At 41.2% G+C, this 60,948-nt stretch overlaps 1 protein-coding gene across 3 annotated transcripts; it reads left to right on the top strand.

Moving 5' to 3' along the window:
* The first annotated feature begins 300 nt into the window (after window positions 1-300).
* SUB1 (SUB1 regulator of transcription) lies at window positions 301-12,535 on the top strand. 3 transcript variants are annotated; one of them, XM_057431142.1, is made up of 4 exons: window positions 301-457; window positions 2,178-2,300; window positions 7,209-7,317; window positions 12,288-12,535. In XM_057431142.1, the coding sequence occupies exons 1-4, from the start codon at window positions 386-388 to the stop codon at window positions 12,365-12,367; spliced, it is 384 nt and encodes a 127-aa protein (XP_057287125.1). In that variant the 5' UTR covers window positions 301-385; the 3' UTR covers window positions 12,368-12,535. The 3 variants fall into 3 exon arrangements, with proteins under 3 accessions (XP_057287125.1, XP_057287126.1, XP_057287127.1); XM_057431143.1 differs by lacking the exon at window positions 12,288-12,535 and adding an exon at window positions 11,451-11,730; XM_057431144.1 differs by lacking the exon at window positions 12,288-12,535 and adding an exon at window positions 11,473-11,729.
* The last annotated feature ends 48,413 nt before the right edge of the window (window positions 12,536-60,948 follow it).

Raw genomic sequence — 60,948 nt, 5'->3', positions numbered from 1 at the left:
CTAGGGGGCTTAATAGTTTATATTTGTGAATATAATGTAAGGAGTTCAACTGGAGGAAAATATTTTATTGTATTTTTTTACGTTTTGGTTTCTGCCATATCTAGGTGTATGTGAAACTGGTGAAAAATTGTCTCTTTGTAAATCACTTGGAAACAAAATCACTGCATTTAATGCAGTTGCGCCAAAAAGAGGAAGAGGTATCAACAGGAAGAGCGTTTGATATTGCATCTACAGTGTGTATTAAAACTTGTATAAAAAGGCAAGAAAGTCTTTAGAAGAGTTTTAGAGAAGATGAGCCTTTACAAACAGGTTTGCAGATGGCTTTTCAGCCATAAAGGGATATAGTTCTTTTGCAGGGTTCTAATGTTATTTTTCTCTTCCTAGAATGCCTAAATCAAAGGAACTTGTGTCGTCAAGCTCATCTGCCAGTGATTCAGATAGTGAAGTTGACAAAAAGGTGAACATTATGTGTAGTTTATTACTACTGTATTAACTCGTAGATTTTAGGCTGGTCTTAAGGAATTAGGTGAGCATTATGTCACAACATGCATGTCATTCCATGTGATTTGTCAGGCACCTAACCCAAAACACTGTCTCTTGCACCCTAACATCACCCAAGAACTACAACAGCAGCAAAAAAACTCCTCCACCTCCCAAGATCAGGGTTTGGGTGTATAGGATGCTTTCTGCCTTGCAGTAAACTTTTTTTCCTTAAGTTTTGCTCTTGTCAATGTTTTTGATGTGATACATCTAACTGTAAGCTTTCTGGAATTCTTTGCTGCTTTGTGGCATGTGATAGCAGGCTTCTGTGGCCCTGGTGGCAAGAATTTGGACTAATTCTGAAGACAAAGATAACACCCCCGTGCCTGCCTCATTCAATTTGGTATCCAGATTACTTGTCCAAACCAAAAACCGTCACTTGCCCTGTCCTCCATGTGTTGCTTGCTTATCTTATTTGCATGTTCTTTTTCTGTTTCAGATTCTTACATTTACCATCTGCTAGCTCCTCACTTAAAAGCTGAACTGAAATTGATGTTTTAGAGATTATTAATTTTAACATGCTGACTGTTACATGAATTCTGTGTTCCCATTTATTTTTAACGGTTACTTAATTTATAAGCTTGTATAGATGTACCAGTCATTATGAACAAAACCAGAAAAAACTGAATTTATCTTAAGAAATGCAAGGTTACAATGCAGAAATCGGGTCTTTTAATGTAGTGTATGAAAAGAATCTGCTTTATTGAATTGGTTCAAATGTGACTTTGTTGCACTTTGCAAGTTAGGTGTTCTGTGAGATCTTAATAGAAGAGGAAACAAGCTGGTGAATTTATTTTTTGATAAGGAACTGAATTCCTGACAAGACAGAGCCTAGCTGCTTTCGTGGGCAGTGAAGTGGTGGTGTTTTGGCTTGGTGTGTCATTTTCCCCTTCTCCACCCAATTTAAGCCTTCCGTACTTGCTGGAATTTTTTTGTCTTTAAAGGCCGTTATCCTTAGTATGATTCTAGCACGTAAGACTAGCTTTTGGTATCTTGGTCTTACTCTTTTTTTGGGAATGGACATAGTTACCATATAACCATTAGTAGAAATAGAGACTTTGTAGCATCCGTGGGTAATCAGATTTACAGCCCCAATGATTTAAAGACATTTTATTTATTGTGCTATGGACAGAGATTCAACACTGACTTAATTAAAAAAAAAAAAAAATTATTACTCTGAAGATGGTTTCCAGCTTTTTCTTCACTATCTCATCTTTTTTTTTTTTTTTTTTTTTTTGGAAGAATTTTTTAAGCTGTCCTGCATTTTTTGTGCTACTCGGTGGAAAGGAAGGTGAAACTTCTGTCAGACTTTAAATTTTTCATTAAAAGTACTAACTGACAGCCTTATTGGACAGAAAGAGTAGGATATTTGAAATGTGTTTTGATCTAGTTCAGTTCTCTTTAAAGACGAAGTATTATGGTGAGCTTCTCTGTGAACAGAATTAAAGTCATTTGAATAATTTATTTTTAATTAAATTCCAGTCTAAATGTACAGTATTGCATTCCTGCATTCACAGGAGGAATGTGATAATGTGCATTGCGTAGTAGTAGTTTGTGACCATTGGCACGAAGTTTTCTGTAACTTATGAGTTGTGGTTCATGCTTTTTTTTTTTTTTTTTGTTATTCTTGTTCCAAGGCAAAGAGGAAAACACAAGCAACTCCAGAAAAACCTGTAAAGAAACAAAAGACTGGAGAAAGTTCAAAAGGTGCTGCAGCTTCTTCTAAGCAAAGCAGTACCACAGATGAAAATATGTTTCAGGTAAAATTGATGACTCTTAGAGCCTGATTAACATGTTGTGTCATAATCAGGGTAAGTTTTATGAGGTGCTCTGAATATTTTGGGGGCACAGTGCTTGGTCTCCTGAAGCCTTTACTGAAGGGGATTGCAATGGTAGCATGCAGATGAGATGCTCAAAAAAGGAGTTGTCAGGTTTCAGCAGAGTAAAAAGTATCTGAGTTGTAGCAGTTGAGCTGACCCCTGTGTCTTTGCCTATGGTTAATTCTGGGTAGTCATTTTGTTGGTAAATACAGCACTTACATGCTTTAAATGTTAGATCAGGACTTGTCTCTACATAGAAATGTTTTTTATTCAGGACTCTAGAAAGAAAGGTTCTTAGAAACCGAAGTAGGGACTTTCTGTTCCCATTTATCTAGGTCAAGGGCAGTTTCGCTCCTTATAAGACAGTGTCTTGGACTAAGTTTTGCTTGTTCCTTTGTTTTATGATTCAGGGGTTTGGATTTTTTTTTGTGGGATTTTTTGTTTTGTTTTTTTGTTTTGTTTTTTTCTTTTTGTTTGTTTTTCCTACTGATCTTCCAGAAAGATTGTAATTTATTGTCCTTGTATTTAAGATGTACAGTTCAAGGTGAATGTATATTTCTCAGTGGCAAGATGCATTTGCGAAGTCAGTGTGTTTGTAGTTCCGGCGGTTGGCCAAGGCAACAGCAGTGTGCTAAAAGCTCTGTGCATCAATATACATGGCTTGGAATTACCTGTTTTATGGTTATGGATCATGACTTACTAAATGTCTCTGAGTAGCAGCCTAGAGAAAGGAACTTAGAGACTTTGATTCTTAAGTTTATGAAAGGGTATGAGAGAGGTGCCTAATAAGATGGCACCGACACTGAGTAAGGCAAAATAAATGGTTTTGGGCTGCAGCTGTGCAAAGTGATGTGGCACAGCCTCGGCTCCCTCCCCCCCCCCCCTCCCCCCCCAACAGTCTTTTCTGAGCGAAGATCTGCTTAACACTGTAATACAGGATTTTTTTTTAATATATATATAATTTTTCTTTGAATCAGCTCTCACTTTCCTCTTCATATATATCTGGGAGAGAGAAGTTCAGTTGAAGGCAATGCCTGGACTTCCTCATCAAAGGAAGAATATAATGCTTCTGGCTCTCCTGGGGCATGTTTTGAGCCATGCCAGAAAAAATGAGATCATGTCTTCTACGCATTATGAGGTGAATTGCAGTTAGAACTCAAAAAAGCTATGTATAAGCTTTATGCCAAGTTTGTAATAAGTTCAGAAATTCCAGATTTGGAGAAAGATGTTTAAATTTTTAACTCTCCCTGATGCAAAAAAACCAAAATCCTTTCAGATAAAAGCAAAAGTATTTGCGTGCTCTGATTTCTTTCAATCTTTTTGACCTAAGACAATAAAAAGTTACTAAAAACAGACAGCAGGGGACTCCTGTTAGTCTAACAGGATTCTTCCAGTGTTGAGTGCAATATAGAAAAAATATTTTGATAATCATCTTGACCTAAAACATCAGTGTTACTTAGTTTCTGCCTGCCTTTCAGTTAGTGGACAACAAAAGTTTTTTTTTAGATCGCTTATTGTATTATGTGAAGCTTGGTGAATTTTTTCATACTACATCAGCTTATGTGTGTTAACTAGGATGTAACTGTTAAAAGTACAAACAGCACTGTAGGTCTAGGGATACTACACCTCTCTCCCTCCACCCCAGGAGGGCATGCTAGAAGATCTAGATTTGTTTTACTGTTTTGGGTTTGTTTTTTTTTTTAGGTATTTTGTTTGTTCTAGGGCTGCTACTAGTATAAGAAGGTTTCCTTTTTGCTTTGCTATGGCAGTAAAATCGTGTCTGATATGCAAGGGTAGTGTAACTTACAAGTGTGGCTGCATTTGATGGAGATCAGGCTGTAAAGCATTCGTAGGACAGAAATTCTTTAATTCCGTATTGTGTGTGGGAGTGGCACCAAATGATGGGAAACTTAAAGGCTTTTTATTCTGTACCCTGAAGTATACAGCTTTCCTTCATATAGAGCTCATTGTGACTGCTGTATTCAGAAGATTCAGCGTTTTCATCAAGATGTGCATTTTACAATTTTTTTTGTTTGTGTCTAATGTTGGTGTGATGGTATTTTTTGAAACTACTTATGGAGAATACCATAAACGTAAGTTGGAGAGAATTATTTCAATATAAGAGACCAAGTGTATTTTGTTTATTTAGATGTATTGGTCTTTCTGGGTTTTATAGTTAGCCTAGTATACTTTGGAATTTCTTGAAGGATTTAGGTGCAGTTGTGTTGTGGATATTTATCTTACTCCTTTTTGTGATGTATTAGTGGATGCCCAAAGGACAAGTGTTATTCATGATTATGTGGAAGGGTTTTGTGTTGATACATTGGATTCCTGTCTGTGACTTCAAGCCAACATGAGCTCTGCATCATGTTCTTTGGTTAGTTTGACAAATCCTGTCATCTACCTGTGCCTGATTTGGATAAGGTTTTTAATGCTGTCAGTATGTGTTATTAATGACTACCCAGAGTGGAACCACATTGCATGATCACATTCAGTGAAATTATTACTTCAAAAGTTGTCTGTGAGTTGTTCTGCCTATTCCCCCCTCTCCTTTCTCTCATATATGTATGTGTGTGTGTATATATGTATATATATAATTTTTTTTTTAAATTTGGGTTTTATTTGCTTTGTGACTTGTGAAAAATAAGTTCGTCAGTTTCCCAGTGTAATGTCTTTATCATATTCTGACAGTAGAGAAATATAAATTTGTGATGCTCTGGAAGGGTCATTGGTTTAGCACATTAATTCTGAAGCTTAGGTGGTCACTGATGTGTACCACAATCAGTTTGCTGTGTTGCAGATCTCACTGTTTACAGGATTTTTTTATTGTGCTCTTCCTAATGCAGTACATGTAGTTATCACCTAAGAAAGAGGGGTGTTTTTTGGCCATTTCTACTTAATCAAGACAAACTGGAAATGGGAAAAGTGGTGAAGAAGGTTGTTGCTGAAGCTCATAACAGGAAGTCCGTTCCATTGAAAGGAACCGAGATACAGTTCAGTGCCTTTTATTCAAAGAAATAGAAACCTGGAAACAATGCTTTCAGTGTCTTCTGGTGTATGTAATTCAATGTAATATGTAATAAAAAAGCATCAAACTTGTCTATGAAGGTTGAACTGCAGTAACTATGCTGCTAAATCAGTACAACCCATGGAACACCACGGTGATTATAGAGATACAAAGATGTCTTGGATCAGAGAAATTATCCTAGCACTATCAGCTGCTGTGTGGAAAATGAATTGGTCAGAAATTATTCAATGCCAGGAGGGAGGGAAGCATTGTGTGTAGTACTACTTAAAGCTGATCTTAGAGGTGACTTTAAAAGTCACTGATGCATTAAAGTGTAAAACCGAGAAATGTTGTTCATGTAGGCTATTTAGGATATTCTTTGCCAGCAGCGCTGGTGGACTTGGGCATGGTACCAAATTTGGTCTGAAAGAACTCTTCTATCATGACATTGTACCCTATTTTTTAATATTAAATTTGTGAACGTATTTAATAAATCACTCAAAAAAATACTAATCTTATAAACTGTAAGATCTTGTTCCTTTTAAAGGGTGGTTTGAAGCAAGAAAACTGCTTCAGGCTTATAGTATCTAAAGATGTCCTAATGGTTTTAAAATCAGTTTCAGAGTTAATGATCTACGTAAGAAAAATTGCTTTAAGCAAACACAAAGCATTTTTCTTTATATCTATTTTATGAAATGCAGATATGTGTGGGCCCTTTAAAATCGTATCAAAATGCAAGATGCATCAGCTAGTGAAACTGAAAATTAAAGTGAAATGTTTTAATAGGAAGTAGTATTCTGTTTTAAAACTGTTTACTTTAGAATGTGTTCTTTCCTCATAAAAAGTATCCAGGTGTATACAGAATTTAAAGAGTTTTTTGTGTGAATTGTATTTGATTGTGTTTTTATTATCCAATTCCTGATTCTCAGATTCACATTGTACTTTGAATTTATGTTAACAAATTTTTTTTTTTTTTTTTAAATCAGATTTGGAAAGATCTTTAATAAGCCTAAACATGTAGTGTGATATATAGTTGTCAGTATGAGTTGTCCCTGCTCCCTGCTCTTTGCATCCTCATAACTCAAGCCATTGTGGTGCAGAAATTTGAAATTCCAAAGTCATTTCATACAATGCTACATATTGGTAAACTTAAAGGATTTGAATATTTCCTTTGGGATACCTGGTAGAGATAGTCTTTTAACCACAGTTCCCATGAGAAGTGCCATGAGGACTTGGGAGTGGGCATGGGACAGCTGGTTAACTTTCACTTCCATCTGTATTTACTGTATTTTAAAAAAGAAAAAAACCAAACAACCCCAAACCAAAAACCTCTAAAATTGCGGTTATTACATGTGAGTATCTAACTTGCTTTCTGTACGCATGAAACTGACTAAAAGCTGTTTTGGAGGAGAGCTCTCTCTTTCCCTGTTTGTTTACAGCTGCTGCAAATGAAGGTGGTTGTAAAATTTTATTTCAGCAAAATTTTAGAGACAGACTTTATTTCAGCAAACACTTGTATTTTATTTTTTTTAAGGCAAAATTTTATTTCCACAAATTATACAGTGAATTAGTGGCTTTTGTAAGAAGTAAGCATGTTAAAAGTATAGGTATTTTTGTTGTAGGAGAGCTATTTTTGCATTAAGCTTTGAGCGCTCAACTAATTTGAAGTTATTTATTAGCCTACTGACTACTCTGGATTAAGCTTTTTATCTAGTTGCTTCTCTGCTGTCTAAAATAAGCTTGCAGTGTGCAATGTCACGTGTTAGATCCTGATACTGCTGTGAAAAGTGAATGCTGTAATACGTAAAATACCTGAAATGCCCTTATATGTGTTTTGACAGATTGGCAAAATGAGATATGTCAGTGTTCGTGACTTTAAAGGGAAAGTCTTAATTGATATTAGAGAATATTGGATGGATCAAGAAGGTGAAATGAAGCCTGGCAGAAAAGGTATTGTTCTGCTTTGTGTTACTTTGTATTAAAATGTTGTCTGCAGTTTGCTGGAGTGCTTTGTATATGAAATCTTTATACTTTGTTGCTGCATTGTTTTTCAGTTTACTTTATCATTTATATTTGAAAAATGATTAGTTTTGTCTGCAGATTATACACAAAAGCAAATTGGGTTTGTTGTCTTGAATCTGTTTTTCTGAAATGGATTCTCCATGACTTATGGAAAACAAAGCATCAAATACAAACAAATTCAGTATGGGATTTACATCTGTAGCTGTACACACCCTACTCCACCACCCTGATTAAATTGATGCAGTTTTTCTTTTATTATAATTTCATACCTTTTTTTCAAAATTCACTGAAAAAAATTAACCTACTCATTTGTGATAAGATTCTAATTTCTTTTAAACAATGCCCTTCAATTTCTATCAAATTTTAATTAAGACATTTGATATGATTAATTTTGGAAAAAATGAGTAAAGATTTTAGTTGAGGTGCAAATACCTCGGGTGTTCACTGTGCTTCTAATTTGCAGCACAGCATAAGCCATTTTACCTTTGTCACTCCCATGCTAGCTTTTTATGGCGTGCCTTCACTGAACAGTTCTCAGAGCTTTGCCACCTGCAGCGTGAGGGCACAAGGACAGTTGGGAGTAGAATCATAGAATACTTAGGGTTGGGAAGGACCTTACGATCATCAAGTTCCAGCCCCTGTGCCAGGGGCAGGGACACCTCACACTAAACCATGCCACCCAAGGCTTCATCCAGCCTGGCCTTGAACACTGCCAGGGATGGAATATTCACAGCTTCCCTGTGCAACCCATTCCACTGCCTCACCACCCTTACAGTAAAGACCTTCCTCCTTATATCCAATCTAAACTTCCCCTGTTTAAGTTTTAACCCGTTACCCCTTTTCCTGTCACTACAGTCCCTAATGAATAGTCCATCCCCAGTATCCTTATAGGCCCCCTTCAGATACTGGAAGGCTGCTGTGAGGTCTTGTCGTGGTTTAAACCCAGTCAGGCAACTTGTTCACTCACTCCCAGTGAGTGGTGCCGAGCTGACAACAATCAGGGCTCCCCCCTTCCCCGCTCCCGGAGGAACGGGGAGGAGGATCGAAAGCGTGCAACTCCTACAGGTGGAGACAAGAACAGTCCAGCAACCAATGTACAACACAAATCACCACTGCTACCATCAACTACAACAATGATAAGGGAAAATAACAGGGGAAGAGAATACGATACCACCGGCCAAGAAATGAGTCCCACCCGGAAGACCGTGTCCTTCCGAGTAACTCCCAGTTGCCCCCCACCCTGGGCATGACATGCTGTGGTATGGAATACCTCCTTGGCTAGCCTGGGTCAGGCGCCCCGTCTCCGCTTCCTCACAGCTTCCCCTCCTCCCTGGCAGAGCATGAGCCTCACAAAGTCCTTGGTCAGGGTAAACATCACTTAGCGACAACCGAAAACATCGGTTTCACCACCATTGCTCCCAGGATGGAAGTCAAAACACAGCACTGCACCAGCTAACACAAAGGAGAAACATGACTGCTACTGCTGAACCCAGGACAGGTCTCCACTCAGCCTTCTCTTCTCCAGGCTGAACAGCCCCAACTTTCTCAGCCTGTCCTCATATGGGAGGTGCTCCAGTCCCCGATCATCCTCGTGGCCCTCCTTTGGACTTGTTCCAACGGTTCCATGTCCTTTTTATGTTGAGGACACCAGAACTGCACACAATACTCCAAGTGAGGTCTCATGAGAGCAGAGTGGAGGGGCAGGATCACCTCCTTAGACCTGCTGGTCACGCTCCTTTTGATGCAGCCCAGGATACAATTGGCTTTCTGGGCTGTGAGCGCACACTGCCAGCTCATGTTCGTTTTCTCATTGACCAGCACCCTCAAGTCCTTCTCTGCAGGGCTGTTCTGAATCTCTTCTTTGCCCAACCTGTAGCTGTGCCTGGGACTGCTCTGACCCAGGACCTTGCACTTGGCATGGTTAAACTTCATAAGGTTGGCATCAGCCCACCTCACAAGTGTGTCGAGGTCCCTCTGGATGGCATTCCTTCCCTCCAGCGTATCAACCAAACCACACAGCTTGGTGTCATCGGCAAACTTGCTGAGGGCGCACTCAATCCCACTGTCCCTGTCACTGACAGATGCTGAACAAGACCGGTCCCAGCACCAATACCTGAGGGACAGCACTTGTTACTGGTCTCCAGCTGGACATTGAGCCATTGACCACAACTCTTTGTGTGCGGCCATCCAGCCAGTTCTTTATTCACCGAGTGGTCCATCCATCAAATTGATGTCTCTCCAATTTAGAGACAAGGATGTCGTGTGGGACAGTGTCGAATGCTTTGCACAAGTCCAGGTAGATGACATCAACTGCTCTACCCCTGTCCATCAGTTCTGTAGCCCCATCATAGAAGGCCACCAAATTGGTCAGGCAGGATTTCCCCTTAGTGAAGCCATGCTGGCTGTCACCAAGCACCTTGTTGTTTTTCATGTGCCTTAGCATGCCTTCTAGGAGAATCTGCTCCAAGATTTTGTCAGGCACAGAGGTGAGACTGACAGGTCTGTAATTCTCTGGGTTGTCCCTTTTCCCCTTCTTGAAAATGGGGGTTATATTTCCCTTTTTCCAGTCATTGGGAACTTCACCTGACTGCCATGGTTTTTTAAATATCATGGAGAGTGGCTTAGCAACTTCATTCGCCAGCAAGTTCATTTGCCAGCTCCTTCAGGACCTGTGGATGGATCTCATCACGTCCCATGGACATGTACACATTCAGATTTTTAAGATGGTCTCGAACCAGTTCCTCTCCTACAGTGGGCCCAAGGTCTTCATTCTCACAGTCCCTGCATCTGCCTTCCAAGACTTGGGTGGTTTGGTCAGAGCCTTTGCCAGTGAAGACTGAGGCAAAGAAGTCATTCAGAACCTCAGCCTTCTCCAAATCCTGTGTAGCCAGTTCTCCCGAGAGCTTCCTGAGGGGACCTACGTTGTTGCTAGTCTGTTTTTTATTTGCTATGTACCTGTAGAATCCCTTCCTGTTATCTTTCACATCCCTAGCCAAGTTTAATTCTAACTGGGCCTTAGCTTTCCTAACCTGGTCCCTAGCTTCCTGGACAACTTCCGCGTATTCTTCCCAGGCTGCCTGTCCTTGCTTCCACCTTTTATAAGTCTCTTTTTAATTTTGAATATTCCTCTGCAGCTCCTTATCCATCCAAGGAGGTCTCCTGGCCCTCCTGCTGCACTTCTTTCTAGTTGAGTAGCAATGCTTAAATTAATTTCATACTGCTTCTGTTAGAAAAGCCTACTTTTAAATGGTTTCCATGCTGTGCGAAGTAAAGAGGTAAGTATGAAACATTCTGCTATGGAGACTCTAGACATTTTATGTACAATCAATGTAAGGTTTGTCACATTCTTCTGATGCGTCCTGGGGCAACTCAGTGAACAGACGTTTGGAAAGCTTGAGAAGCATTTTCATAATTTCTTAGATGACCACTGAGAATAGGTTTGTATGAACAGGTGCAGTGGTATGGTACAGGAAAATACCTTGGTTTGGATTTGTTATTGCTACTTAACAAAAAAGATGTCTTTGTCTTCTAAGGACTTTAACCTGCTGTGTTTTGAGGTGGAAGTCAAAAGTGTATGCAGTTTGAGTGGCAGACTACAGTGAAATTTGATGGGTAGGCCAAGTGACAAGAATTACACGATAAGGTAGAAATGTGTATCTATGTGGCAAAAGGGTCTGCATTCTATTAAAATAGAATACTTAGGTACTTAGAAGCTGCTTACCTAGTTATCCTAAACACGGTATAAGCAGTTGAAATTGTGTAATAAAAGTCTGTTTAAATTATTGTGTCAGATTGTATAAAACAGCAGATCTGAACTGCATGCAATTCATCTAGTATGTGGTTCAGGGACATTTGGTTCCCTAAAGTGGTTAATGCATCTGGTCTAAATTTTTTCTAAAGAAACCTGCCCACTAAAGACTGGTGGAAAACTTCTTAGATTTGTTCCGTGCAGACTACTTGCTGCTCAAAATTAGGGTGATGCTCTGATAAGACAGTGATGGTAGAAGAAAAAAAAGATAATGAGCCCCAGAAAGGAAATTCAGAGTTTCACCTGTTTTCAGGTCCTGCTCCACCTACATGGAGAAAGCAATGAAGGAAGGAAGCCTGATCACTGAGAGGGGAGAGTGGGGGTAAATAGTAGAAGAGCCTGGCAGGAGAGAGTATGAGAGGTAGGCCTGCGAGTCTGTACTAGCATAGATGTGGCATAGAGATTGTAGTGGAAGAATGAGGAGACTAATGCACAAAGGAACTATGTGCCCGGACTCAAATTTGAGGCAGTACAAACTTAGAACTGAGAAGATGGGATGTGTGGCACTGAACTATTATTAATTGTCCCTAGAAACTGTGGTGAACTTGAAGTGGGAAAGTAACTTCCATGTTTGCTTGGGAGTGCTAGGGAGCGGAGTAACTCAAAATGTTACTTATAGTATGAATTATTTACAGTGCTTTAAGAAATAGGAGGAACATTCTCCCCTACACCCCCCTACCACCGCCCCCCCCCCAGTATTACGGTACTTTAAAAGTGCATAGAAGTTCAGTTAGTCCACAGAGGTATAGCTTTTTGGGAGCCAATGGGAATACCAGTGACTTCCTACTTCTAACGCAGGCCTTTTGTGCGGCCTTTTGTCAAGGCCAGACCTGTATTTCCCTGCTTGTGAATGGATTTGTTGCACTGTACTCATTTTCTTTGTAATTTAAACTTGACCAGAGATAAGCTAAAGTCAAAGGTTAAACTGAAGTGATCCAGGTGAGTAATTAAGATGCTTTTTGAAGTAGCTCAAAGATAGTAGTTATGACATAGACTTTGTGTATGAAGCCAGCCTTGATAGTAAATATGCAAGATCCTGTACCACAATTTTCTTTTTTGTCTTAAGTGTCATTTTTTTAATGCATTTCAGGTATTTCTTTAAATCCAGAACAATGGAACCAGCTGAAGGAACAGATTTCTGATATTGATGATGCAGTAAGAAAACTTTAAAGAGAGCCATACAGAAACATGTATCACTTCAGTTGTTCTAAGCAGTCTTTTTGCATTGGCTTTAGTTTTCTAAAACATTGTTTTCCAAGCTATTGTATATTTGGATTGCAAAACAATTTGTAAGATGAATACTTTTTTTATGTGCATTAAAAGTGTATTTTGAGTGAGGCTATTTGTGTATACTTTACTAAAAGGAAACGTGTTGCATTTGCCTCATGATGTAAAATAAATAATATGCAAAGGATACTTGTTCATGGCCTTTTGATTGAAGGTATTTGCTGATAAGGCCACCTAATAGCTTTAGTCTTTATTTTAGTTTCAGTTTAGTTAGCAGTTTAGTTTGTTTTCTGAGGACATTTCTTAAAATGTCTCCATTTAAATTTTTCTTTTATTTCATACTCCATGGTATTGTCCTGACAGTTTTCTGCTCTAAGACTTGATACAAACAGCAAATACTTGGTAAAACACATTTTTGTAGATAATTTTCAATACGGTATTTGTTAATTTACCGTATTTATTCTGATGTAAACAGTCCTGAGTATAGACTTTTTGCATTACTTGCATGAAGTGTTATGCTAAACAATAACACTTGAACACAAGCCACATGCTGTTTCTTCTAATTCTTTCTCTAGCTTGCTTGACTTAGAAAATAAAATTAGCCTTTTTTCTTGGACCCTAGATTTTAGAATGTGATGCATAAACTTTTACAGTAATAGACATATACCTCAGAGTAAGATAGTATTGAAAAGCTCCAGATGTGGTTATTACGTACCCTTTTCAAGCTTTGCATTAGATCATTCTTGAACACACTAACTAGTCAGCTACAGAAAAGAACAGTTAACCTGTATTTGTTCATTTGAGTGTACTGCATAAACAAAGATGCTTAAACTAGGCTGTAACACAGGTTAACAGTTAAACAGTATTAAAACTTCCTCAGCCAAAATGGTCTGGCTACCATAGAATCATAGGACTGTTTGGGTTGGAAGGGACCTTAAATATCATCTACTTCCACCTGCCCTGCATGGTTGCTTTCCACTAGACCAGGTTGCTCTGTGCCCTTTCCAGCCTGGCTGTGAGCACTGCCAGGGATGGAGCATTCGCTCTGTCCATACTGCCTGCCCAAACCACTTACCTTGCTTTGTGTGGCTTACATGTACACAACTGGTTTATCTTTTGTACAGAAGATACTTGGCACTTACAGCGGAGCACTGGTGCATAGTGCATCATGACTATAGTGGACTTCGCTGTCAACCATTGTACTGTTCTGATGAGCTGCTGCCCAGTGGAAGCTCTGTTAGACCAGATGCTGCCCCATTTGAAGGGGCTTCTTGATAGCTGTCACAAACAATGGGATGAAGAAGGGAGAATATGATGTTTGAGTAGAACTTGGAGAGATAAGGGTACACCAGTACGGAAGTTAATAGTGAAAGATCAAAGTTAGCTGACATAATGCCTACAGTGAAGGCATGTACATAAGCATAATAGGAGGAGAGTTTATTTTCTGACTTAGTTCAGTTAATCGAAGGAAGAAGATGAATCCACTTCATAAGAACTGACATTTCAAGACTACGTAGTGAATGTACTACCTAATTGGTTTGGCTGTAATTTTCTCATTCAGTGTTAATGTAGTTTTCAAGTTTTGTACAGACAGAATTTAGTATTTAATTCTGGAATATCTTCATAGGATCGGTTTTATTGCAGTCATGCATGGATGTGCATACACAGACTGTTCCTGTGTTGCACAGTTTTAATCCAATGCAAATATTTGTTGAAGGGTGAGGAAGGGTGGCTTCATCAAATTAAATACATATTGTTAAGTTTAATATTATGTCAGATACCTCTGCCTGCTCTTTAACGTACCCGTTGTTGGCATATTGAAAGTTAAGATTGTTTTTTGTACAGCTCAGGAAATTTCGAGTTTTTAAGAACTGCTTAAGAGTGAATAAAAGGGTAAAGAGGCGTTTTGTGGGAGCAAATGCATTTTTGAGCACAACATTATTCTTTGAGTGTCTCTTAAATGTAGGGATCTTTGGACAAATAGAATAAATATGAAATATGCTAAAATTTCACAGATGAGTGAATGAAATAAATTCCTTCAGATCGCTATCAACAGGTTCTAGGTGTTTGCGGTATGTACGTATGATTTTTTTTTTTCTTTAAATCTGAAATTTTTTTAGCCAGGTTTCACCCATTTTACCTCAATACTTTCACATGACTACTCCAAAGCACATGATTATGTTAGAGGGAATGTTGTCCTCACTTTGATTGCTGTGGTAGCAGGTCATTGGATGCCAGCTGTCTATCAGAGAATATGATAGTGTTCAGGATGGTGGAGAATTAAATTCATTAATTTGAGTGGGAGTAAGTGAAAAGCTTTTAATATAGTGATTGGTAGTGATTCGTCATGAAATTGTCTAGGGCTGTAGTCTTTCTAATTTGAGAAGAAAATTCAGACTTTCTTGAATAAAGACTTCTCTTGCAGACAAAAGGGTAGTTAGGGACATGTAGAAGAAGATGGTGCATGTATGAAAAGGCTGTGTAATAAGAGATAAAAACACTGCTCCCTTTCCTATTAAGGTAGCAAAAGAAAGATGCATTTGGTTCTTGATATTTATGTGGGACATATTAGCAATATGTTTTACAAGTTAAACCTATTGTGGAGCTTAGGAGGGAAAATTCATCACAGTTAGAGCTGCCAAAGTACCATATGTGTGATATATCATGTACAATGTTGCTCTTATGTGGAGATGTTCATATTGAAATTAAACAAATGCAGTACTAAGTCTGATATTTCTGTTAAAGGAAATGATCCAGTTACATACTCTTTATGTGATCTGTTAGCAAAAAAATTGATTATTGTACTTCTGGTAACACACATGTCATTGTTAACCATGTGGAATGTTTCATGTTTTGCTCTGGTGGTATCTGCTGCAGAGAGGCCACTGGGAATATGAGCCCTCCAACTGTAATTACCTTAATGTTCAAATAAAAAAATAGTTAAATGGCATACATGTAATAACAACTTGAATGTGTGGAAATAAATGAAGACTTCCGTTGCCATAGTGTTATTATTAATAGACATTTAGCTGCACTAAAACTTATTTTTTCTTAAAGAAACTGTTGTGTATTTCTTGCAACTGCTGTCAATTTGCAAATTTGAAGACTTCGTTGTCTCGTACATGGTCTGTGTTTGTGGGTGGGGGAATTGATTGTGTAGCCTGGAGGGATAGAAGTTTTTCACTATGATAGTATGGCAAATGTCATGTAAATAATAAGAAGATGTAAACACACTTCCAAACATCAAACAGAAGGGAAGTGCCTAATAAATCGCTACTGTTAAGAAAATGGCTGATTATCTTTTTCAGTGGAATTTCTTTTTGATCTGACAGTAAATGTAACCATAGTTGAGATGGGGAAAAGCTTCTCACCCATTTATTTACTATCATTGGTAAGTTAGGTCAGTGTAGGCTTCTCTGGGAAGGGTATTTGTTTTTCACATGCATGCTGTGACTGGTTTGTACGGGAGTGGATTAACTAACTGTAGCCTTCAACTGAATGGATTTTTCTTCAAGTAATGTTGATAAGCAATTTATAGTCACAGAAGCAGAAATTACTGTGGCTCAAAGGGAAGAAATGGAGCGTTACCGTGTCCTACTTATTCCTTGTGTACTGCTGTCCACTTACTGATAGGATTCGCCTTTGTAGCTCTGGTGACTTCATGGAAAAGCAATCTGATAGGCAATTTTTCCTGTTGCGAAGCAAGCCTGTGTGTCCCCTGCTCTCAACTTGGTACTGTCATGTAAAAGTGTGAAGACATCTGCTGAAGAACTGAGATAAATGGTCCTTGGCTTAGTGGTGGTTTGTCAGGGAAGCTTAAATTGCTCTGTCTTGTGAGCAGAAGGACATGCCATTAGTCATGGGAATAATGGAAAGGCCTGGAACGGTGACAGCTGTTGCCTTGGTATTGTGCTTCATTTAACAAAAATGCCATAATTTTTCTGTTAAGATCTGCTTAACTAGGTTTTCATTATACTTTCTCACTTTTACTGGATCCTTATACTTAATCATGAATGGGATAGCAAATGAGGTAGGAGCTGAGGCTGGCTTGAGGACTCAAGTTTTTGGAAGGAGGTGTTCTCTCAGTCGTAAAGGTGAATAGAGTTTTCTGTGATGATTTGGAGAAATCTCTAGGAACTCGCCAACAAAGCTTAAGTTGACAAGCAGGGATTATTTATTGTGGCACCGGGGGACATGGGGGATAGCTCCTCCTAGTGTGTCTCCCCGAATTGCTAAACAAGCTGTCCTTACATAGTTGCTAAGCATACATAGTAATTATTTACATACATGCATATTCACGAGGATACTTATGAATTACATCATTTTTCAGAAAGTTCCCCGCATGCATACAAAAATGTGGTGGTGGTTTCTGAGGGTCGTTACTTCTTCTAACAATCTCCATCACTTCTGGCAGCCTTTGATGCATGTGCAGTGGATGTTTATACCAGCTTGATTGGTTCATTAACACCACAGTCATAGCAATCATCCTGTCTTTCTACTTGTCAGTTAATTTAGCTGCAGCCCATCCTGGACACCTGCTGTTCCCAGATACTCCCCATCCCCACCTCCTGTTTTACTGTCCTGTTTTTCTTACACTTATTTTGTAATAAGGTCATAAGGACCTGCAACTACGTCAACTACAGTGGTTTATCTTACACATTCTCAGTATGTTCTCTAGCCACACTCTTATTTTTTTTTCTTTCTGTGAATCGTGCGCCTCAGTTGATTTTCCATTGCTACTGTTACAAAGCTATCAATATTAGTTAAAACTGATTCTACTTATTTACAAAGGTTTCTATTTAATTTTGTGATTTTGTGCCTCATCTCAGTAAAAACTGCAAAAATTGGTGGAATGAACAGGCTGTTCTTGGAAATCTCTAGGTGTATTTGGTAAGGCTAAGTAAGAAATAAAGTTTATACCTCCTTGGCCACTCTTCCAGAGTTCAAGGATTCCAGGTTGAGAGAGAGAAGAGACACAGTGGATAAAAAACCCCAACTAGTTTATTACTACAGGAAAAGAGAGGGAGGAAGAGCCAGCAAAGGGTAAAAGAAACTGTGATGGATATTTTTGGTGAGTGCTTTTCTTAACCCCAAAGACCATGTGATGCCAGTGAGGAAACCAGCTCTGAGAGACATCATCGCATTGCGGTGTGCGAGGTGGCAGGCTCAACCTTAGCAGGCATCCCCGCAGAGGCAGCATTGGCCTGGGTGGTAGGAGGTTCTGCCTCCACACATTGCATGAGGCTTGGGCTTTTATGCTAGCAAAAATGCATACTTACTCCAACGTAGGGGGCCAGCCTACATCAGAAGGAGTGGCCAGTTATGGCTGTTTGCTGCAACTGCGCAGCTATTACAAAAGGGTCTCTATTCAGGGATTTCCAAAGCTGACTGCAGGACTTTTAGGGGATTTTTAGGAAGGAGCCACCAACGGACCATTACCTCGTGTGTCTTGCAACTGGTATAAGACTCCCTTTTGCTAACAGCGGTGTTAACTCAGCTATTTTCAAGGTTATGTTCTCATAACCCATGCGTAACAGTACTTTTCTGGTTTTGTGTGTTTCACCACGGACCATTATCTACTGTCACTGACACAGCTACTGTGCCTAGTAGTCTTCTGTTACCAATTCACAGAAGTTAATGAGATAAAAAACTTCTGAAGTAAAGAAATGGTAAGATTCCTACATAACCCTGTTACTTGTGTGTTATCTTAAGATCTCCTTCACACCTGAAGAGTTTAAATGATTCATACTTTTGCTAATGGGCTAAAGTGTCAGAATAATTTTCATGCCGTTGAAAACAAAGCCCATGACATTTTAAGACTAGAAAGACTCCGAAGTTGGGCTGTTCGCTGAGTCAACACACAGTATATCTCAGGGAGAGGTGAATGACACTGCATATTGACAACAAACTTGAGGCCTAAGATGTGACCCTAACAATTAACTGTTTGAAATTTGAAGTTAGGTGGTATGTAGCAATAAAACTTCGCTGTGTGTTTGTGGTGTTGATTTTTATGTAATCTTTGAAGCGTTTTGCCAGCTATCTCAACCTGAAATGGCTCTGCAGGGCTCTGCTGTTAAGTCTGCTTTTCATTTGCCATCTCTTACTGATATCTGCAGCTGCCTTTGCATTTTCTCTGCTATTTGTATTCTGACTGGAAATATCCTTCCATTCCTTGGAACACAAGAATCTCTAGCTGCATTCATGTTACTAGAGTATGAGGAATTGGATCCTGATTGTAGTTGGCAGATGAAGCTGCTGTTGCTAACACTGGCTAATTAATGGTAGTGGTTTTATATATATATTGGGGTTTTTTTCGGCATTGTGATAAAATATACTTAAAAGAGTTGGGTTACTCCAGCCGACATGATACTTCCCAAAGGAAATAATTTTCCTCATACTAGCTTGGATTATTGTCTGCAATGAAAGAACTGGTGAAATGCTTTTTCCCCTGAAGTGAATTATTAACAACTCAGAAAATAGCTGCAATGAGACTATTCTCAGGTTAAAATGAAAAGAGTTTTCACCTGGATTTCTGCTTGCCATAAACAGTGGTATTTGTAGTTGCGATTGTTTGGTAATGGAAAGAAAAGACAGTTGCCTGGGGAGCCTGAAAAGTTCCTACAGTGCCGTGTAGGACATGAACAGCATTCTGATGAAATCATAAATGCTCCTGTCTATTCAAAGAAAAATTTGGACAGCGTTAATTTGCAGTATGCTTGTCCCTACATATACAATACTTTTCACCCTCCTTTTTTTTTCTAGAGAGATTTTTTGGTGTATGTTGTAGGCCTGTTTCAGTAGTGGGAGAGCTAATCACTCTTGAGTCACTCCTCTGTGTAGGGAAAGTGTGTATCGTTTCCCTGTTTCCATTCACCATCTGTTATGCAACTATTCCGTAATAATGTGCCTTTCATCCATCAAAACATTTTGTAGTAACCTGTGGAAAATGTTTGTGGCTTACTTGTTAAAACATTTTTGAACAAACATTGTGGGGTTTGGGGTCAGGTTTTTGTAACCTGTTACCTAGGCATTTTCTTGGTACCTCCTATAAATTAGTTCATGCCTTGGTATTTTAATTTTATGGTACTGTTTTGCAGGAAATCAAAATGATTTTTTTTTTGTCTCTGATCATTAAGGAGTTTTGCAACTCCCTTTTTAACATGGTCCAGTTGCAGCTTTTGAAAATGAACTTGCAAAGGTTATGCATGGCTGCATTTCTTACTAGATTTTGTTAGATTCCTAGGTTGTTATCTGCCTGAGTCTGTTTGCTCTTTAGTCTGAATGACTTGAGAGAGCTGCCTGTTAACACTACAGAATTGCAAGCTTGCAATGTGCCACATGAAAAAGTGAAGAGAAGGAAAAGTGCAGCTGAAGTGAGTTGTTTTCTGAACTTTTTCAGGACATATTCTAGAAACAGTATTTTTCTCACTTTGAAAGCAAACACTAAACTCCAGACTGTTAAAAAACACAGAACTGCTATTCAAATGCAGGTTCACCAGGCATATCCTTTTTTATGTAATATTTTGGTAAATGTTATAGCAATGTTTGTTTGTTGTTTTTTTTTTAGAAATCTGCCTAGATAAACACTGTGCTTGGCACCAGAGAACTTTTAAAGCTAACTGTATCTATACCAATATATAGTTTTTAAGTGGTTTATTTATGGTTTTGATGCATGAAAGCATTCATTTTAACTGAATAGGTAAATTTCTGTGAAGCTTTGCGAGAACTTCGGAGCCTTCCACAGATGGAAGGTGAAGGAAGAGACCTGTTGACTTATTATGTGGCAGTTCTGGAACAAAGGGGCTCCTCTGTGCTTTGGGCAATGAGTTTGATCTGCTTTAGGTCAGTATTGCCTTGGAACTTTGGCATCAGCAGTCTGCCATGTTATTGAAGAGCACAACTGACTTTTTTTTTTTTTTTTTAGCATTCTTGGTGTATTCTACTGGAATCAGATTTGGATGGATACTTAGCTTTATTAATGGAAGATTTGATTTTGCGTCGTTTTGTCTCCAAGAAACTTGAGATGAGCACATAGTCAAAAATCCGTAAATCTGAAATTGACATACAGTTTAGGTAATTTTCAGTTCTGTTTTGCATCTGGTTATGTTCCTGCTTGAGTCATTGCTAATGCACTTCTGTAGGCATCATCGATGGCTGCAGTGCTTAGGATGGGAGGCCTGGTGCAAGGTAAGGAAATACTGTCCTGTTACCAGGCATATTTTTCATTACAGATCTTTTGAATGCAACATGTATGAAAGGTGTAAAGAAGTGGAATAAAATAACCCATATTGCTTGCTTTTCACATTAAAAGTATACCAGATCTGAACTGAAACCCTATAAAACAGTTTGACAATTTGTTGGTCAATCTTCAACAGTGTGTATATTTTTTCCTGCGCAAATCTCAATAATTACTTTTTAGTAAGTGTTACATTTTCTGTTACAAATATTCAGCCAAACCTCTGTGTAAATAGCTGGCAACAATACTTCAGTAATGATTCAGTAGAGGTTAGTGCAGCGTATGCATGCACCGGTGAGTTTACAAGTGGTACTGTGACTAAAGCCCCATGGATGAGTGAGCAGCGCTCTGGTTCAGACATCACAGTCAAGCAGGCCTGACCTACACCAGACCTGTTGTGCAAACCATGAGAACCCTGCGAGGACGCATCCTCTCAGGGACCAAGGAGTCCATACGCATCAGGAGGTAGGAGCACAAGCACCAAGGAGGGTTTGACTGCAAGTCCATGGCTTCATGCTATAAATACCAGTAGCTTCCCCAGGCTCATCGAACTCTCCTGTACAGCAGAGTGCCCAAGGGCATGGATGTCTGTCAATGGAGACTGAGAAACTCTTCAGCCAAGCACCTACAGCAAGGTAAGTGGCATTTTGCTTACATTCATCTCAAAGTATATTGTATGCTATCAACATTTGTATATATCCAGCTACAGCTTAATTATCAGAAGTGTAGTAAGTAGCAGTGTTTGACCACTGCCTAAATTACTGTTTAAATCATCCTGTAAATAATTGCCAAATCACTGTTAAATTACAATTCAGTAGTTGCTTAACCACCATTTAATTCCCATTCAATCATTTGATAATTTAATCATTAATAAAACCTTTTTAATTATCTCCATAGCAATGACTTCTCTTAATAAATCAGCTGCAACAGCTACTAAGTGCTCAATCTGCACTCAGATTTCTTGCATGTTGTAGACTAGAAAGGTCACTGCAAGTATTTGTTGTAGAACTACTGAAAATCTGCATGTTTGTGACTTATAACAATGCTGAGCTGTTGGGTTGGAATCCTCAAAGTGTTTCTAAATCTCCATGATATTTTCTTGGTCTTTTAGAGTCAGCCTGCTCCTTGTTTTATAGAGGACTGTACTGTATAAAGAGTAAAGTCAGCTCAGAGATAGTATTGGGTTATGACAGCAAATAGTTGCGAATAAAGCTTGCTTAAGTGCTCTACTGCTACTACTGCCAGTAGTGAGGAGTCACTTGCAGCATTTAGGAATGAAGTGAATGTTTCCACTGCTTCTTGACACATGAACCTTCAGTCAATACTTTGACTTTAGTGAAACAGGGATTTGAGTAATTGTTTTCAAAGTAATGAGAGTTGAAATTAAAGCATTGTCTTAACACCCTCTTACTGTTTTAATGGTGGGACTGGGAATATTAGAGAACAGTTGACTTTAGCCCTCAGGAAGTCAATTTAAGTCATTCCCTTTGATGACTTAATTGGCCAGTGTTTTGGAGATGTATTTTAGTCTCAATATGACTACTTTGAGCAATATGTTAAAACAAGATAATGGTTCAAGATGTTTAGAGTAGTATGTGTTTAGTACTGCTAAGAGTTTAGTTTTAGCCTATAGGAACATTGTCAGAGCAATGAGTTGAAAAGCAGTGCAGGCCACATGAGCCACCTAATGCCTCTGTTGTCTCAGGATTTCACTATTTCAAACAACAATGAGCATTTACTGCTGTAAAGTATAAGAAAATTTGCGAAATTTGTGAAGATTTTGCTGTCTGCTGTCTGTATGTGGACTTCATGGCTCATCCTCTGATGGGGTGGGCTCTGCTCATATATCTTCTGGTACTTAAATATAGTATTTTTTGTGATATGGATTGTGAATTCAGTTTCTGCTACAAACAGGTTTTCCTGAAGGACCTTGCCATGGTCCTGCCTTTTGTAATATCCCTAAACTATCTTTCATCCCTGTCAGCTTCTCTGTGCCAGTGGGCATACCTCCTGGGATGCACTTGGGTCACCTATGAGATTTTGCTGTCTGCTTTGTTCCTTGTTCCCTCCAGCACTCCTTGGCACCTGGAAAAAGGAGAACAGCTTTTCTTCACCTAACTCGGCTCTGAAATGAGGCAAGGCACTGTTGCATAATACAGTGATAGTCTCTTGGTGAAAAAAAATAATGCAAGAGCAGCTGTATAAACTATATGTCTAGTCCAGTAACTTGTTTCCACATGAATATGTGCCTGTTGTCACTAGAAAGAGCCACAACTCTTTCTCCATCCTGAGGAAGATGACTTGCTCATCAGTCTATTACCTGATTTTCTCCTGCATCAGGTAAGATGGAGGATCAGTCTCCATTCTTCTATCATCAAAGGCTTTACTAACAATCAACATTTTAAGAAATTTCCGACCAGCTTTGCATATATCTGAAGACAGGGAGCCACCTCACAGTTTAGCATGTGAATATATACAAAGCTTTCCAGTCTCATCTTTAAGGGCTTGATGTTTAACTTATACCGGAAAATTTAAATGTGCTGCATAAGCAAGGGTCTGTTCTTGCTTTTTGGCATAGTAGGAGGCAAATGCAATGCGGGAGGGATGTATGGACAGTTATATCAACTTGTTGGAGATGTATCTACTTAGGTTTTTCCGATTTTATGGCGCTTAAAGTGAGCAGAACTGAAGTCTGGAGGCAGAAAGGGAGCCACACAAGTTGTCTCTGCAGGACTTCTTATGAATAGGCTTACTTTTGCATAGCTTTATTTAATTTGTAGCTTATAGGTCTTTCAACAGAAAGCTCACTGTCCAGATAAGACAGTATAAGACATTGTTAATCTTTGTGCTAGCTGGGTTTCAGGTTCATCTTTGACTATCTTTGGGGCCTTTTGAGGTCTGGCTGCTTCTTTTGGGTGTGTTCCCTTTGTACATGGCCCACTTAAGACACTTCAACCCAGCAAGTCTTCCCCTTGAAAGAGCAGGAGCAGCAGTGCTCTAATGCAGAGCCAGCCAGCAGCTATGTGCTTTGAGGGGGCTGTTAGCTCACAGCAAGGAGACGTTGGGGTAGGGCCAGTATTCACTGTGCCTCACTCCAGCTCATCAAATATGACCATTTCCAAGCACCTGATTTTTGGGAAAGTCTGGACTCTGCTTTAGTTTTCTTCAGCTCTAGTTGGCTGCAGTCTTGACCCCATCAGCTTTTAATCATCTGGCATATAATTTCTTTTGTTCAGTGGTAATTTCAAGAGGAGAAGCAAAAGGGGAATAATATCTTCTTCCTGTCCTTTCTTCCCACCCATCTCTTTAAATTGAATTTATGATCTCTGTAGAACTAGGATGTATTTTCTTTGTTTTAACAGTGCCCAACTGGGAGAGCCATGACGCTTCCAAGTGAGCCTGTTGATTCCAAAGGGTAAAGATCTTGCTGGACAGAGAGCCCTGCCCAGACATGTATGAGTGCAGCCTGCCACTAGATGTCAGCATTATTTTAAATATTAACAACTGAGAAACCAATTGGCCGTTCCTGCTTAAAATGTGCTGATGCGATGTTGATTTCTGACATGAAACTTGGTAGCTAATACCAAGAGGCTGCAGCTTCTTGTATTTGTGACTGCTCAGTGAAACCCATGTTGCTAGCTGCACACCAGGGTTAATTTTTCCTAATAATTTCCTACATTTTAGACCTTGTGAAAAGAAGCTAACAAAGCAAGATTTAATAATAAGACCTTTGACGTTCAGTTGTGCTTGCACTCAAGCATGTACCCATCAAAGAGGTGAGGGAGGCAGCTTCCTGCCTGCAAAAGTGGTTTTGCATCCTGGACCTCTCCCCCCAACCCCAGCAAAGCTGAAGGGCTTTTGTGTGCAGATGAGGGTTACACCTAGGTGGGAAATGGGCTAAACCAATTTACTGGCTCTCTGATGTAGAAAAGATACTGTCCCATTCCTCTCTCCATTGCACTTCAAGTGGCTAATCTGGCAGAAAAATAACCCATCAGGAACAGCAGGTAAGTTTCTTTTGAGGGAAGATGATCCCTCTCCCATCAGATGAATGCCTGTGTCAGCACAAAGGGTATGGCCTGCAGCTGAGGGCAGGACTGATACTCCTCTGCCTTTCATCAGACCTGCCCTCAGCTGCACAGCAAAGGGGCAACTCTTTTTGACAAATGCAAATCATTAGGTTTTCCTTAATTTCTGTTTGCTCTTTTTGCCCAGGGGTCACAATAGCTACCTATCCTGTACAAACCTTGGTTTCCATCCCCTCTTGCTCCTTTTGCTTTTCATGGCTATTCCTTCCTGTGTCTGTCTTATTGAAGAGGCTGGGTAGAGCTCTGTGTCTTCTGCAGTTCTCTACTCTGTGCCAGTTTTCTTGTCCTCAGGAGGGGACTAATCCAGTGTTTCACTAATCCATCTCTTCCCATTCACATCATTCTTAAACATTTCCTTTCTCTGTATTTCCCAAAGTAAGAGATTTGTAGAAGTGCAATTAACTCTTTCTGTATTTGTAGCACTGTATCATTTCTCCGGTGTGCTCTATCATGCAATCACTGTGTTGGCAGATCTCTTTATCCATCTTGACATTAGGAGTTTGAGAAGACTTAAGAGTTGGCTGGAAGAAATGGCTGAGGGCCTGCAACTGTAAATCCATTAGGACAAGGGCTCTCTGGCAAAGAACAGAATACAGCATCAGTGCTTAACAACAAATAAAGAATAACCTGATAATATCTCATCTAAGGCTCTGCTTCATGTCAGCATTGAAACTACCTCTGCTGACTTTCAAAGATGTATGAGCTCCCATCCTCTTCCTTTTTGGTATATCGTTTTGGTTCCCAGGCTGTGTAGTTACGATGTAGTTTATCATTCTAAGTGGTTTATAACATTTTGGATTTTATGTGGGCTTATGAACGCTTCTCCTAGGCAGATCTTTTGCTAAACTCCTATTTTATCTATTACCATTATTCGCTTGGGGTAAAGCCCACTTGAGTTTCTGGCGGAAGGAAAGAGGCTATCCCCTGTGGCCCGTGAATCCCTTTGTCTCAAATGTGGCCAAGATGAAGCGGTTTTGAATTGCGATTGAATCCTATACTCCCTGAAGCACTTGTACGTTTTGCAAAGTTGTTAAGTTTGGTAGAATCCAGTAAATACCAGACGTACACTTTATTCTGAGTTGGGAATTTCATATCCTTCTGAAACAAAATACTTTATTTCCCACATGTTTTGACTACATTATATTGGCGCCATTCATGTCACTCCACTTAGAATTGTGTCAGCATTCCCATTATAAGCTGTTTTTCTGAGGTTATAAGTTGGAAATGAAAATTTGCTTCCATTTAGAAACTTGATCTCAGCCCAGAACTAATTAAAAAAAACCCAAACAAACAGTTTTTTACACATAATTTCTGTTGCTGTTTTGGGAGGGCAAGGGAGAAACAGAAAATTAGCACTGAAAAATGGGTGAACATCATAATTTGTTCTACTTCAATTAAATATTGGAAAAGATCAGGATTTTTCAATCTTGTTAAACTGTAATAAATTGCAATATCTTTTCTAGTTTTAGAGGTTATTTAGATGGAAAGTAGGGATAAATAGATCTGGATTGCATCAATGACAAGATGCATCTTATTCCTACACCTCTCCTGTGGGTCTGCAGGTAGAAACCCTTTAGCATTTTTCAAAAGCTGTGAAGATTGAACACGTTGAGAGTCCCCATCCCTGCTCTGAACTTTAAATCCTGTCAGTTCAAAAGGGCCTCAGCCACTGAATTTATTACACCTTTTATATGTCTCAGAAGTTATAATGCATGTACCTGTCCCTGGGGTGCAGGCTTCCTGCATTGCATAGAACCAAGGCACGGTATAATTAAGCAACTCCCTGTTGTGTGGTAGGTGCATGAGGACTGGCTGCTGGGGGGGAGCAGATGGACAGAAGGGAGTTGGGATGCCCCAGGTGGGGAGTCTGTGTGTGAATTGTAGCCAAGTGATACTGTTAGTAGGGCTTCAAAGCGCATCTGTTTTGTTAGTGATAACTTGTTTACTCATGTTCAAGTGATTCTTGGGGTTTGCAGGATTGAGGACAGGAAAAAATGAGCAAAAAAAAAGGGTTGTTTTGTTATTTACATTTTTGAAAAAGATCTGCCACATTCAGCTAAATCAATATACCTCTCACCATGGTACTTACAGAAAACTTCAGGAAAGAGTCTGGTTATAAAATACAATGAGAAAGCCAGGTGAATATTTCCCATGATAGAAGTGGGAAGGTACATTTCTTGTACCTGCTGCTCAGGTTGGTGTTTGTTTTTTTTTTTTTCCTTCTCTTTAGCATGAAAGGGGAATCTTTAGTAAAGATTTAGGAAAGGAGCAAAATCTAACTGCTTAGTAAGTTATTCAGGGTTATGCCAAATATGCATTTCGACAAGAAGCTATTCTGTGTAGTTAAGAGTTTCACCAGAGCTAATTGCTGAGGATAACTGAGCAAAAACCTTTACTGACCAACAGAGACTTACCTTGTTACAGTGAAATGCAAAAAAATAAGCAGCCTCTCTTCACATTTAAAATCCAATGATTGTGGAGTGTTTTATGCTTTCTAGCTTGTATAGAATTTACGGACATAAAGGAAGATCTCTCATCCAGTGTGAGTTCTCAGACAATATTGGGTCTTTCTTTCCAGTTTTCTAAACACAGGGAAGTGCAGAAAAGAGTGTATTCTAAAATTGCCAATCTGAAAAATGCACCAAAAGGAAAAAAAAAAAAAGAAATTGAGTTAAACCTCATCGTGAAGGAAAATCAGATGATGTCTGTGAGACAAAACATTGCAGGTTCAGGAATGCAAGTAGTAGTGGATGGAGCTGGAAAAATCAGTGTGGAAACATGCCTGCCTTCCCCTCCATGGAGTTCTGGATTTGATATGCACACTTGGGAAATTTGTTATGCAAGGGAGTTGCTTTGGATAGAAGCAAGACCTGGGATTAACTGGTAAATACCTCATGAGTGCCCCAATCCAGTGAAAACATTGGCAAATAACTCTGTACAGGAGGACCAATCACTTGAGTTTTTAGGGTGTCCATGAGAAGAGGTGAGAAACTGAGATCAGAGGGAGGATCAGCTGTGTGGCTTTGCTCCTCATGACGAGGATTTATTTGTGATTGCAAATGGTCAAGAGCAGTGGTCCTTTCCCTTTGCTTAGCATTGGTGAAGCTCAGCTGGAGTGCTGGATGCCCCAGGATGAGAGAGATGGATTTACTGAGCTGGGTCCAATGAAGGGCCACAAAGACGATGAAGGGACTGAAGCATCTGTCCTGTGAGGAGAGGCCGAGAGAGCTGGGTCTGCTGAGCCTGAAGCAGGGAAGGATTGAGGAGGGATTATCAATGCATATGACCCCTGATGAAGGGGACTAAAGATGACAGAGCCAGACGCCTCTTAGGGAAAGGACAAGAGGCAGTGAGCACAAACTTGAAATACTGGAAATTTTGTTTAAACATACAGCCCCCTTTTTATCCCAGGGGCAATTCAACACCAGAATAGGTTCTCTAGAGAGCTGGTGGAGTCTTCAGCTTTGGAGATATTCAAAGCCCAGGTGGGCATGATGCTGGTTAACGTCCTCCATTTGTCCCCTTTCAGGAGGGTGGTTGGACTAGATGATCTGCAGATCATCTTCCAACCACATCCTTTCTGTGACAAACTGATTCATTGAGAACTAGGTTGCAGAGCCCCTTGCGAAAGATTTAACAAAAATTCCTACCAGATATTTAGTTTCCAGCAACACTTTTTTTTTAATCACAAAAGCCAAACAACCTGACTCTTACTATTGCAGCAACAATGACAGTGAAAACCAGGCTCTGAAATCAAAGAGAATTAAGGATCCCCCATGTCATGGTATCCGTAGATTTGCAAGTTTGGCCTTGAAATTAAATGTTCAAAGTGAAAGCTGCTACACCAGTCTTAAAAGGGCAGTTTTGCTGGTTACACTACCTATAGCTTTTCTTTAGAAACACATTTTAAAGAGCTTAGTACAAACAAGGGTTTTTGTAAGTTTAAAAACAAATCTGTAAGAAGTTTATTCTAGAATAGAATTTGATCATAAACATATGACCCTAAGACTCAAATCCTTGTCTGGGGAATCAGATAGCCTAACCCTGTTCTAGTTCATGAAAGTGTCAGCTGTGATCCAGACCTGGAGGTTATGATGAGGTGAGGCTGATCTCAAGCTGATCCACTGGGCAGCAGACTGAGCTTTTAATGGGGTTAAAGAAGCGGTTCGTAATGAGGAGAAGAAAAAAACTGGTGAATGAAGCATATTGCTTTCTGAATAAAAAGATGGAGATCAAGAAAGTCTGTACTTCAGTGCAGAGAACTTTGGGATATGAGCCTCGACTGATTGACTGAGTTGAAGAGGAGGGATGTTTTAAGGGGGAGAGATAGTAGGTCCCAGCTGCAGGGAGGAGAGGAGACAGAGATGAAAATGCACTTAAGTGCAGTCTCTTAGGCTTTGATTTTGCAAAGTGATCTGTTCAGGCAAACCCTGACACCCACACAAAGCCCTGTTGAGGATAATGTTGAATTTGTGCAGGCTCACGTGCATCAGCTTGCAAGAAAGGGGCCCCGAGTCCTCGGAAGGGGTTTACACCGAGTGCAAGTAACGCAAGATAGGGCTGGAAACAGCACATCTCAGCAGTTCCTGGTTTCAAACCAGGAGCTGGGAAAGACAGCTGGTCCTATGGAACATCCAGCAAGATAGAATTGCGTTGATGTCATTGTGCTGTCAGTGCTTCTGTTACAACACCCAGTGAAGTTTACATTTTATGTCAACCCCCTAGCCCCAAATATCTTTCAGGCTGAAATCTGGCAGATGCGCATTCAGGGTGGGAGGCTGATGTCTTCTGAAATATGAGTGCGATTTGTTTAGACCCTCAGCTTTGCAAGGAATCTGAAAGGGAAAAAATGTCAGCTGGTTCCTCGTTTGCTTTGCAAAATACTGTTTCATGCTAGAAAAGACAGGAAATGTGGAGAATGTTGTTAAGGCTTTTCATTAAGCTAAGCGAGGTTATTCCTTGCCACAGTTCCTGTCAGGACATTTGTGACTTATTTTAGGTGTGGGCTTCATTACTTTGCAGTCACTATACTGTATATTTGAATCTCACAGTTTCTAACCAGTAGTTTCAGTTAGAGGGCTTCTGTACATTACATTTTAGCGTGACCGCATTACATAGTGGAGCCTGGCAGTTCTGAATGCCCTGTTAAAACCAATTGCAAAGGCCTAATGTGACAAGGTGATGACTGAGAAATCTTTATTACAATTTGATTGCCCCAGGGCAAGGCTAGTGTATAAGTATGATTATCTTTGACAGCATAACTCCAGCTCCAGGTGGGCAATCTAATCCAAAGGATCTGCAGGGAATGGCTGTTCCCACTGGCTGGTTTGTGATTACAGTTTTCCCAGAGATTCTATGGAAGATGCTCTAATCTGTTTTAACTAAAATCCAACTTGTCTGTGCCTAACAACATAAAAATTCTTTCAGTAATGTACATCTAGTGTAAGCTGAGGGAGGTGATTCTCCCTCCCTACTTCGCTCCCATGAGACCTGCCCCTGTAGTTCTGCGTCCAGCTCTGAAGCCCTCAACACAAGAGGGATGTGGAGCTGTTCGAATGAGTCCAGAGGAGGCTATGGAGATGCTGTGAGGGTTGGAGCAGCTCTGCTGTGAGAGAGCTGGGCTGGTTCAGTCTTGAGAAGAGAAGGCTCCTGAAGGGAGACCTTAGAGCAGCTCCAGTGCCTAAAGGGGCTGCAGGAAACCTGGAGAGGGGCTTTCTAGGAAGTGTAGCGACAGGACAGGGGGAATGGCTTTAACCTGACAAAGGAGAGATTGAGATTAGATATTAGGAAGAAATTCTTTACTGTGAGGGTGCTGAGGCACTGGCACAGGGTGCCCAGAGAAGTTGTGGATGCCTCATTCCTGGCAGTGTTCAAGGCCAGGTTGGACGGGGCTTGGAGCAACCTGGTCTAGTGGAAGGTGTCCCTTCCAACCCAAACCAACCCAAACCATTCCAGGATGCTGTGAAGTCCATAATGAGGAGTGTTGTGGGTTTTTTTTATTAATTATTTATTTATGCTATTAGAAAACAACATTTCAAAGACTCAATGAGATTTTAAATATTTGCCTTTCCAACCTTATGTCTGCCTACTCTCCATCTGGGTTTCATCCTGAATGTATGTATGCTGCAACAACGACAATTCCTGCCTGTCTGCTTTCTGCCGAAAGCCAAGAGCTTTACTAGTTTAATTCAAAGGCAGATGCTCTTGAACATCTAGATCGATCCGTGGTGTTGCTGTGGCTGTTTGAGGCCACAGCAAAGACTGGGTCTCCCCAGTTAGGGAGGAGATAGCTGGGAGGTTTACAATTAAATTTAGGAAATCGAGAAGGTGGCAGATAAATGAAGTGGAGGATTGCTGTTCTCACATGTCCCCCAACAGAAGAAATAGGTGGCACTAGATGTAGTCTATCGAGAGAGTTTTAAGACAGGAAAAGGAAAGCACTTCAGCAGCCTATTGCCACACGGGGTGGTAAGGGCAGGCCCAAAATGATCTGAAAAATGCACGTGTGTAAGGGGAAAAAAACAAGGAGGAATGTAGTTGCTAACATCTCTGGTTCTGGAGTGGGAATGGGGTGTGCGAGGCCATGGAACTCCATGGAACTCCATGGAACCCATCACCAGGGCAACGAGAGACAACAATGGCCACACGGAACACAAGCCACGGGTGGAGGAGGCAACAGCAGCTCCTCTGGTGGCTCCTGTCCCGGTGTCTTGGTGCTGGTGATGCCTGTGGACACATGATCGTGGAACGAGGTGGGTGACAATCATGTTCTTGGGGTGCTTTAGGAGTTACTAAGAACACCTCAAGTGACTTCACCAGAGTCACCGCTTTGGACACGGTATGAGAGTTCTGCTGGCTGAGCCGGCAGCCAAGCGCTCTGGCTGCCTTAAATCCTGGGATCTTCCCTCTTTTCTTGTAGGGAGAGCAAGGGCCTGTAGGGATGGGACAAGGGGAAATGGCTTTAAACTGGCAAAGAGGGGCTTTAAGGTCCCTTCCAACACAAACCATTCCACGATTCTGTGATTCTATGGACATGTAACGGGTGGAGCAGGCGGTCCCATTCCTGGTTCTCACTCATGAGCAGGATCTCCCCCAGCTGTGTCAGGCTGAGCACCTGCTGATTAACCTGAGCAGTGTTATTTGGGAGAAGAAACCAACCACCCCCTTGCTCCATCCTCATTTCAGGCAGTTGTAAAGGGTGATAAGGTCCCCCCTGAGCCTTCTCTTCTCCAGACTAAACCCCCCCAGGTCCCTCAGCCATTCCTCATCACACTTGTGCTCCAGACCCTTCATCAGCTCTGTTGCTCTTCTTCTGATAACTGGCAGGTCAGCCCTATGCAATGACAGAACTGAACTGACAGGTTTCCCTCTGAGTGGCTGTGAAAGCAAATAAGCTTGCAAGATAGTAGATAGCACTAGAAATGTGGCTCATTGCATTAGGTTTAGTTTCGTAAGATGTAGATACATGGCTGGCAAAGCTAATGAAAAACTTTCCAAATGCAATTCTGTTGTGGTCACTGTGATTGCAACAGATTAATTTGGCCCTGGGTATCTTTTCTTAGCTTATTGAAATATAATTCTAAAATATTTTCTTTCAGGTTTTAATAATATTTTCCTTATTTTTGGAAGATCTGCAACTTAAGCAACATATGACTGATTGCATATAAACCTGCTGCAGCTAGAGAGCAATGTCTTAGTTCATTCTTAAACAAATATTACAAAGCAAGCATCAAAATCTATCTTAAACTCTTAGATGGAGTAGTGTTTAGATGTATATTTGGCTTCCTGTGGCTTTGCCTAAAGCCAGTTTCAGGTTAAATCTCTTTTCATTTGTCTGAATGTCTGACTCTTTCCAGTCTGCTTCCTGTGCAGAGCTGACCCACAGATCCTGTGGAATTTGATCACTGCTAATCTTTGTGATTTTTCTTACGTGTTTTCTCTACAAGTTTATTAGCTGTGCATTAATCTGATCCATGTGGATCTCTTGTGTCCATTTTTAATATTGAATATAGAGCAATTACTTCTTCTGCTCAGTTACTCAAGGGACCTAAGCGCCACAGTAAAAAAGTGGGGATTAAAGTATAAAGTTCTGTCTCTAGCCCATTGTGATTTTTGTGGTGCAGTTTGTAGTCCTACAGACTACATTTACGTTGCTGCTAGTGCAATTTACTGGCATAGCCACGAAAACAAGGAAGAAACAAATACTTTCTGGTGAAGGGAAGGAAGAATGTTTTTTTGGGAATAATGGTGGGAAATTGACACAGTTTCTTGAGGCAACTTCATCTGTTCTGCGTTTTCACGTGTATCATAAAAATCCCCGTAAGTCTGTGTCCTGAAGAGCAGGGCCCAAACCCCTCTGCTCTGGGGAGAGGAAAAGGGAGGACAGACCTCAGGGCACAAGCAGCATGCACCTGCTGCTCACCCCAAATATGCCAAGTGCTATAGGACTGCTTGTGTGAAACTGGAGGGTCACAGCTCTCCTCCAGGGTTTGTAAGTATGCCTTCCATTGGTCTTAAAATCTGTGGGACAAGGGTGCTCTCTGACCTGGTGGTTTACTGTTGGTATTAATTGGCATCAAGCCTTTCTGTAAGGCAATGATGGAGGGGTTGTAAGAAGAAGGTAGCTTCCCCATGAACCAGAAACGAAGTGTGCTCAGGATAGGAGACCTGTCGCAAGGGTATGCAGCCAGTTGGTGGTGTTTTGTACCAAAGCATGACAGAAAATCGTAATTCCGAAGGATTGAAGCAGTGTATAAGGGATGGCAGGTAGGAGGCAGCTTTCCATGGAGTAAACTGTATCACCATGATCAGAGAGGTGTTTGAAGCAGCTGCTATTTGAGACAAGACACTGAATTAGAGGTCAAAGGCTGATCCAGGCTGTGAATTTCCTGGCACCAGAAAAGAACACTAACCGGAAGTCTGTCCAGGCTGAAAGGAAGGCAAAGAATGATTATACAGTTAGAAGGAAATAACGTATTTTGCATGGTTTCTGATTCAAGAATAAGAAATTGCATTACTAAAAGTGATAAGGAGGCCTAGTGACATCTTTAAAAATGATCAACGTATTTTCAGGAAATGAAGACTCAGTGGCACAGTCAATTCTCCTATTCTAGACTTATATGTTACTGAACATATAGTATGTGACCTTTTATCACAATATCAGTTGCATAGGAATAATAGAGTGCAGATGAGGCTGCCCATAGGGGAAATAGATTTAAAAAAAATCTTTCTTCCAAGATGTAACTCAGATCTCTTTATGATCCATTCAGCTCTTCTAACAACTGTTCTCCCTCTTTTCCACTGGAAGTACAGTTTGCCAACGTATTTCACTCTTAAGTTTGCTGGGTAGCAGAACTGCTATTTTTATATATAAAGTTACTTTTCTGAAATGATGGACTTGAAGTTAAGGGGGAAAGAGAAAGAATTTAGTCTATGTGGTAGTTTCTTCATTATCTTTTAATAAAGCAAATTGTTTTCTCTTCTTCCCTGGAATCAGTCAAACTGAAGGTAAACCCTCTTCTTCCAGTTCCACTTTATTTATATTATTACGTTTCTTAATTAGTTAATGTTGGCCATCAGTCTTCAAATGCAGAGTCAGACACTGAAGGATATTAAATGGAAAAACCACTGTTGACTTCAATTTTATTGACTTGGTTAGGCCATGATCTCTACTGGCAAAATAGCCAGGAGTAGCGGCATCTTTGCTTCATGACACAACTGAAAATGTAAGCACTAAGCAATGCTTGGTGTGTGTCAGTGCATACTTTTGAGGGAGCACAAGAAGGATTTAATTCTCTGTCTATAAATAAATTGAATAGATATAAAGTTCATTACTCAAGCTGAGTAACATCCTCATTCCTTTTTTTGACAAGTAGAATGTATCTCCTGCAAACAGCTTACTCTGGCTGTCCATCACCTCTGTTCTAAGGAACTTTGCTGGCTGCTTTTCTTCACTTCTGTTTCTCATGCATTCAGCAAACTGCAGTTCTGTGCATGCTGTGTGTAGATCTCTGTCTCCTTTCTTCTGGCAAATGATTTTCCCTTATCAACAGGTTCCTTCCTGGCCTCGCTTATTCTCACTATCTCTTGCACTATCTTCAGTTTGTATCTTGATTTCTCATTCTTTCCATTTCCTAGCTCCCTGCATCTGGTGTGATACATATTCTCACTAATCTTCTTCACCTCTCCTGTGTTCTCTGACATTGTCTTTGCCTGTTTGTGAGTGCTGGCTCCCAAAGCATAGTGCCGGCAGTTGCAGGATCAGTAGTGGGCTCCCAGGCTGCATGGTGACCCAGATGTCCTGTCTGTGAACAGACAGGGAAGGAACGATTGGTTATGGTCAGTTTCAGATGATCTTAATTTTTGATTTGGGAGAGGGGGATGAGTAGTATTCAGATTGTCTCAGTATGTACCTGCCTGTCTATAGAGCTCTGGAGGCTGAACCCAGAGGAGGAAAAGAGCAGAAAAGTGGACCTGGACAGGGGATAAAGAGTGAGATCATCCCTTTTGGTAATGGTGTAGCCACAGTTCAGGTTTATCTGATCATGAAACCACATCCTGAAGTTTGACCAGTTTAAGGAATAGAAGAAGGGTAAAATATGACTTTGTCATGGTATATTTTGAATAGCTGAATGAATAGAAGCCTTTAAGAAGGAACATGGTGACCTGAAAGGCGAAGTCTTTTGTTTATATCTGGCTGGTGTTCCGTTGTCCCCATAAAAATGTGCATCTGGACATCTCATAATCTTTTATCATGTGCTTATGCTTGTGAAATACAGAAAAGGAGAGAAATAATTATGTGATTTCATTTACTTCCTCTTCTGCACAGTGGTTACTGACCTCCAGCATATCTCAGGTGTGTGAGAATATGCTCATGGACTCAAGTGGGCATGGGAAAGAAAAGAAGTGTTCTTTCAGGCAGATTAGTTTGATGTAACACTAGCCACATAACACCATCTACCTGTTTTAAAAGGGTGGTCTTATGGGTCAGTGAAGTATTTCCCAGAAGCTAAAATGCTGACCTTTGGTTCCCTTGTCACAGGACCCAGGCAATGTTTTTGCCCAGGTCCCTCTGGTGCTCACTGGGAAACCAGCATCCAATTCACTGTCTGGTTTGGAAATTACAACCCTCATTTGCTATTACATTCAGTAAAGTAACTGACTCATGTATGATTGATTTTGCTTTTTCACCTGCTAGATATGCACTACTTCAATCTGGTTTCATTGCAAACAGGAATCAGGAATAGTCTTTGGCAGTGTTTTATCAATGTCTAGAGTTTGTATCCCACTAGAAGGATTTATCATTCTACTTGCTCTGTGAAGAAAGGCAATTATTTTTCTTATTTTTTTTTTTTTCTAAAGTAAAAATAGATGGGATCAGAGCTGCTTTTCCCATCACTAAAAATGGGTCTCCAGTTTCTCGATTTCCTGTTGATGTTCATAATGTTATTTCTTCAAATAAAGCAGCAAACTCAGCATACAAGACTGATGCATTGAATTCTGACTTAAATCCCATTGCTCGTCCCGAATTCCTCATCATCTGAATGATGCAAACACTGCATTGCTGCAACAGCTCCTCAGCAATCAAAATGTTTGTTCTTCTTCTGGCAACAAGTGTTACGTTACTTACTTTAAAAATATGTCCTATTTCAGGCTATTGTTTTACATAAACAAAGAAACAAAAAATCTGCTGCAGTTTCAGGGGGAAAGGCCAAAGCCAGTGTCTGATCAGCTATTCTGGTCAAACGGTCTTGAAACAAGAACTTGTTTTCTCAGTTGCAGCTGTTTCCAATGTGATCTCTCTGGGCTACATGAATCTGCAGGAGTTAGTGACTGATGGTGTCTCACTTGAGCTCTTATTTTATTTTCACTGGATGTCAGTGCTGCTTTGGGCACAGTAAACCAGGGTCTTCTCAAAAGTGTCTGCAAGGGTACAAGGCTGTCTGAAATGCTGCTGAGGTGGCTTTCAGTTTTATTTAGCCAAGGTGACACTGAACTTTAACTGTGTCCAGACTATCTCACTTTTTTTTTCCCAGCTGATATGAGTGAAGATGAATTTTTATTTTGGAATCTGAGACCTAATCAGAAGTTAGATTTATTTAAACATCTTTCTTTGGTTCATTCTTTGTCATGAAATTTTACACTTTCTGAAATAGTGGCTGTATTGTGCCTGTCTGTGATGTGGAGATCATTAGCTATGTAGCACATGTCTCATTAGTTAGAGAATACTAGTGCTAGAAAATATGACAGAGTAATATGTCACTGATGTGGGACAGATGTCCTGAAAGCTGGTTATGTTTGGCCCAAGGAACTCTGGCATGTAGGAATGTGCCTCCGTCATCTCTCAACTCTCCACTGATGTGAGACCCAAAGTCTGTTGCCAGAAACTTGATACTCCAGCCAGATCTTCAGTCTCAGTAACCAAGAAACCAAAAAGCTAAGACATGCTTCACTCCACTACTCACTCCTGCACAGCATCCTACCAATGCCTGCACAGCAATCCTGGCTAATGGTAGCCCACCAGCCTGCCTGCTGCAGTGGAAGCATTGCCAAGAACCGTCATAAGTTTGCAGACACCCTTGCAGGTGTACTGACACATGGCAGAGGTTTTACTACACTATTATGGTGTCCTCAGTAGCTTTTGAATTCCATTTGTAGTTGTAGTGTCTCTCATGTATCTGTCCCACCATAGCAGTTTCTGTGGCAGAACTTTACAAGCCATGCCTTAACATGTCCTCTGGGCTTATCAAGGTCAATTAATTAGTTTGTGATGGAAGAGGGAATCGTTTCTGCCTTAGTATATCAACTGGGGCATGTCTATGTTTGAAATTCAGCAGGAATATGACCTGTACTATGCATAGGCTAAGAGGGGGAATGGCAGGGCTGAACTCCAACTGCACTTGATGCAGTAGTGACATTGTGTCCTGAGCAGGGTGGGCTGCCCTGTGATGGTGGCTGTGATGCCAGAGTGTGCAGAGATGCAGAGTGGTGGCCTTGAAATCCCCCCACACCTTCAAACCATGTGAATAAATTTTACAGTTGAGATTGTATGTGCAGTCTTCAGCTTGCCTTTCTTCCTCTTCCCTCTCCTGCTGGATGATGGTGAGGGGACAATGATCCTCCTTTATCTCTTGAACTTCACTGGAAGAAGAAAATGGAACAGTTGATGAAGTGTCTATCTGGTGGGATACCTTCCTGTGGGACAGGTCAGGCAATTCAACAGCTCTCCTGTCATCTGCTTCTGCTGATCCTGTTTGAGTACCTCCTGCCAGCAAGGAAGAGGAAGGAGGGAGTGCAGAAGTAGAGCCAATGGAATGCAATTTAGGAGGAGAATTTAGAAGAACAGTAAGTTTGCCTGGAAATCTGCAGCTTCACAAGTCTTCCTCCTGCCCCATCTTTCAGTGTGCCAGGCAGTCCCTACCATGTAACCTGTCTGTGGGCAGCTGAAGGTTTTCCAAAGAGGAGACACAGCCTGGCTTGAGTCACATTATGGAAAGACAATTTTAGGGGTGAGGTATCTACTTCTCCCTCAGATTTATGGCTGCAGTGGAAGCTCCTGTCATCCCTCACTCTGCACCTGTGTCACCAGTGCTTCTATATTGTTGTTATTTCCAAGTGATGACTGATTTAATCTGCCTCCTAACTCACTGTGCAGGCCGGGGCTCCTCCATGTGCGTGCTCCAACTCTGAGATGCCCACTGCCCACAGAGGGCCCACTGCCTACAGACCTAGACATGTTTAACTAAGAAGGATCTGCCAAAAAGTATAGTTCTGTGTTGTTGGAGTGTTTATGTTCTATTTTTTCAAGAGTTCCTGCCAAATAACAAGGTAGCGGTAGGTAGCATATGCAATGTGTTTGTTACTGATGTGAAGGGGACCAAACTGATGGAGAGTTGAGTCCTGAATTCTGGCTACTGCACTAGTTGTGGTGGGGGAGGTTGATTCTTAGCTACAGCTGAAGGCAGGAGCCTTGTTCTGGCCTTCCCTTCAGGACAAACTCCAGTAGAGAGTGTAAATTTTACTGAAATTTGGATTTCTGAAATTGCAATTAGAGTTTAGCGATTTAGAGTTAACTAAATTTAGTAAAAGTGGAATGTTGCACTAGCAAGACTTTTGTGTATTTGGTTATAATTGCAGCTGCCTGCAAATTTGGGCTAATGCAGTGCTCACCACCCTGTGAAGGTTATACCACTGTCCTATAACTTGCCAGCTAAAGTGCTTAAAGTGAAACCCAACCTCTGGTGAGCCCTGTACTCAGGTTTGCTGCAGTGTAATTGCTCCAACACAACTAACTATCACCCGAGCAAGATGCCTCAGCCCTTTGTTACTTTCCAAGCCCCAGAGCCCTATCCTGTGCTCGTTGGCACTGAAGGCCACGGCTCATGCAGCTCAATGGCCAACTTGAGCTTGTGTGAGAGAGATCAGCACCAGCCCCAGTTGCCTTGTGTCTCAGGTGAGCTCTGAGGATACAGCCAGAGAGAGCCACCATGTCCCCCGAAAGACAATTTAGTAGCAATTCCGATAGCAGCGCTCATTACTCACTTTTGTGGCTAATGCAGGAGCTCCACCTCCATAGGTATTTTGATAAATCTGCCACTGTCTACACAGTGCACCTAGATTTGTAATTACCTTTTAAGTGTGTTTCTACTTCAATTTGTCTGCCATTTTATGTTATTGGTCACCCCCACCATCTCAGTAAGGGTTCTGGCACTCAAGAACTACCCATGTGCAGAGCAGGCTGAAAGTAAGCATGCTACTGAATTCCTTCGCTAGCTGTACCTCTGTCACACAGCAAAGAACAAATAAAAGTAGAGAATTTGGGAACAGCAAAGAATTCAATGAACTGTTAAGACCCTATTAACAAAATATGAAAGAAATGCATTTTGCAAAGCACAACCCTTTTCCTTGCTGCCTGTGCCAAATGGCTAATACATAGATACAGAAAGGCAAAGCTGAGATTTAGGAGACTGTAATCCATTGCTCTGAATTTTGTGCAGCAGTTACAGTCTCAATTTAGCTTAAAGTGTTCGCTGTAGTGTGCTGTAAAACCCTGGAGAATGGTTCTGCTCTTGCTGTTTGGGAGATCAAATAATAAATAAACTAACCAATCTAGATCCACCTAAAGTTGCTTAGTAATCTGCAGGAAGTGCTTTATGTGTCAAAATACGTAGCCCATTAAAGCCAGAGTTCGGCTTTTTAATGTCCTTAGAAATAAAAGCCAAAGTCTCTGATTATTTGGGCAGTGTTTGGACCCAGCCTCACTAGAAGTCAGAGTCATACTTACTAGCAAGAATTTCTAATTTATGAGTGCACTTATTTACTATCACACATACAGATGTTTACTTGAACCAGGCCTGCCAGAGGAGAGAATACTGAGCTGTGTAACAGGAATGTTATAACGTTAAAACCTGCTGGTTTCCCTCTGGCTGGAACGGGAGATAAGGGCTCCTCTATGCATACTGGTGTCATTCTGAAGGCTGCCTTCCCACTGATAACACCAGTTTTCCTCCTGGATGAGCAGTCTCTGAACCAAGCAGCATTCTGTCAGCAGTGCCTGGCGGCTGGAAAATGGGTCTTTGTGCTGGCTGGCAGCACAGGCTCTTTTTCTCCAGCAAGAAAGAGCATTTCAGAGGAAATTACTATACATAGCATAGGACAAAACACTTTTCCCATTGTGCTAGAATGTATCTAGTGCAGGGAAACTACACTTAGGACATGAAAAAAGGGGAAATAACAACATGGGGCTGTCTGCAGTGCAGTAAGGGAAACAAAAAACACCAGGAGAGGCATCCTGAAGTATGCTTCCTGCACGTATTGAATCCTTTAAAACATGATGCTTTTCCTTTCAGAAACAGTGAACACACTGGCATTGCAATTCCTTATTTTTTTGAGTTAACTGATACATTCCAGTCTTCATAGGACACTTTGCTTCAGCTGAGATGGCATTTGGCTGCAGTTACTATGACAAACAGAGAAAAACTGGTATGTGGTGTGCTTGGATTAATATACAACAAAGTTTGTGAGAAAATATGTATAAAAATGAATCGGACACTGCATTGCCATTTCTGTCATGTTCAGTAGTCCATGGTACTGAAAAAAAGCAATATTTATAAACATTTCAAGGGTTGTTATAAAAACACACTGCATTTTACTTTGTAACTTTATAGGGTGTTTTTCAGCTTGTGTTCCTTTACCCAAAAGAAAAGCTTTCTTTATTAATTATTTATTTTCTTTAGCATGGAAAATAGTTTCAGGCTCACTGAACATGAGAACACAATACAATATTTGATTAATATTCTTTATTATTGTATCTTGTTTCTCCAAGATGAAAAATGTACTGTTGTTCCCAGAACTTGGTTAGAATAGCAAACCAGTCTCTGCAGGTTAACCCTGAATCAAGCATCTTCTTTCATATGCCCAGTCATCGGTCAAAAGGAGAGGACAAAAACAGGACACACAGTGGGGCATATGGCATTAATGAGGTTTCTAAGGACAACTCATTATTCTATTATTCTCAGGAATAATATTTTTATTTCTTTATGTCCAGAGGCCTCAAGCTAGATGGTGGGCTGAGGGCACAGTAGGCACATTCCTTACATGAAATAAAAGACAATCCCTGCCTGAAGAATTTTGGACTGCATAAATGAGAAAACATGCAGCGAAGAGGAGTTAAGGATTCAGAAAAAGACACAGAGGTCTGAAACAGGCTGACCATAAATGCCTAAACACAAAGTTCTTAGCTTTTTTTTGCATGTCTTTTGTGAAATTCTCTCTGAATCTTTTAATGATGTAGTGATCGTGATCTGGTTTTCAACAGAGACTGTCAATTACTTTTTGATTGCAGACACTTTGCTGCTCTTTCTGTGAGCAATTAGGGATGAGCTACAGCAGCACAGACCATTGTTTTCCATAGACAGTGTAAATAAGGGAGATGTTATGACTTTAACCTTTCATAGGTAGCATGATCTGATGACATGCAGTAAAATCAGAGTGGGTCAGCAATTCACAGTTAGTTGGTTATGTGGTAATTTAGTGTATGAGTCATCTCAGCAGCAGAAAACACTGCAGAAATGTTATATGGCATTACAGTGAGAAAAGCTAAAGAAAAATTATAGACCCATCATTCCTCCAACATTTTTAGCGTACCATTAGTCAAATTGAGAATTGTACTAATAAGGCTGTAACAACTGTTTATAGCACAAGATAATATTCTTTCACCATGATTCAATGTCACAGGCAATGTCTCCTTTTAATTATTGACTTCAACAACATATTAACCTACTAATTGCTGTTAAGTAGGATTTGGGCTATGATACCAGGTGTAATCTATGACACACTGTGGATGACTTCAGTACCCATCTGTGTGTGGCCGAACCAGACATCTCACTACCTGTGTCCAGGTCACTTACACATGACCTTTTTGCTGAGCTGCAGACCTGATGCTACTTACGAAAGGTGTTACCTCAAGGGAGGAAATGTAGGACAAAGCAATTGAAACTGCAATTATTTCAATGTTTACCTCTTCCACATGGAAAAGGCCAGTGGACTCAGCAAAGATGGTTTAATTCCACAATATTTACTTGAGTTCAACTAGAAGTGTAGGCAAGCAAACTGTTACTGCTGTGATCAATAGCTAGTAACTATTAACTGCCTAGTTTTGCATAGCTGTGTGTGTATATCTGAGGCAGCTGCCTCGTGAGATGGTCTCTTTTAATCTTGGCTGCTGACTGCTGCTCAGCCGTGCCCCACCTGCACTTTACCACTTTGGCAATCACATGCCCACCTTCTGAAGGTTCCTGGTCCAGGCGTTAGAGATATTGCCAATGTGCCACCTTAAATCACTGCTGCTGCTCAGAAATAGATGCAGTAATAGCAGGTGATAGCTGAAGACTTGTTTTCACTTGCAAAACCTAGATATGATCCCAGTGTGCAAACCAAACATTATTACTAACTTGTGTCAGTGTCTGCCTCATGCCAGGCATTTTATAGACAAATAAGAAATGATAAAATTTCATGCATGGTTAGGCAGAGAAACAGACAGCTGCGGGGGTGGGGCAATAACAACAGATTATTCCAGTGTAAAGCTAGGACAAGGTTCTCAAAGGAGAAAGATTGGAGTCAATTTTCTAAAACTACTTGGAAAAAGGTGCAGAGGTAGTGGCTGAAAAGATAGATACAGGGACCTGGAAAGACGGGGGGGGTCTTACAGACTGCTTGGGATTGCTTCAAGTGCTGTGTAGGCAAGAAGGATATGAGTGGTAATATAAATACAACCAGAAAGCAGCTGGTCAGCTTTTTAGCATTTGGTTCTGTAAACCTGGGAGTTAAGCACCTAGTCTAAATATGGCCAGATTTTGGTGTCGCCAGCTACACTAACAGGATACCCCATCCAGGCTTTTAGACACCTTTGCAAGCATTCAGCCATTTGGCATCATATCTCATGGGACATTTGGTCAGATCTGAACCTAGCCTAAGCTAAACTGGAATTGTAAATACAGATAAATATGCTTTGGAACCTCTTGTCCACTTTCTAATGGAAACAGAATATCTTACATGAAACAGTGCTCTTACGTGATTCACTTACTTATCCCCACCCTTAGAAAAAATATATTTTGGATGCCTCTCTTCTAACCTGACTTTAATTTTCATGAAAACATGTCTGATAGCTTTGGAGACAATATTGGCATGTTCTGTACAGAAATTTTACTAGCTCCCCCTTTCTTTTTTTCCTTTGGCATCAACTTGAAAGAATTGTTAGAAGATGATGCCTGCTGGAATCATTTATCCATTTCATTTTAAGAATGTGAGTAATTGTGCAGTGTATGTCATGCATATTAAACATTTCACTATGAAAACAAATTTTACTCATTATTGCTTCTTATGACATTCCAGTACGTTCTCTTAGAATACACTTTTTTTTGTGCCATTTGCCCAGTTCTGGAATTAGGATGCAAGACTGATTCAATAGTTCATACAAATCTCAATGGTTTCAAAATTAGGCTTTGCAAGAATGCATTCCACTGGCTCTCCAGCCTGGAACCAACAGCAAAATAACTGTGTGGTGGCAGGAAAGGACACAACTTGTTGGAAGTCTTGAATCGCGTGGTGCGGTGATGGAAGAGCTTTGTTAAGTCTGTTCCTTGGCACGCAGGTTGTCAATTAAGGAGGAGCTTAATACAAAAGCATGTCATATTGGTGTTAGGCTGGTGGAGCTACTAATTTTTATAGAACTTCTTTTTGTATTGTATCTTTGAGGTTTTTTTAGTCCCTGTGTAGGTCTTGTTCTGAGCATAAGCCAAATATACCTAATGCAGCAGAAAGGCTATACAAACTTACAGGGCAAAGACTATATGATGTTACAGTTCAGAGGTCCCAAATGCAGAGTGACTGACAGAAAGCATCCTTATAGATGCTGTGTCATGAAAGAATCATAGAAGCAGTGGTGAGGAGAGTTTTATGGCGGTCCTGTAACCCAAAGATGTAGTACAGCCTCCTGCTTAGATCAGGGCTATAACCAATAGTAAATCTTACTTCTATGTATCCGTCTAAGTTTCTGTGGATGGAGAATCTGCTGCAGGTAACTAACAAGGTAGCAGTAGGAGAAACTGCTGGACATGATGAAAAGCACATCGCCAACCCAACCTGGAGCTGAACTGATGAATCAATAGTGGGTAAAATTTACTGACAAAAAAAGTGAAGAGAGTCACTGGGAGCTCACTTAGCTGAATAATACTGAAAGATGGCAAAAGCAGAGTGGAGTTGCTGACCAAGGCCATAATTAAAAACAAGGGTGTAAAATAAGCAACGCTAGAACCAAAGGGGGAAGTTTAAAGCAGAGTGAGCTGTTTATTTGGGAGTGAAAGAAACTTAGGCAAAGCAGCAAATTAGGGCTTTGCAGGGACATCCCCGTCATTCAGCCTGTGCATGATCACCTCAGTCTGGAGCAGAACAGTCAACTGGTTGCTCTCTCCACGTATTGTGCATCTGCCTGCTTGAGCAGCCAGAGGAGATTACCCTGGAGCTGATTTGAGATAGACCTATGGTATTGTTCAGAGAAGAGGAAGAGGAGAAGATGAGCCACAGGTAGAGAAAACGCTTTCAATACTGTTGCCAGGAGGGGAAATTGCAGCATTCAATGGGTTTTTTCCTGGTTACAATGAGCGCAATTTATGTCTTAATGTGGAATGTTTTGAGGTGGCTGTAGTTTTGGGGATGGAGGAAACTACCTTCTTTCCATACTTCTCACCCCAATCAGTTTGTGAGAAGAATGGACTGAAACAACCAATAGGACAAATAAATAGAGATATCAATGAGGAGCTTTTAGTGAAGTTTCAGTTCCTTAGAATCCTATGAAACAAATGAAAAATACACAGGGCCACAAGCTACTATGGTATGCATCACCCAGGTTTCCTATATGCAGCATGCAATGCTTTGGAAGGCCTGGGATGCTTTGGGCTAGGGCTTTGGGATGGACAGACAGATTCTTACTGTATGTTACCTGATGCAACTGCTGTAAAGACTGGTAGGATGTTAGCAGGGAAGTTACAAGAACTGTCCAGATGCAACCAAGAAGACTAATCATTAAGTCTGGATAACTGACTTCTGGAATAGTTAAGACCTGCAGCTGGAATTTCATGAGGCTGTCTTTGCTAATGACCAAGAATGTGTCCAACAGTGAAGACGTACCTGATTTCAGAGCCCTATCCCTAGTTTAGGTTGCTTGACATAAGAAAATAACTGAAGAAACCAGGCTATTGTACACCTTTTCTGGAAGAGCTGAAGTCCAGAAAAAGAATTTCAGGCTTAACACTGTCACAGTTAATATATTAGTGTGATTATACTAGAGCAACCTGTAAAAATAGGTATTTAGAAGGTGGGTGTGAAATGGAGAAGCAAACCAGATTTGTCAGCTATCATAACTAGATCTCAAAAACATGAACAATGCAACTTAATACTACAATAAATCAATCAGATGCAGAGTCATCAGGTTTCAAATAACATTCCCAAATCTCACGCGACATCAGCTGTATATGAAAAACTCCAATTTCAGATAATGGCAGATTTTCCATTAACTTCAATAGGAGCTTAACGTAGCGGTATGAATGTGCATTCCTGGCTCTGTGCCTGCTCATTTCAACAGGAGTTTGGTAAATGTTGATTTTGGAAAGCAACCTAAATTGAAGTTAAATGTCTGATATCCCTGTCTCCGTCTAAGTGCAGATGAATTAATATAGCTGTCAGTATGGATGGTTGCTGCTTTGGATTGTTACGTAGAATCATATAATCATTTAGGTTGGAAAAGACCTTAAAATCATTGAGTCCAACTGTTAACCCAACGCTGCCAAGTCCACCACTAAACCATGGCCCCAAGCGCCCATCTACATCTGACCCCACCACTTCCCTGGACGGCCTGTTCTAATGTCTGACTATCCTTTTGTTGAAGAAATTTTTCCTAATATTCAGTCTGGTACAACTTGAAGCCATTTCCTTTTGTTCTGTCACTTGTTATTTGGGAGAAGAGATCAACCCCTACCTTGCTACAACCTCCTTTCAGGTAGTTGTAGAGAGCGGTAAGATCCTCCCCTTAGACTCCTTTTCTCCAGACTAAACCCCTTCAGGTCCCTCAGCCATTCCTCATCACTTGTGCTCCAGGCCCTTCACCAGCTCCATTGCCCCTCTCCAGCCCCACTCCAGCACCTCAATGTCTCTCCTGTAGTGAGGGGCCCAGAACTGAACACAGGATTCGAGGTGCAGCCTCACCAGTGCCCAGTGCAGGGGGATGATCACTGCCCTCACCCTGCTGCCACACTATTGCTGGTACAGGCCAGGATGCTGTTGGCTTCTTGGCTGCCTGGGCACAAGCTGCTCATGTTCAGCTCCATCAATCAGCATCCCCAGGTCCTTTTCTGCCAAGAAGTTTTCCAGCCACTCTTCCACAAGCCTGGAGCGTTGCATGGGGTTGTTGTGGCCCAGGTGCAGGACCCGGCACTTTGTCTTGTTGAGCCTCATCCCATTGGCCGCAGCTCAGGGATCCAGCCTGTCCAGATCTCTCTACAGAGCCTCCTACCCTCTAGCAGATCAATACTCCCATTCAACTTGATGTCATCTGCAAACTTACTAAGGGTGCACTTGATACCTTAATCCAGTTCATAGATAATGATACTAAACAGAACTGGCCCCAGTAGTACGTCCTGGGGAACACCACTTCTGACTGGCCTCCAACTGGATTTAACTCCATTCACCACAGCTCTTTGGGCTCAGCCATCCAGCTGTACAAGTGGTGAGCAATTTCTCCAGCAGAATGTTGTGGGAAATGTTATCAAAGGCTTTACTGAAGTCCAGGTAGACAACATCCACAGCCATTTCCTCGTCAACTAAGTGGTCGTCTTGACATAGAAGGAGATCAGGTTAGTTAAGCATAAGCCCATGCTGACTGGGCCTGATTGCCTGGTTGTCCTGTACATGCCTGTGATGACCCTCAAGATGATCTACTCCGTAATCTTCCTTGCACTGAGGTCAGGCTGGCAGGCCTGTAGTCCCCTGGATCCTCTTTCTGTCCATTCTTGTAGATGGGTGTCACATTTGCTAACCCCTACTCAACTGGGACTTCCCCAGTTAGCCAGGCCCGCTGGTACATGATGGAAAGTGGCTCAGTGAGCACTTCACCAGTTCCCTCAGTCCCCTTGGGTGGATCCCATCCGGCCCCTTGTGCATGTCTAAGTGGTGTAGCAGGTCAGTGACTATTTTCTGTTGCATTACAGGAGTGTCATTCTGCTCCCCATCCCTGTCTTCTACCTCAGAGGGCTGGGTACCCAGAGAACAACTTGTCTTACTGTTAAAGACTGAGGCAAAGAAGACATTAAGTACATCAGGCTTTTCCTTTTCCTTTGTCACTGTTTACCACTGCATCTGATAAGGATGGAGATTGTCCTTAGCCCTCTTTTGTTGCTAATACATTTATAGCAACTTTTTTTATTGCCTTTTACAGCAGTAGCCAGATCAAGTTCTATTTGGGCTTTGGCCTTTCTGATTTTCCTTATGCATAATTGTGCAAAATCCATGTATGCCTTCTAACTTGCCTGACCCTTCTCTCAAAGGTCATAAAATCTTCTTTCTTTCCTTAGTTCCAGCCAAAGCTCTCTGTTCAGACAGGTCTGTCTTCTTCACTGCTGGCTTTTGGCACATGGGGTCAGACTGTTCTTTTGCATTTAAGACATTTTTCTTGAAGTATGCCCAGTCTTTCTGAGCTCCTTTGACCTTCTTCAGACCTGCTTTCAAAGGAGACCACTTCCTTAACCTAATCAGTCTCCTACACAGGCCAAGGTCTGCCCTATGCAAGACTGAGTTGGCAACTGATGACCTCACTTTTAACGTCTCTAAGAATCAAGACCTTTCATTTTGTGATCACTAAGTCCAAGATGGCCTGCAACCATCACATCACCCACAAGTCCTTCTCTGCTCACAAACAACAGGTCCAGCAGATGCTTTCCCTAGTTGGCTCACTCACCAGCTGTGTCAGGAAGTTATCTTCCACACCAGGAACCTCTTGGACTGTTTCCTCTCCTCTGTGTTGTATTTCCAGCAGACATCTGGTAAGTTGAACTCCCCATGAGAACAAAGACCAGCGACTGAGACTTCTTCCAGCTGCTTACAGAATATTTTGTATGTCCATAACAGAATCTCACCATGATATCTGCCTTGTTGACCTTCCCCCTGATTCCCCCTACTCAACCCTATCATCACCATCATCAAGCTCTAGACAGTCAAAACACTCCCTATCATACAGGGCTACCCCACTGACTGTACTTCCTTGCCTGTCTCTTCTGAAGAATTTACAGCCATCCACTGCAGCACTGCAGTTGTGCAAGTCATCCCACCATGCTTTGGTGATGGCAACTATGTCATAGTTTTCCTGCATAATGTTTTCCAGCTCCTGTTTATTGCCCATGCTGTGTGTGTTGGCGGAGGTGCACTTCAGTTGGGCTACTGATCCTGCTACATTTTGCGGGGAGAAGCCCTGATTCCTATTCACTTTCTCCTCAGGTGCTTCTGTGGTTTCTAACACATCAATAACCCTTGTGTCTTTGCTGTGACATGGATCTCCACACCTTACCCCCACTAAGGTGGCAGATTGAAGGATCTCACCAGCACATTGTCCCTCAAACATTAAGTAATCTATTTCTGGATAATAATCATCATAAGGCATATATATTTATTCTTTTCTTGAAGTGTTTTTTACTGATTGTTAAGCTTCTTCCTTTGTCACTTCTTTGCCAAAATCCCATTTAGTGTCCAACACTAACAAGTGGCTTTAAAGGCTTATGAAAAGGGTCATAAACATGATTTCCACTCATGGAATTACTTCTTGTTAAACAAAACAAAAAGCCTTCACATAAAATCTCCCCATGTCCCATGCCCAACTGGCCCTGGGACTGTAACTCTGCACTCTTCCAATCATCGCCCATGTGTTGGTAAATTCTTTTGTAGATCTTTATTTTCTTAATGAAGTCACTCATGGGTTCTGCACCCTGTCTTCATCCAAAAATAGCATGAACCTTACCTGACCATATAATGTAAGTAATATTTCTTTCTCTTCTGGAGTTGGTAATGGCAGATCTGGGATTGTACTTAGTAAAGAAAGTGAGCAACTACCTTCAGTCTGGGCTGGTCAAAGTATGAAAGAGTTAACTCAACTATATTTACATCCTTTCCTTTCTGATTTTCTCCTGTGTTGAGGGTCTAGACTGTGCTGTGTTTATTACATATTAGCTTCTTCCTTCTCCAACAAATGAAGTGTTATTTTGCATCCATCCAACAAGAGCGGAAAAGAAGTCCAGCACTTTATAAGCACAGTGTTAAATTCATAACCCATTCTGCTGATGTTAGTGCACTTAAGACAAATTTTTGCATTTCTTTCTCCATGTCCTGCCTGCAGTCATGCTGAATGATTTCTTCAAACTTTCAGACTGCTTTTTTAGTTTTCTGCCTCTCACTGATGGGTTCCACTAGGACCACCAAATCTATCATAGATTACCCTAACCCTTTTTGGCACCAAAAGGCCCGCTAAACCTCTCTCTGGTGGTTCAACCATCCAGCTGCCAATCCTCTCATTTTTGCCTTCCTGACTTCATGGCCTCAGGGTTGTCTTACACTCCTCTGCTGCATGTTTAACTCCATCCTTTTTCGTCCACCTTGACTGACTTGATGCCAGGCCTCTTTGCTCTTTGTTTCAGGCATCACAGTCACAGAATGATTTAGGTTTGAAAGCATCTCTGAAGGCCATCTAGTCCAACCTCCCCTTTGTGCAGATCTAATTAGATCAAATTGCTTACGGACTTTGGTAGTCAAGTCTTGAAGATCTACAAGGGTGGAACATGTAAGGGTATATTTTCCCAGCTGGAAGTATTCAAATCAAACAGCCAAAATTAAGAACCTCATGTAGATGCTGCTGAGAAACTGCCTGAGCAGCCAGGCATAGGTGGCAAGACCAGCAAGGCTTCAGGTGCCAAGGAGATGAACTGTGATCGGATGCAGGTATGCTATATACTGTGACATGGGACTACATGTCAACGCACATATACTGAATGCTGTGTTTGATTTTGCATTAATGTATTGGAGAGAGAACAGTATGCACAAGAAGGTATCAAGGACCAGAATGGCATGGTGAAAGACAGTGAGTTCCACATCAGGAGTAAGAAGAAATCTCCCTCCAGGTTTTCCAATGCAGGAGGAAAATTTGGCTTTAAGTGCAGTGGGAAAACAGGAAGTAGGTCAGGAAACTGGAGTTTGGCTGTAACTGACTTACTGCTTGGAAATGGCCCCTGTGGCACACATTGTGGCAATTGCATGGCTCTGAAACCACAGATGGTGTCTTGGCCAAGCTGTGTTGGCACAGGGGTGCTGGGCAGTGCCAGTCCCTTGCTGCAAGAGGTAGGGAGCCAGCAAGTCTTCCCATGTCCCAAACAGCAGGTCATTTCTTGAGCCAGCTTCACAGGCTGTGCAAAACCCAGACCTTGCCTTCAGGAGCTCCCCAAAGGTGGGCTTCATGGGGTCAGTCAGAAGCATCTCAGTTCTGTGAGCACTGTTCTGTGTAGTGCTCAGGGTGAGGAAGGTTTACTCCCCTTGATATTCGTGGCAATGAAAGGGCTGATGTTTGAGGACTTGGCCCCACTAGCCTGATATGTGTCTATGGAACCCGTCACCAGTAAATGCTACTACCCTTCTAAAAGATTTGTCCTGAAATACAGGAGCTCCTGGAAGGTCCTGATGGTGCTGCAAGCCAATCTGAAGACTTGCACATACTTCTCCTTTTTCACCTCTAGTACCCCAAATTAGTTTATTTTTTTTTTATTAAGGACATGACATGATTATGGATGTCAACACAGGTTCTTATTAGTGAACACCCAAGTGATAGTCTTTTCAGTTCCAGATAATTAAAATCTATTGTGGCTGTTTCTGCTACAGCTGCTGCAAGCTCTTGAACACTGAGTTCCCAAAATAAGAGAGCTGCGACAGCATTATTACTCGAAGTGTCACAGATGATAGTCATAGATTAAAAATAAACAGAACTGGACAATCTCTAGATCAGAGATGATGTCAAGGTCTCTCTTAAAACACTCCATGTAGTAGAGCACTGTTTTTCTGCAGTGCTCCCACCCTTCTTTGCAGGCTGCAACTGCGCAGAGCAGTTCTTCCCTGAGGTCTTGCACTAGAGGCAGTCTCCAGAAAATAAAACCAGCTTGAACTGCTGTGGAGTGTAATATTCCCCTTCTGCTGCTTCAAGCCTTAAGCCTGTTCATATTCTGAATGCCTCTTATTTGTATCCCAAGACTGCAAGGTCAATACCAGTATTTCTTTCTCGCACCTTCCTCTGGGAAAACATTTGGATGAATGTTATTAATCCCCTTGGTGCCTTGCATGTCTAGGAGATGTCTCCAAAACAGCACGCAAGCAGTGCTTGGAATGAATATAATGAGGCAGGTTTGATCCAAATAACAACGGAAGCCTGTCACACACCTAAATAAACAGGCAAGCATGCCAATGAACACAGTCGTGTGCCGGGTGATGTGGTAGGACTAGCATGTTGCTGACTGGATAGTCAGGATGAAGGCTCTTTAACACACAAACAACATGAGTTGCTCTTCTGGGTTCAGCGTTCAGACTCTGGTTTTACTCAGAGCACCATGGAAAAGCTGTGCTATTGCCGTCAATCCTCTTCAGCCTCTCTAAGCACTGGACAAACACTGACCTCTGTCCCCTCTGCAGTGAGACACTGGATGATTTCCTAGTGGGATAAGGAAGCACAACTATGCCGGCTGCTCTGTAAACAGAGCAAAACAAACAAAGAAATCCCAACAGCTCTAAGTCGGACACAGAGAAAAGTAGCTAGAATGAGCAGCAAGGAGTCAGCAACTCTGCCACAGGAGGTCACAGACTGTGGGACCTCGAGCGTAGGTGTGTGTCTGATAGTGTCTTCAAGTGCTCATTGCTCTGCATTGGAGAATTTCTAAACAGAAAGCAGCAGAGGAAACATGACCCTAGGTGATTTGTATATTAGATGTATCTGCAGTTCAGCTGAGGAGTAAGGATCTGACTCTTAACCTTGTCAGGATCTACCTGGAGAGGCTGGAAGGAAGATGCCAACAGATGCTGAAAGAGGAGAAAGGGGTGAAGATAAGGGCAGGGTTTGGGTGCCCTGTTGCATGCAGCTAGCAGAGAAGAGCAGCATGAAAGGGTATGGGGAATCATGTCTGCTAATCCCCAGTGCACCTGGTTCCCCCACAAAACAAGGCAAATCCTGAGAAAACCTAGTGGTATATGCAGAACATATCTGCACATAGACTAAATGATCCATTTGTATTTGTCCTTGGCCCTGTAGCCAGTCTAGAGAAGATGAGTCTACTATGAACTACCTGAGAGCCTGGCTTTTTATTACCCTTTTTTTACCTGCCATAAGAAATTGGGCCTGCCTGTGTCTAGATAGCTCAGCAAGCTGTCACCTCAAAGCCACCTCAAAGCAAGCTGGGAGCTCATGATGGACCTCGGGAGGCTGTCTAGGATAACCAGCAATTTCATTTCAATTTTATAAAGAAGGAGACAATTATAGTGAAGTTGGTCTAGGAAAGCAACAACATGAGATTCACCCCTACAAGCGTATTTTGAATTGATGAACTAAAACCTCATCTCTCTCAATAAAGAGTGTAATAAGGTTGGTATTGGCTCAAAAGCAGCTTTTGTCTGCAGCTGTACATTACTTTAAGGACTTTGTGTATCATAACTCAACCTAAGTCCCTAGTCAATCAAATACAATACCTGCCTTTTATACACGTATTTCCTGTTGCAAAGTTTTTTGCTCCCAGCCTTATTGTCCCCCAGTTACCTCTTCTGGAATATGTTTGATAGCTCCTTGGTCCAAATACTTGGGTAGACTTTTACATCCTTTTGTATATGAGTAGACATTTCCTAATCCAAATAGCAAACCTAGAAACCTTGTGTTTACATTTGTGCTATTTAGTTACACAAATCAAGGGGCAAGGCTTTCCCAAGTGATTCTGTACTCTCCTTTGGTACTCTTATTTCATCTTCACATCCTTTCTATTTATCTACATTATTCTACCAACAGTGACTTCAACCTTTGCTCTTGAACGTCATTGGGCAGCCCTGTTTGTGTGGAAGCTGCTGATCTCCAAGCAGGCATTCCAACCAGACACCTTGAAATGTCCTTAGAAACTCTCAGTTTTGAACAGCCGAGGCAACATGCCTGTAAGAGCTATGCTTTGAAAACACCCCATCTGCAAGGCCTAAGCCCTCAGCATGGTTTATAAGCGTTCTGTCACAAGTTAAATCAAACTAATCCTTTCACTTCCCACTACATTAATGCTACTGGGAAAATAAGTTTGTTTACCTAGCTCTTAACAACTTTTACAGGGACCATGAAATTGGGAATTTATGCAATTTTTATGCTCTTTCAGCACCTTCCTTTCAGGATCACAACATGTCCCCTGGCTGGGTTAAGGAAACTTCCTGTATTACTTGCATTTAATTAGATTACTTGCTTAGTGTGTGCAAGCAGGAAGGCAGCCTCTGTTGCTGTACCCCTGTGCTCTTACATGAGATTCAGCAACTTCAGAAAGCTTCCCAGAGCAGATTGATTTAGCAGCTTTGGTGGTGTAGTCCTTCAATGTGTTGAAAGAAACCTTTAATATTAAGATTTTCTTTATTATTTAAAAGCTCTGCTGCATTTAACCACATAAAATCAATGCCCCAGAATTGAAGTTCTCAGCACCTTGGTAGATTATTTCACATTTCTCTCTGCCCATTGCCCTCTGAAGCTGTGGCTCGCTTTCCCAGTGGGAAAGCAGCAGACGCCCTCTTTCATTTAGTATACTTTTTATAGGGTTCCCTCTATCCACATGAGGCTCCTGCGTGTCTCATTCCCAGCTTTGCTCCTGCCTGTGTGCTGTTCTGCTGCAGTTAATGATCCCTTTGAGCTTTAGATCCCAGGAGTCAGGATTTCCTGGTGCTGGCTGCACACACAGATTTCTGACGCTGCAGCACTTGGTGTGAGAATAGGGGAAATTGATGACTCCTGAGGGATAAGTTATTGCTTTTTGTTTACTCTGGCTTTTGTTTATAAGCCATGCAACTCTTTAATTCTTCCATCATAAGCTTTCCGGGCAACGTGAAAAGGTGCTCATATCTCCTCAAGTTGCCTGCTCATCATTCTTGACGTGATGCTTACTATCATGCTGCTGGCAGGTGAATGGCTCTGCCAGAGACCTCTCAGTCCCAAATATGGACATGCACATCACAGCAAGTCTTCACAGCCTGTTACCCAGCGCATATGCTTGGAATCTCAAGCAGGAGAAGGTGCCTAAAAGGGGAGCAAGACTGTGTAATGTTATTGTATCCACAGTCCTCTTTGCAATCCCTGCCATGCTCTTTGTTGCTCTGAGACCCAGAATAACTGAAATCCCACATACAGTCTTTCCTCCCTCTCTGAAAGTCTCTTATCTGTATAAACACTTCCTGGACTGCCTGAGTTCTCATAGCACCCAAGAGCTTGAACGCAATTTGACTGAACAGACTACTGAACTGGGAGATTTATGATTTTTGTGAGTGAGGCTACAGGTTGTTTTTGTTCCAGTTAAACAATGGAAATAAGGAAAAACAAATGCTGCTGCTAAAATAATCACAGAATCCATGCAATGTGAGGGACAGAAGAGAAGTTCACCACTACTTTGCATATGTGTGCATGCTCCACATCTCTCTACATAGATGCATTATGCATGACAAAAAAAATTAAACATATTGCTTAATTATCAAACATCCGAGGGTTGCATTACTTGCCTAGATTTTAATATGATTTCTAAATTCTAGCTTTTAAAAGAGGGCTTGGACACTGTGATCTTTTTGTGTTACAAATTTTGTTGTAGTGCTTAAAAGCCTACAGAACTAGCCCAGGTTTTGGAAAAAGAAAAATAAATTTGAGGCCATGTTGTGCTGAATTGCAATAATGAGTTTCACTTACAATTGAATGAAAGTTGGGCCAAGCTTTGAGTATTCATTTAATATTTGTATTTCCCCTCATTTTGTTGCCTTGCCTGTGTGTGGCTTTGAATACATGCTTGTTCTATTGATTTTTTTTCTAGCTGTTTTGCAAACACCTTTTGATGTCTTCTGGCTGACTGGGTGCAGACAGCTCAAGCTGGGACATGCTGCGCTAGGCCATCTGTAGAGTGATATTTAGTTGTTTGGGGCTTTGTTTTGCCTGTCCATAACGAAACTTGTTTAATTGGGCAGAGGTAAATGCGGTACCTGCCTTTTCAGGCAGAGCAATAGAAAAAGCAGTATCAGTAAAAGGGACCATGTGATAATTCACAGGGTCATGCCCGTTTAGAGAGATGATGTAATGTACGTCTACAGCATACAAAAATATGTCTGAAAAAAGTTCTGATCTGACCAGATGAGTTGTGCAAGAAAACAGAACATTTGTCTGTACAAACAATAACTTGTTTACGTATTTAAGAACTGTTCCTGTCAAAATACCATTAGATGTCTTCTCAGATGAGTTTTTTACAATACTACACCATTTACAGCAGAAGTCAAAGTTTTTAATTATTTAATTATTTTAATAATTTTAATTATTTGAGAAAATAAGGTATTTAAAATTTTATGTGTAATTCTCGAAGAGATGAAGGCTTTGAAAATTACTTTTTAATGTCTTATTTTTGCAGTAAGATTGAAAATGGTATTAGCACTCATATTCATCCTACATAACACTGGGTTTCTGAGAGAATGATTTTTATATGATTAATGGAGGATGAGTCTCGCTAGAGTCTTTCACTGAGGTTCATCTCTTTCTAATAACTGAATAGGGAGTCTGAATCATTCCTAATTTAAAAGGGATGAAGCTGATCCTTTAGTGTGACTAGGATGTTCGTCAAAGAAGCTGTCCTGGGTCAGACCAAGGTCTCCTCCAACTGAGTATCCTGTCTCCAGCAGTGGCTGTAAGCAATAGACAGGGAAGAGCAAAGTCAGGAAAAGCAAATAGGATGTGTCCTTGGGGCAGCCTCCCAACCTGTGTCTTCAGCTTGAGAACTTCCTCAACTGTGTTGTGTTTTCTGTGTATCTAGTAACCCCTAATGGATTTCTTTTCTATTTACTTGCCTGGTCTCCCCTTGAGCTGAGGTACACTTCACAGGCATCACAGCATCTGCTGGCAGTGACTCCTGTGGGGGCACCAAGTGCCAATTCCATGTGAGTGTTCCAAACCTCACTGACAGGAGATTCTTCTAAGGTCTTTAAATCCAGTGACCAAAAAAGATGTATGTGAGTATAGTCAATCCCTCTCTGCCCCTTCCATCCCAGGAAGAAGATAGAAAGGCATCAAGTCATGTGTGTTATCCCTACCCTGTGCACACCAAAGGGCTCTGCAGTCTCGACCCCTCTGGCTGGCTTTCAGCAAACAGGTAACCTGGGATCAGACTGCTGAGGAAATAGTCAGTGTGAAAGAGCAGAGAAAAACCTGCTTGGCGTCTCCTCTGCCTTGCTTGGCAGGTGCAGCCAAGCACAGGCCCTTATCCTTGGTGCCTTCCTGAGCCCTGTTGAAGGAATGCCAGTGCCCAGTTGCTGATCCTCACCCCAAGCTACTGTACGAGATCTGAAAGTCATACCCTGGTCAAGCTGACAGTTTTAATCCTTTACCAGCCTGTTGTTTTCATCCCATTGTACCTTCTACATGAGTGGCAGAGCCTGACTCATATGGCTTGGCTGTAAGCAAACCTAATAACTCCAAGGCATAAAATAAGGAAGTTTTAAAATACTGACATTCTTTCAGTTTCAGCATATAAGAGACATGAAGGGAATTATGATGACTATGAAGAAGTGTGAGAAAATGCCAGAGATTTATGGATCTGTTAATGTTTACAGTAACATTATTACATTATTATATTAGCTCTCACTGTGGAAATGAAGGGCATGGTAAGATGACAATCTTGATGTCTGCATGGAAATATGCACAAAGCAATTAGTCTTCCAAAAAATGTATTTTGAAATGCTGTTGAAAGCTGTATTTTCTTATAGATCTGATGGATTGTTCAAGCATCTGAGTTTATGGAGTTCTTTCAGTTATTGGATTAAGAGAGCCATTCTTTTTTTACCCTTTTACAAGTTCTTGTCTAAGCTGTAAAGCGTAATGAGAACATGAGATCTATCTGCTAGTTTGAAATGCTGTCCTGCTAGCTTACTCCAGCTCCCTGTTATGGGTTGCTAGGCAGAAGGGAAATAATGTCATTTGTTAAACAAAGCAGACAATGTCTTTCTTTGTAGACTTCGCACATTCTTTCAGTGGTGTGAAATCCATGTTAACAATCAGCTCACAGTGAAAAGGTCCCTGTTAAACATTACCACAAAAACTGTGAGGTTTATGTACCATTTGAGGGCATAAAAAATGCCATTTCCCAAAAATTCACCTGGATCCTTAATGTGGTCAACAAGTTTGTTGCCAAGGCTTTCTGACCAGGAAAAGCAGGAACACGAACCAGGACAGATATCTGGCAGGCAGGGTAACACTGGTCCAGCCTTCCACTGGGTTATTTTTTAATTCCTTTGCTCCTCTGTCTGTTTTTTTTTTTAATTTTTCTGGGTATTTTAAATTTTTTTTTCCACTACACTTTGGTTGAGGAGAAATCCCAGCTATAACAGCTCCTATGTGCCTCCTGAACTTTACTTACTGCCGTGGTGCCCTGTAAACTCCCAGCTCATGGGCAGGCTTTGTGCTTTGCTGAAAAAGGTCTTCTGGGACTGATGGAGAGGGAAACTAGAAAACACCTTCTTATAAGATTGTCTTTTCAGCTGTCTTTCCTTGCTGAAGCTCTGTCTTCTCCCCACGTAGGTTTCTTCAGAGGGAGGCAGTCTTTGATCTGAGCGGAATGACTGCAGGATAGACATACATATTTAAAGCACTAGTATCTCAACTTGCAGAAGAAAAACAATGCAGCTCTTCTACTGTGACTTGACTGTGCTCAGATATATCTGACCCGAGGCTCTGTTGTGGTCAGCAATTATTTGCTATGTGCTGACACCGTCATGTACAGGGAATGGTGCATCTCTCTAACAGCTTGAGCAGTACCAGGGCTTGATAGTAAAAAGGAATTTGAGTAAATCCTTGGTATCCGCTTACATGAATTATGAACTCCTAGGTGGCAGTGTAATTCCCCTGAGAATCAAAGCTATCCACCATGTTGGCGGATAACTGCTCATCCTTAAATCTTTATTTCCTTTTCCACCTGAAGTTGTTTTATTCCTACTTTCAGTAACTGGATCTTAGTCTGTCTCAGATAGTTTAAATAGCCCTCTCTCAAAGGTGTTCCTACACTTCTTTCTTAACACCTGAAGCTATAGATTGCAGTGAAGTTTCCCCAGGCCTCCCATTTAATAGGCTCTATAGACTGGTTTGGAATTTTACAGCAAATTTATTTATTTTTTTTTCTTTTTCACTGAATTATTCTCCAGAAGTTTTTCTAGACGTTTCCATCATCTTTCTGGGGTTGCAAGAGGCACAACATCCCATTCCTGATTTTAGCAGTGTCTAAAATAGGTCAGTATGATGCTATTGTTCTAGCTTATCTATCCAACAACAGAGTTATCCTCATTGGTCTCAGATTTGCACTGGGGGAGGTGATTCGTCCATTGGCTAAAGGGAGCTTCTGGTTTTGTTTTTAGTTAATTTCTTGCCAGAACAGTCTGCATTTATTTATGTATTCATATAAATATATGTATCTATATCTATCTATCTCACTGGCTAGTTCTGATGTCCTGAAAAGGAAGGCTTACATATGTGAAGGTGGAGTTAAACCATGACAACTTGTCCAACTTTAATCTCCATGCCAAACAATATCCCCCACCAAAGTGTTTTACCAAGGGCTTGGTGTTGCACCATCTTTTGGGTTTCAGCACATCACTGTTAGGAAGCCAGGTAGTACAGATAAAAACACTGGCAGAAGCATTGAAGATCGCTTACAGTGCTGTTGTACAGTTATTCTTCACTGTATGCATTAAAGTGGCCAGTGAATTTCCTCTGTCATCTGTTTGCTGCTGTGAGACTTCCTCTCTGCGAGTTTTGAAAATGAGCAGGATTTTTAAACCAAGAAGCTGTAGCTCAGAGCAGGATATGGAAGCAGCTTTTACACATTAACTTGCTCTGTGGGGTCAGTGGCTGCTTCTTCTCATTACGGCAGGGCTGCAGCTTTCCTAGCTGTGATGTGTGGATGCAGTCCAGGCCTGGCCAGATCCAGCTTTTCACTGAAGTAGTCACAGCCACTGTGTTTTATTCTTAAAAGTTGTCTTTGGCTTTCCTTGGAGTGCGAAAAAAGCTCTAACACTGCTGCTACTGCTTCCTAGAAGAGGCTGTACACATATGCATCCATGCTTTTCCTTGCAGCACACCCAACTGGCAATACAGGAGCAAAAGCAGCCCTATTCTGATCATCTTTGTAAAGCCCCATTGGTACTGATGGGGGAAGGTGACATTTTATGTACAAAGCTGATGACCATTAGGTACCAACCATCTATTGGGTCATTAAAGGGGCAACTCAGTCATCAAAGCCACCCATCAGGGGAGAAACAAATAATAAAAGCAAACTGAAAATAGGAAGACAGAGCAGGTATGAGCAGCCACTGCAAACTTCCTGGCCTCATCCTGTGGGTCACAGCAAGGTTGACTTCCAACACACTTGGCATCTACACCTAATGTGTTTGCAGTTACCAGAGTGGCTATGTTCCTTCTGACAGGCACCAACAGGAAAATACCCTCTTCTGGGTAAAGCTTCTAAGAACTGCAAGTAACCTTTGCTATTGAAATGTCCCCAGGAGAATGGGTGGTGTGTGCCAGGTGAAGGTGTAATGAGTGGTATGATGCAGCTGCTGCACCTACTCTTCATCAAAACAGTGCCAGTCATGTGTATTGGCAAAGCTTCATTGAGGCTTTGCTGGGAGATGGCATTTCAGTTTTTATGGCAGAGATACAGCCACCACAGTTGTGAACACAGCAAAAAGGCCACCTTAATGAGTGTAAATGCTAAAGAAAAGCTAAGTATGTGTTCAAAAGAGCAGACAGACCCTCACCCTCAAAGGAAAATCCTTCAAGACATCTGACTGCTCATCCTCAACCTCAAAAACAAAAGGTAGCCTTTGCAACCTGGGATGCAGGACTATAATGAGGCTCAGGCACACTAGCAGTTTCATCTAATTTTTGATGAAGGAGCTTTGAGCTGATGTGGAAGTCATTTGATCTGCCTGACCTTTTGAAGAATAATCGCTAGCTTAGAATTTACAAGTTAATAATTAATTTCAAGAGAAGGTGCTGCAACAGCAAGGAGACAGCAAGGGGAGTGTTGGGTTTGAAATGGGAAAAGTGGCATGCCAAGGGTAGGATAACTTTGGATGCCACTGAAGAAAAGCAAACTGAATTGAGGAGGGCAAAATAAAAGGAGTCATCCTCCTCCATTTTCAGTTGGTTTCTACAAGCCAATTTGCTTTGAATCTTTTTAGGATCTGGCAACATTGTGATCCATTTTTAATCAAAATAAATTATTCTGGTTTCCAAGCTGATCTCACGGTATTTTCTAGTCAGCTGAGGAAATACTGAAAATCTTGTAAGACATCCTGTTCTCATAAAATGCCCAGCCCAATTTTGTAAA

This window comes from Pezoporus wallicus, unplaced genomic scaffold (assembly GCF_028554395.1).
Source record: "Pezoporus wallicus isolate ANWC-B61680 ecotype Strahan unplaced genomic scaffold, APGP_CSIRO_Pwel_v1 contig_8692, whole genome shotgun sequence".
Taxonomy (NCBI): Eukaryota; Metazoa; Chordata; class Aves; order Psittaciformes; family Psittacidae; genus Pezoporus; species Pezoporus wallicus.
The sequence above is the reverse complement of the archived record's forward strand: the minus strand, read 5'-3'. Positions and strand labels throughout refer to the sequence as shown.

Coding starts and splice junctions, on each gene's coding strand:
- SUB1 (XM_057431142.1), top strand. CDS start 386: ATGCCTAAATCAAAGGAACTTGTGTCGTCAAGCTCATCTGCCAGTGAT. Junction 458..2,177: donor ATAGTGAAGTTGACAAAAAG/GTGAACATTATG, acceptor TCTTGTTCCAAG/GCAAAGAGGAAAACACAAGC. Junction 7,318..12,287: donor AATGAAGCCTGGCAGAAAAG/GTATTGTTCTGC, acceptor AATGCATTTCAG/GTATTTCTTTAAATCCAGAA.